This window comes from Cryptomeria japonica, chromosome 4 (assembly GCF_030272615.1).
Source record: "Cryptomeria japonica chromosome 4, Sugi_1.0, whole genome shotgun sequence".
Taxonomy (NCBI): Eukaryota; Viridiplantae; Streptophyta; class Pinopsida; order Cupressales; family Cupressaceae; genus Cryptomeria; species Cryptomeria japonica.
This window is the reverse complement of record NC_081408.1, coordinates 702,782,066-702,854,154: the sequence shown is the minus strand read 5'-3', so window position 1 is coordinate 702,854,154 and position 72,089 is coordinate 702,782,066. Positions and strand designations below refer to the sequence as shown.

Sequence of the window (72,089 nt, the reverse complement as noted above, 5' to 3'; positions counted from 1 at the left end):
TGGTGATGGTGCTGCGAGAGAGGGATAGTGCAGTGGAGAGATTGGCAGAGCTGCAGGAGAGAGTGCGGGTTGGAGTAGGTGGAGGTGGTGGTGGTGGTACAACATCTAGCTAGAGTGGCATTTGAGAGAGCATTTTTGCATATATGTATTGTATCATTGTTTATTTTTTGGACTGTATCTTGGATGGCTCTTAGTAGCCGATTTTGTAGACTTCATTGTACTTTGATATATGAGATGATATATATGAGGAGATCCCATATTTTGATGATATGCAGTTGATTATGTATGGATGTTTATGCAGGATGATGAGTTTATTGCTTAGATGGATATGTGTATATCTATGCCTTGATGAGATGTTTCGTATATGCATGTTTTTATGATGTTGGATACTGACATATGAATGCAGGTATAGATATGTATGATTTGTTTGATTTTTGATGTAATGCTTTATGTATGTAATGCCATGATGAGGAGGTATGCTTATGATGATTTATGAACAGGATTTTGGTGTTTCCTATTTTGATATAATGATGAGATAATGATATGCAATGATGTTAAGGCAATGTTTGAATGAATGATGTTATGTATGGATATGTATCTAGATGTTTTTGTAGATGAATGCAATATGAATAAACAAAATATAAAGTACAAATGTTTATATGATAATGCCTAAATGAATGCATATGTAAAATGGATATATATAAAATGGTATGAACCAATGTTTGGAAACAAATGGATTTATGATTCTAAAAAGCTTTAAATATGATGTTAAGTAAAAATGATAATGTGATGATATTATAACTTATAGGTTTAATAACGGCACCTTAATGCAATGAAAAAGAGGATAATGAATGTAATGTGAATGAATCCTAAAATGATCATAATAAGGTACTTAATAATGAATGAATGCACCTTTTAACTATAAATGAATGTATGCAATATTAAATGATAAAGGATAATGACATGATGATGGATAATTGACACTAAATGAATGTCTAGTAAATGTTTTTAAAACAATCAAAGATAATTTCGATCCCACAAATGAATCTAATTATTTATGATTGATGCAATGATGCAAATGATTAATGAAGACTAATGTCAAAAATGAACTATATGCAATGTTAAGTTTAAAAAATGACATGAATTTTCTTAATGCAAGATGCAACTAAATGCGATGATGATATGACCATGAGGAATGCAAGGTTTTTTGAGACTTTGCATGATGCATTGATGATGTATCAAAGTACTCGGTCGTGATTGTATTCAAGACAAGCTTAATTTTCATATTTGCATATAAATCCTATATATGAATGAGTGAATGGATGGGTGATATGCAACGGAATGCAATATATAAACAGATGAGATGAAATGATGATCCATAGTGCTCTATTTTCATCATTGAGCTTTAAAATGTTGGAAGAGAATACAAGTATCTTGACATAATGATTCAAGATGACCTGAGTATTCCTTACATGGATTTTATATAGCAAGTTAATACAAACGACTTGATATAAGGGTTAAGTCGACCAGAGTATTGCTTGCGGAACAGACAAGGATTATCTCCGTTCATGCATGACTTGGATCGTCCTCCTTGATCTTAGGCTGATCATATCCTGAGACAAGTGCATACCGTACTAAGAGATAAAAACCTTTATCCAGTTTGGATGAGGTAGGAGGAACCAAAGAAAGAGCATTGTACCTGCAAACAAACAGTATATACATAAAGAATAAAGAATATGGATCCTTGGTAATGGTTCATGCTCATATGGTCGAGGTATACGCTTTAGTCAGCAAGCCATAATGATCTATAACTGCATTTTGCATAAGATCACGTAGCTTGGTGAACTTCCCATGTAGACACCATTAGTACATGCCCTAGAACTTCATCGGAAATAATGCGCCAACGATACAAAACAATGCTAAAAAGATCCCGATACAGATAAACGAATGATTGTACTCACAAATCAACCAAGTATTTGATAGCTTAACATAATTTTCTTGTCAAAGAAAACGTCACTTTTGTCTTTGTTTTGGTAAGGAAGGATGCATCCTTGTTTAAAGACAGTTTGATTGTTGATGTCGATTGTGTTGGTCGATTGATAAATGGTCATTGTGTGAGTATTATGTCAATGTTTTGTTTTGTATCTGGGCGGATGAGTATGTACAAGGTGTTGTCATGTTTTTGTGTGTTTTTCGATGGTTTTTCGATGTTTTTGGACTTTATATTATTTTTGAATGTTTTTGGATTTTTGTGAGTTATTTTTGAATGTTTTTGGATTTTGTGAGACATTTTTTGAATTTTTTGGATTTTGTGAGACATTTTTTAATGTTTTTGCCAATGAATCACCAGTAATGTAGAATCCACTTCCATCATCTAGATTTTAAGGGTATTGCCTCCAAGTTTAGACATGACTATGATAGAGTGGGATGCAAGACGCATGAAGTACTATCGCTGTGTTTTAGACCAAATAACAAGCCATGGTTTGGACGGATGGATGTGTGGATGCATGAATGTGATCGCAACGAGCCGGAAAGATACTGGAGCCATTGTCTTTACGAGTGGCGCTTGTTTGCCAGGTTTTCACCATCGCACTTACCCAAGGTGCCACCGGAGTGGTTGTTCACCGTTTGGATGCATGATTTTTCTTTACTTTTTGAATGTTTTTGTATTTCTTCAGGACATTTTTCTGAATGTTTTTGATATTTTCTGGTATGAAGGGGAGCCTGATGCTCTGTTCAGCTTAGATATAAAACAATTTGAGGTGCATGCTATTGATTGGGTCTGCAAGTGGTTCTCCTTCTGATGTAGCCAACTGATATGCCTCGGACCCGAATACAGCAGTGACAACATATGGGCCTAGCCAGTTTGATTCAAACTTGCCCTGATGTTCTCTGTTTGGTTGATTATGAGGATTCTCTCGTAGAACAAGATCACCTACCTCAAATGTACGAGGTCTAACTCGGTGATTGTAGCTTCTACTCATGCGCTGCTGATAGGCTTTGAGATGGTTGTAAGCAGCTTGTCGCTTCTCATCTAGTAACTCTAAGTCTTGAAGACGGGATACTCTGTAGGCTTCGTCATCGATGAGATTGTGTAAGGAAACCCGTAATGATGGTATTTCGACCTCAATAGGTAAGATAGCTTCTGCACCATAGACCAATGAATAAGGAGTTGCACCTGTAGGGGTTCGAATGCTAGTTCGATATGCCCATAGCGCTGGATTTAGTTGAACATGCCAATCACGGCCAGTATCATTGACTGTCTTCTTTAGGATCCTCAATATGTTTTTATTGGATGCTTCGGCCTGACCATTTCCTTGTGGGTAATAGGGCATGGAAAAGCGATGTTGGATGTGAAATTTCTCACAAAGTTCACGGACATCCTGATTTTTGAAAGGAAGACCGTTATCTATGATGATGGACATGGACACACCATACCGGCAGATGATGTAGTTGAGGATGAATGAGGCGATCTGCTTGCCAGTGACTTGGGTAAGTGGAACAACTTCGATCCACTTTGTGAAATATTCGGTGGCGGTAATAATGAATTTATGGCCATTAGATGAAGAGGGATGAATCTTACCCACAAGGTCAAGACCCCATTAACAAAAAGGCCATGGTGTTGTGATTGGTTGCAGTTCCTATGCTGGTGCATGTATCAGGTCGCCATGAACTTGACATTTCTTGAATTTTCTGACAAAGTAGTAGGAATCCTTTTCCATAGATGGCCAATAGTATCCATTGCACAGGAGTTTCTTGGCTAGTGACGGACCACTTGAGTGAGTCCCACAAATTCCTTCATGTACTTCTTCTAAGGCCTTTGTTATCTCATCTTGTTCCAGACATCGAAGGAGAGTACCATCAAGACCGCAGCGGTATAAGGTTTCAGCAATAATGGTATATCGAGCAATTTGGCGAATGAAGGTTTTACGTTGGTTATTCGATTGGTTGGGAGGAAGGGTGTGATCGCGGAGATAGGTGTAGAATTCACCATACCATGGGGAGTCAGAACCGACAAGGCGACATATCATTTCGGATTCGGGGATATCATAAGCGGGAATTCAAAGTTGTTCTACCAAGAACTCGTAGCGTGTTGAATTTTGTGGAAGATCTAGGAGAGATGCGATGGTATCCATAGCATTAGCAGCTTGATTCTGATCTCTTGGTATCTGCTCAAAAGTGATAGTAGTAAATGATGTCTTTAGAGTGTCCACCATTTGCTTATATGGCATGAGCTTATCATCCTTGGTCTGATATTCATCTGTTGCTTGTCGAATGATCAGTTGGGAGTCACCATATACTTGGAGTTCTTGTAATTTCCATTGTACGGCTAACCTGAGTCCCGTGATCAAGGCCTCGTACTCTGCTATGTTGTTGGTGCATGGAAATGTGAGCCTGTAAGACTTCGGGATGCTGTCACCTTGAGGTGTGATAAACAGAATGCCTGCCCCCGAGCCATGCCTAGTGTATGAACCATCAAAGTATAGTTTCCATGGTTGTGCTGTTGTGATCATGAATATCTCTTCGTCTGGAAAATTGGAAATGAGAGGATGATCGCCTATGAGAGGTGCATCGACCAACTGATCTGCAATAACCTGCCCTTTGATAGCTTTACGATCTACATACTCGATGTCAAATTCACTTAGAATCATCACCCATTTGGCCAAGCGACCTGTCAATGCTGCTTTGCTGAGTAAATACTTGAGTGGATCAATCTTTGCAATGAGTTGTACCTTATGTGTTAACAGATAGTGCCTCAGTTTAGTGGCTGCTAAGATTAGTGCTAGGCAAGCTCACTCAATAGGTGTGTAATTGAGTTCATATCCCACCAGTGTGCGAGAGATGTAGTAAACAACACACTCTTTTCCTTTTCATTATGTTGTGCCAGTAGTACACCCAATGTTGTACTTGTCGCTAAGATATAGAGTAACAACGGTCTACTTGAATCTGGTGGCATCAACAATGGCGGATTCATGAGATAGTCTTTAAGCATCTGAAATGCTTGCTGGCATCGGACATCCCACTGAAAGCGGATGTTCTTATGTAGCAGGTGTGTGAATGGGTGACACTTATCAACCAATTGTGCAATGAATCTTCGAATGGATTGAAGTCGCCCTTGTAATGTCCTTAGTTGACTGATATTTTTTGGTGGTGGCATATCCATGATTGCTTTTACCTTTCTTGGGTCGACCTCAATACCTTTGCTTGAGACAATGTATCCTAGAAGCTTCCCGGAGGTTACTCCAAAGACACATTTCTTTGGGTTGAGTCGAACACGGTATTGTTCCAATCTATCAAAGATTTTATCTAAGATGTGGAGATGCCCTTCTCTGGTGAGTGATTTTGCTAGTAAGTCATCAACATAATCTTCCATCATAGTATGCATCATGTCATGGAAGATGGTGGTCATTGCTCGTTGATAGGTTGCTCTTGCATTCTTGAGACCGAAAGGCATTACATTCCAGCAATATATGCCCCATGGACATGTGAAGGCTGTCTTATGTTGATCTTCTGGTGCGATCTTTATTTGATTGTATCCTGAAAAGCCATCCATGAGTGAAAGCATGGCATGTCTTGTTGTCAGATCCACTATGATGTCGATATTTAGAAGGGGGAAGTCATCCTTAGGATAGGCTTTATTCAGATCTCTGAAGTCAGTACAAATGTGGATGCCCCCTTTTGGTTTGCCGACAGGCACAATGTTGGAGATCCATTCTGCATAATCAATTGGTCCAATGAAACCAACATCTAGGAGTTTCTTGAGTTCTATTTTGACTAGTACTGCAATTTGAGGATGCATCTTACGAAGCTTCTGCTTGACAGGTTTGGCTCCTTCTGCTACAGTGAGGTGATGCATGACTAAATCGGGATCAAGCCCAGGCATGTCTGCATATGACCATGCAAAGTTGATCTGATGCTTTTGAAAGAACTCTGTAAATTTAGGTTGTTCCTCTGGAGTGAGAAGAGATGCTAGATGTATGAGGTGAGGATTTTCAAGAGTCCCCACATTGTATTCGTTGGTTTCCTCAATGAGAATCGTTGATCGTTCCTGTTGTGCATTAGCAGGGAGAATGTCAAACCCTTCATCCTCAAGCGCCTCGAAGAGGTTTTCACCATTGGATACGCTCTTTCTTTTTACTTTTGTTGGATCAAACAGTGCCACAGTGTGGTTTTCACTGGAAGATCCATGTTTTATTGTTATATTTTTGCAGCTGAAAGGTTTGGCATCCGCCCCGAAGTATGTTGTGCTATTAAGTTCAATGGCGAATCCAGCTTTGTGATCCCTGCTTGGTAGGTTATCCCTTAATTCCAAAAATTCAATGATAGCCTCATCATTTTGGAAGAAGTCAAGACATGGGGGATTTGGTTGGTTCCATTCGATGAGTTCAGGGTGGATAATAGGCATTATTTCGTTGATTAGGTTAAGTGCGTTAGATGTATCAGTGAGGGTTAAGATGTTATGGTGAAGGTCGTTAATGGTACTCTCCCTGTCAGAATCAGGTGTAGGATGAGACGTAGGGTCTGTGGAAGATGTTTCCAGTTCAGGAACCCAAGTGGTCTTTATCTGTGCTTCTCCGTAAACAGGGATGTCTTTGCGCGGTGGAGGTAGTGATGCATCTTCCTCATTTGAAGTGTTAAGCTGTACAAAATCAAATTCCCACTCATGTGAGTCGGTCTTTGAGTCACTTTCCAGCATCCGATTACTATACCATACTGGGATGTCTTTTGAATTGAATACTGCAGGTGTGATTGGTTGATGTACCTTTGTAGTGATCAGTGCTGCAGGAAGGTCGATGGGGATTAAAGGATCTGGTACGGAGAGTATCGGTAGTGTTGACTTAGTGGCTTCTGCTAGAACTGCTGGTGCCATAGATGCTGCTGCGGGTTCCGATACAGTTGCTGCTGCTAATGGTGTCGCTGATGAGACTACCGGTTCGCTTGGTGGGATCACTAGTTCATTTGGTGAGATGAGTGGCATTGGTGATGGTTGTGTTAGGTTTTTGTGCCTCGATGGGGCAGTTGGGATGGTGCTTAAGGCTGCTTTGATAATGAAAGGTGTCCTTTTTGCAGTAGGCTGGCATAATGGTTTGTTGGGTTTTCCTTTGAATTTGAGCTTAGGAAATATCTCATTTTCAAAGCCTAGGCCTGTATTATTTTTGGGCTTCAATTCCGGCAGCAGGGGTTCATGTCATCCTTGTTTGCAATATCCCAAAGCACTCTGACCATCATACCCCATTCTTTGCATAATGAGGAGACCTTTGCCATACTGATCCATAGGAAGTTTAACTTGCGGTATATCAGTGGTGATGGGATCTTTATAGATCCAGTCCGCCCAGTCCTCATCTTGGGTTTCTTCTTCTTGACTCTTTCCAAAGATGAAAGGCGTCAAAGCACATGCTAGCGTGACTAGTGGTTGTTGGAGTACCTGTTGTGGTTTACCATGTGTTCTAGGAGAAGTGGGCATTTGTCCCACACAAAAGAGTTGACTCAAGTTGTATTCCCCAGGGCCTTCCTCTGCTATCTTCATTTTCAGTTTTTCTTGCTTGGGTATAGTGGTGTTTGAACTAGCAAGAGAGGCAGGACTTATACATGATGTGGAGGAAATGTCTTCTCTATTATTAGGAACGGTAATCTCTGGTTGATGGCTGATATTATGACAGTACGCAAAGGGATTTGCATCGCCCAGAATTGTGATCTCTACACCGTTATGTGGGAACATGATACATTGATGGTAGGTAGATGGAACGGCTTTCATGGCATGTATCCAAGGTCTTCCTAACAATAGATTGTATGGCAGAGGAAGGTCCAGAACCTGACAAATGATGTGCTTTACCACAGGGCCTACTTGGATTGGTAGTACCACAGCTCCTTTGGAGGAACGCTTTGCATCGTCATAGGCTTTGATTGTGATCTTCTTACGAGGATCCACTGATTCTACTGCATATTTCAATGCTGTGACCAACTGTAGTGTACAAATATTCAGGCCTGCTCCATTATCGATCAAGACTCGCTTGATCCTATGTTGATTGATAAAGCCTTCGATGTGGAGTGAGGCGTTATGAGGTTGCTGGAAGGAAGAGTTGTCACTTTCGGAAAAAGTGAGACAAGGTGATGACTTTAGACTTCCAACCATGGCTTGAAATTGGTCTATATTCAGATTTGCAGGGACTGACGCCTCTTGGAGGGCTTGATCCAAGATAGTTTTATGAGAGGGCGATAGGTACAAAAGCTCTAAAATGGATATAAGTGCAGGGGTTTTGTCTAATTGTTCCACAAGATTGTACTGTTTTGGGATGGAGGTGGTGCCCTGTGGAGCTGCCTTTATGGTGACTTTACCACGACGTGTAACGACATTGTAATTTGAGTTGGGATTTTTGAAGGTTATAGTTGCAACTTGTTCACTAGCATCATACAGATGATTTACAGTGTAATTATATGCAACCTATGTATAATCAGTGGTATCAGTGCCTCGCCTAGAAGTGGAAGGACCCCTTTGATCTTGTGATGGAAGTGGATTTTTGAACATCAGATGATCATTATTGGTTGTTTTTGAGTCATGTCCTTCAATTTTAATTTCTCCTCAGTCAATAAGATCCTGAATAAGATCTTTTAATCGGTGACAATTACTTGTCTTGTGTCCTCTTCCTTGATGGAATTCACAGTGTTCAGTATCTCTCCACCATGCCGGTTTGACCTGAGGCTCATAGTTTGATAGTTTAGGTAGAGTGACCAAATTTTGAGAAATGAGTTGTCGCAATACTGTTTCAATGGGTTCCCCTAAGGGAGTGTATGTTCGTTTTTGTTTTTGCTGACGAGGTCTAGGTTCATCGTGAGATGTGATGCGACCTTGATTGGAAGGAACATTTGTGTTGTTCTGAGGTGGAGGATTTTGTCCTGCAAACCGAACCACAGGTTGTGCATTTTGTATAGTCCTGGCATCCACAACCCCATCATTGACGATATTCTTGTTTTTATTCCAGAAGCTTGGTTTATCACTATTGAAGTGTGGGCGAGGACCATCCTTTGGTTCATTATATATTTTGATGAGTCCTTTCTTGATGAGTGCCCTTTCACATTTCAAACCCTTGGTGATCATATCATTAAAAGAGTCTGTGTCTTTGACATCCAAGTGAAATTCCATTTCTTCGTTTAAGTTGGAAATGAATATTTCCACTAGTTCTCATTCAGGTAATTGAAGAGAACGTCTGCTAGACATTTGATGCCATCGTTGCAGAAATACTGAGAATAGTTCTCCTGGTTTTTGTTTAGTGTTGCACAGATCAGCCATGGTGATGTTGCGTTCAATGTTATGAGAGTAATGAGCTAGGAACTTCTGGATGAGTTCCTCAAATGTTCTAATGCCACCTGATAGTCGGGAAAACCATAATGTGGTTGTTCCTCCCAAGCTTTGGGGAAAAAGGCGCATTAGGTATGTGTCTTCATATGCCACTTCAAGACAAGCAGAATGAAATTCTCTGACATGATCACGGGGATCTCCCTTTCCTCTATATTTTTCGAATTTGGGTGTTTCGAATCCTCATGGAAAGGGTGGCATATAAAGATTCCTATCAAAAGGATAGGGACAAATGTCATTGAGTGAGAATTGGTTAGTCTTGACACCACTATGAAGTTGTTGAGCAAGATTCTCGACTTGTTGCCGCAACATCTCCATTTCATTTGGAGGAGGAGGTGGTGGGTTACCTCGAGGAATGTTATATCTGATGGGATCTCTTCCTCTGTCCTCTTCATGGTGACTTTGTCATTCTGATGCTTGTCTTAATTGGGCTAGATCAAAGTCAGAGGGGAGTTTTGCTCCTTCTTGAGCGAGTTTTAAAAAGTGAGCATCCGCATTGCTCCTGAGTATTTCGTCAAATAGTCTGTTAAAGAGAGGGTTATGCTGAGCCCTTTCTATTGTTGCAGGAGTAGGAGTACTTGGGTTTTCGTCATTCGCATTTCCTCCAAGTGCTTCTTGAAATTCATTGAGATTTTCCTCTTCTTCTTCTTCCATTTCTATTTCTCGTTGCCTTGACCGTGATCGGGTTTGAGCCATTTTGCTTGCAAGTTTTTGTTGAAGTTGTGTGAAAATGATGATGAGTTTTTTGATGAAATGAGAGACTGATGATTGGTGAATTGTGTTGCACGTGGATCTCTAGCACTTTTAAGGTAGATGCAACCGAAATTCCTTTTTTGAATTGCTTGTTTGTTTGATAAGTTTTGATGTGATAAGGTGTAGGGAAATCTGAGATGTGTTACAGATTGAACTACCTAGTAATGAGAGGATTCACTCATAAACTAGTTTTAACCTGCGTAGATGTGTCTCTTAGGATGAGCTTATCCTAGATGTAGCAACAATCTAAAAAGTGATGTGATGTGTTTGATTTCAAGCAATATCTAAAAAGAGAACTTGGGACAAGAATCTCTTAATGTTTTGAGAGTTGGAATGGATTGATGATAAAGTGATGATGGATGAATAAGATGATGGATGAAATGTTTTCAACTTTAATAAAAACTTTGTGTCACAAATGGGACAAACTCTATCTCTTCTCTTTCGGGTGTTGGTGGTATTTCTCGAGCTGTGTTGTATGTGATACAGACGTTTGGGAAAAAGTTGGGATTAATCTTACCTCCTTGGTTTTTGTGATAACTCAGAGCTCTATATTGCATAAAAGCTCTGCGGTTCAATGATTCTGAATCAAATTCGTTTGTTTTGCCTTGAAGGTAGAGGCGCATGTGACGCAGAAAAACTCTATGGGAGACAAAGATTTGTCTATTGATATAGAAGAATTTCCTCCTTTTGATCAAAGCCTTTGAGCTTAATGGTCTTCTTTTCAAGTTGATATTCTGATGACGCTTCTTCTTTCGCAAGATGTGAAGAATGGTCATAAAATTTGACTCTTTGTTGTTTGCACTTTGTTTTTGATGTGTTTGTTTGTTTTGAAAAATGTTTGGTTGGATGAATACTTTTGTTTTTCTTTTGGGAAGTGATTTTCTGATTTGATGTTTCTTTGACAAGAAAACAAAGCAAGCACACAAACACAAGAATGTTGCCCCAAAGGCACAAATGTGTATGGGTCTAGATCAACCCAATCCTTGGACTTATATATGACTTTTCCTTTAGATGTATTTTAAGGTGTATTTCCAAAGCCTGAAGTCAGCTCAATTTGCACTTGGTCTTTAAAACGAACACACTTTAAACACTTTTTATCTCTAAGGTCAAATGGTCAGTTGTGATAAATTTAGCCCACATCTTGATATTTCTTCGACTTTGGTACTACATACCTTATGAATCCCGTCGTGGTAGGTAAGGATGTGATATACTAAGTCTTGCACGAGCATAACAAATAGATGATCCCTATGATGGGGGAGTCACTACTTTTATCAAGCCACAAGTGACTTTTCAAAAAGCTATGTTTCTACTCAAGGAAATATGTATGGTGAGTTTCTTGGGAGCAAAACCATCTATACTCTTGCACTAAATTATATCACAAATATCCTCAATCAATAGAACGGGTGGGCTACTACTTAAAGGTGTTTATTCATGTTCGATGTTTTTGGACATAAGTTCATTCTGCAGTGACTCACTTAAGAGCCTTGTAACTGGTGGTGGGGTCCATTTGTCCTTTCGGCCAGTTACATTGTAGGAACAGCTATACCCAAGGCTACAGCTTTCGCTCTCACCTGATTTCTATAGCGGCTCGAAGGATTTACCGCGCAAGGTCGTTCCCAAGAGTATCGATCCCTTGGCAGGCCTCTCTTAAAAAGATAAAATTTGAGTGTTACTAACACTTTTCTCTTGCACCTAGGACCACGAAAGCCAAGGGAGAGGATAGTGTGTGTTAGAAGTGGGACCACTCAACCGACTTTTTGCACAAGTGTGCCAAGCACGAAAAACACTTTGTTCTTTTTTACCCATCATCGCAATGTGGTCTAACTATTTGGAAATGTTGCTCCAACAGTCATGATGTTCTTTTTAATTTCAAAGGCAAAATATTTTGTAAACTAGGAAAATGAAATCCTAGTCAACTTAACAAAAAGCACGTTTTGCTTGAAGTAAATTTGTTTTTGAGTTTTGAATGAAAATGGTTTGTTCTTTTTAGATTGCCCAAAACAAAGTGTTGATTGTAAATTTCTTTAAGTTGATGCAAGAAAACAGATTTTGTTTTGTTGATTTTAAGCACCAAAACGAAGTTTGTTTCCTAACTTGCAAGAAATAAAGTTTGTTTTGTTCAATTTTTAATGCACCAAAAGACGAATGACCCTAACTAGAAAGCAATGAAATTTTGTTTGTTCAAGTTTTAAAAGCACCAAAAGACAAGTTTGTGATTTTTTTATGGTGAGTTTTAAACCTGCACAAACAACAAATGGTTAGTAAAATCTATGTCCAAGGGGGGCTTCCACAAGCCTAAAATTTTTCATTTTTTTGGTTATAAGGTGATTTTTACGACATTTTGTTGCAATAGCGCTAGTCTGTGTTTGAACAGAAGCACTATTTAACGCAAACGCGTTGAAAGAAGGGGAAAGACAGAGAGGCAAAAGCGCTGAAAAATTGTTAATAGCGTCAAAACAACGTCAAAAGCGCCAAAACGGTTTCAAAAGCGCTGAACTTGAGACAATAGCACTATTTTAATAACAATAGCGCTAAAAGCATAAGTGTCGATAGTGCTAGAACGAGTTCAATAGCGCCAAAGCGCAACCTGTGTGACACTTTCAACATTCAGACATGTTAGTTTTTTAAAAAAAATGATATTTTTGGTGTTTCAATTCACGTCGGGTTCACCAAATGATGCCCTGCAAAGTGGACAAGGTTAGTTTAAGATAAACAACACAAGAAACCAGAAAATCATTAGTGTTATTCAATCAAAAACTAATCTAAACAGGCATATCAAGAGAGACACTAAAATCATGCTAATATATCTAACTAATGAAACAAAGATAATGAGGCATCTCCAAATGCCTCTTAGCATGTTCTTAGCTCCTTCTCCCTTGTTCCTCTCCTCTCCAAGTTCCAAAATAGTGTAGCTCTCAGCAGCCTTTTGCACTATGGATGCTTATGGAGGATTGAGATTGAAATATTGCTCTAAATGTAAATAAAGAAGCTAATATTAAGCTATTGATGCTAAAAATGATTGATTTTATCCAAAATGACAACATATTACTTAATTATGCTAAAATGCTCTCTTAAAATGCCTATAGCTTAAATGCATACAAGTTTTCAGGATCTGGATTATGAAGAAATGGGCTCTATTTATAGGAAAAATGGAGCAATGGATGGTTGAGATTGAGCAATCTCAACAAGGGTCAGGATTGAATGATTTCAAATCCATGTGAGGGCTTTCAACCCAATCTCAGGATGACAAGTGTCAATGTGAGATAGGTTGAGAGGGGAGGGAATAAGCATTAAATGTTTGATATGACCTTGGGAGTTAAAGTCAAGGTTGGTTGAATGAATAAACTCTTTATTCAAAGAATAAAGCTTTTATCCAATGAATAAATTCTTGTGCAAATGTGAAATTGATGAATATGGTCAAAACAATAAATGTTTGGGGGGACAAGTTTGAAATAACCATAAATGGTTATGTAAGAGCCATAAATGGTCATGTAAGAGCCATTAGTGGTCTTGGAAGACTTTGGGGGTTAATTTGTTGAACACACAAAGCATTAAATGCTTTTCAAAGACTTTGGAGTTTTTGAGAAGTGACTCCATTTTGTTTATGAATGTGACAATAATTAGGGGATGGATTAGGCTAATTAGGAAGGGGTTATAAGAATCTAGAAGGGGATTAGATTTTGCAAGTGGATTTGGTGGGTGAGGGAAAATAGGATTTTATTTAAAATAAAAATTCATTTATTTCAATAAATGTGGGCAAGTTGCATTTGTAGGAAAATGCAAGTGGGGGGGGGGGATAATGATTTAAATAAATGTTTTATTTAATTTATTTAAAAGAGGAAAATGGGATTTTATTAAATAAATAGATTTTATTTATTTAATTGATTTGTATTTGGTTTAATGAATTAATTAAAATAAATTGAATAATTTATTTAATTAATAGAAGAATGTTTTGAGAATAAATTAATTAAATATTAATTTAATTAACTGAAGGCTAGTGGATTTTTAATCAAATAAATACAAAATATTCATTTAATTAAAATGGACAGATTTATGTGACTACAAAGTATAATTATATTGTGGGTCTCATCCCCACTGTGGTTTTTCCCTTAACCAGGTTTCCATGTATAAATCTTTGGTTTATGGTGTTGTGGTTGTTTGTTTTGTATTATTGCATCCTTCCTTTGATTAAATGCATTAAATGGTTAAGCTATCATATTAAAGTTAAAGGTTGCAGAACACTGATTCACACACCCCCCCTCTTAGTGTTCCTTGATTCCATTAGACAAACATTTATAGGCATAATATCACACATTATCTCATCATAATACTTTCCTATATTAAATTTTACCAAGATTTGTTCACTAACCAAAATTTTTTGCCATCTTGTAGCCAAGCTATCCTATATGGATGTGGGTGCTTTCTCCTCTCTAACTGCAATTTACTCACCATCTCTTCGAAAATTAAATTCTTAGTGCATCCACAATCTATGGTAACATTAGATACCTTGTAATGACACTTGCATATTGTTCTAAATAGGTTCTTTCTTTGAACAAGTTCATTCAACAGGGTTCTCTTAGTGGCTAGCACTTCTCCATTTTCAACCTCATCCGATTGCGAAGATTCAAACCCTCATTAGCATTTTGAACTCTTTATTTTCCTTCATTTCTTTACCTTATGTTTCCATGTTCTAAACATTCATATTTTGTATGTCCTTCTCCACATTCAAAACAATTCATCTTGTAGTTTTCTCTTCCAAACTGTCTACCCAATCTTCCTCTTCCTCTCCAATCTTGTTCACAGGGGTATGAATCAACTTTCCTTTGATTTTCATTGCTTTCATGCTCTTCATTTTTCTGATTTTTCTAATTTGAATCTAAATCCCAATCTCCATATGATCTTCCCTCTTTCCTTTCTTTTCCACCTCTTCCCCTTTTCTTATTCTCGAATTTCTTGTTCAACATTTCTTCAATCTTCAAGGAAAACCGGTATACATCTTCCATTTTGTAAACTCTCACCAAAATCATCTTTTCTTGTATACTTAGCTTCAATCCATTAATGTAACGAGCTACCTTCTCCTTGCTAGCCTCTAAATGACCAATCTGGATCAAAATCTTATGAAACTCTCTTGTATATTCTTTCATTGTTCTTCCTCTTTGTTTGAGACTTTGCATCTTCTTTAACAAGTCTAATTCATAATCAACTGGAATAAACTACCTTTGCATTTTCTCTACCATCCTATCCCATATAGTAATATTGTCTTTACCTCTTCTTCGTCTTTCAAGTTGCACCTCTTTCTACCAAATAGAGGCATGTCCCTTCAATTTGTTCTTTGCAAATATATCTATTAGGGTCATCCACTTCCTCAAAATCAAAATACTCTTCCATGCCATTTATCCAGTCAATCAATTCTTCTGGATTCAAGTTCCCACTGAGGGTAGAAATCAATTTTTGGTCTCTTTCCAATTTTTAACAATGCAATTAACAATGGATCATTGGCTATTGTTGTTGTTGTTGCATTTCTTTGCTCACTTCTTTGTCTTGCAACCTCTAAGGGTTCTTCACCATCACTCTCTCACTCTCTTCTTTGAGAAAATCCCCTTCTAATTTCTTCCTATAAAGATTCAACCTTCTTTCTCAAGGATCTGAAATCATCACCACAGACAACATCTAGAGGATTTCTACCTCCACCTCTACCCCAACCACATGGGGCTTCTCTTGCGTACATTTTTCTCAATACCCATAAGCTCAATCTTGTTGCAAATTACCCCCTGAAATTTTTTCTAGCACGCTCATAATCTTCTAGTTCTAACACCATTGATGCAAAACAACACACCTCTTTCTTTCAAAACACAAAACTCAGACATAGACTATTAACAAAGCGGAGACTCTTTGATAATAATGAAATAAGATTGCAACATAAAGTAAATACATTCATAAATTCTAAAAATAAAACAACTTGCTAATCAAATTACAAAAATTTAAATTTGCTTCAATCAATTATCCCAAAATAAATTCATTTGTTCTTCTTATCTATGTCTTCTAGCAATAGAAAATAACGTCTTTGTTTCACTCTTACTAGTTATCCTTCCAACCTTATGCACCATACCCAATCTATTCTTTGTTTGAACAACATCTACCAATTACTCCACACAACTCCACTATTATCCTTTCCTTCACACTCTCACATCCCCTTCCTTTCTTTATGTTATGTGCTAAATTTTCTCTCTTTTTTCACTTTTTAATTTATTTCTCCTTGTATGCAATTGCTCAATCACACCTAGTTACACACCCCACACCTCTCTTTAAAAACCACCTATGTGTTCTGAGATTGTAGCCATCACACCTTCTCCAGTCCAATGCCACTACCAACATCAGGTCTCGTTCTATTCACCCCCCCTTATCATTCAAGGGCGATCTTCACTATATGCTTTCCATTGTAGCTTTTAAACTCTTCCTTTGCTGGCCAAAACCATTCCCTATGTTGCGCAACCCCTTCTCTTTCCTCCATCCTCATCGATGCATATTTTGCTATCCTTTTTTAATTATTCCGCCTCAATTAATTTATCTTCTATTCTTGGTGTTTCTTTAAACATTATGTCCTTACGAACTCTATCGTTTCACCTGTCAAGTGTTTAAAGCCTTTTCTACAAATCCATCATGTGCATATATCACATTTTATTGAGGCACTATATCCATCAATTAAGGTGTGCTACCTTTAATTCCACATTTTGCATACATGTATACCCGGGTGGTGTTTTAAAATTACCATTTGGCACAAGCAAGCAAGATGCTAGCAATAGTTACTAACTATTTATTTTCCACTAGTTAGAGGATAGGTCATCAATTACTCATCAACTTCTCAAATTACCATTCAATGGATGCCCATATATTGTTTTAATTCTCTCATTCTAGCACAGGCAAGAAGGATGCTCCTGCATAGTGATCTTCTTGTTTTTATCCACAAGCACATGAATTCTAGCAAACAACAAATGCTTTCTAAATTTAGTGATCAAATTAGTGGTAAAGTATTATCCAAAAGAATTGGCTATGAGCATACAAATCTCTTCATCCCAATACTCCAAATCCAAACCTAGTGATGATCCAAACAAAGCAAGTGAAGGAGTCCTATTTCAAATGATTAAAGCCCGAACACCATTTTTTAAGACATGGGTTATTATGCCCCATAAACCAAGGACCTTCCCATACAGCCCAAGAGCAATCATCAAGGTTGGAAAAGAAAAATAAGAAAAAGTTATTCATCAAAGTGAATACCTCAACTTGACCTCTTAACTTCTATTTCCAAAGAAGTCATCTTTTAATAGCATCAATGTTGGGGTGATTACAACAAAATCTTCTAACAAGCAAGTTCTTAAGCCATGCAATTGACTTAACAGTGAGGGAGTTAGGGATATAAATTTGAATCTACCATTCAACCATGGCTTGGATAGAGACAATATCATTAGAACATCCTCATCAATAGGCGCTTTCATCAACACAAAACCTTGTGGTGAACACCCATGCTAACACACCCAACATCCTCATCATTAATGTCGATAATTTACATAATAGAATCAACCTCAAAAACCTACAAAGAGGGGAGGAATTAGTAAACCCTAGCATGCCAAAACCAAAAAAGGGAGACATCACTAGAGAAGAGTACTAGGTGAAATAATTCCCAACCAAAGCTAGCAAAAGACAACCCCGCTTGTTAAGAGTTGTAGTGTTGTAAATCATATCCACATACAATTTCATCCTCACCTAGACCTCACCTTGGTATTCTATCTTTCAATGCTCGATGACTTCTTTGATTCTACTCACGCCCTTCACAAACCTGCATTTTCACCTTCACTCCTATCTTTTCCCCAAAACTAAGTCCTAATTCTCAAGACCAGGGCACTAAGGCATCTTGGTCCTAGCTCAAGACCATGGCACCACAGCACCCTAATCCTCTCAATCAAGACTCAAATTTGGTCCTCACAAAGGTCACATCAAGTGATCAGGAATTTAGATCCTATGTTGGCCTACTCCAAAAATTCAAATAATTTTTGAATATTTAGGTATAAAAGGAGGCCTACCCCTCTCATTTGTGGGGGAAGTCTAAGCCATCTAAGTGATTTATGGCCTCTCTTTCAATTCAAGTCAACAAGCAATCAAGCATTCATCAACCATTGGAAAAGAAGTGAAGTCCAATTCAAGCATTTAAGATAGAATCCATGATCAACCTTTTATGAAGACATTCTACATGACACACTAAAACCCTTGTGTAAGGATTCATGCAAGCTTCATCAAGGTATACATTTCAGTTACAAGCACTCAATTTCAAATCTAGTCTTTCCCTTAAAAGGAAAGCATCTTGTTGCAATTCAATTCTATTTCCATTACAATTATCATTTCAATTTCAAGGTTAATTCCTAAATTGGGGTTTTACCTAAGGCAAACCCCTATCCACAAACCCTTTTCCTCTCTTTTTGTGTGTAGGAAATTGACCTAGGAGTTGTGATTGAAGATTCTAACAGAGTTGACAATGACGAACAGGTTTGGATTCGAACAAAGAAAAAAGCTAAGGACCAGGGCGACCCATCATCTCGGTCCTGAGAATTCTACCCAAGCTTCCGATAGTGGATCTAGTGCATCTCCCTAATCTGGAAAAGATCCCACTTTCTTGTCTCAGAGTTACAAGACCAAGGCGACCTACCATCTATGTCCCGACAATTCAGCCTAAACTTTCAAGAATAGGTTTTAATTATATTCTTTGGCTCAGATCCCTATTTGTGGCTTTGTCTAATATTTGCAACAATCTGTTATTATTGTTTCACTTCAATTGTGCATTATTTTAACCTAACTTCACCAGTTACATCCAATTTTTAACTCAAAAGCAAGAGACAACAAATTGGTGAATTTAATTAGTGTTTCAACCCTCTTCCTAATTGAATTGTGGCTTAGATCTATTGAATTCCCCCACCCCCTGTTTTACCCTCCGCCCCCCTCCCCCCCTCTTTTAAATGTGATTGGTTTCTCAAGCAAAATTAGTGATTTTATTATCTTAATTGATGAAACCCTAATTTTCCCTCCAGTACATTTTTGGTGAACCTAACTCTCATGCTTGCATTACTTCCAATTTTCATTTTCATATTTGATTCACTTAATTGATTCATATTTGCAATCAGTTCATAAACAACTTATGCACTTATGGTTATATTCATTTGGGTAGCTAGTTCACCAAATACATTTTTGGTGAACCCGACTAGATTCATGCTTATTTCGAGTTTATTGTCTCAAATTTGATTTGTATGCACTTAATTATTTATATTTGCACTCAAATCAGATATGCAATTGAATTACATAAATTTAGAGGTTAAATTCATAAAAACCCTAACTCTAAAATTGACTTGTGAGTTGCATAATTTTTCAATTGAGTTTTCAGATATGATTGTTATGACATGTTATGTTTAGATTTAGATGCATCTTATAATCATAATAAAAATTGGTTAATCAATCATTTTTGCAAACAAATTGCATTGTTTAATCATAGTGTCAAATATTTGCATTCAAAATTCCCTCTTTGTGCACTAGTTTTGTTACCCTTAGTCCTGCATACAATATTTGAGTGAGAAGAAAATGTAGACTTAGGGTTTCCTAACCTGTTTAAATACTAAGGATATGGAGCCCTATTTCATGTGAATGTTGGTGCTTCCTCTAATCCCACAAACAATATCACATATCCTCATTCACCTCATAAATTCTCATGATGAGGATGAATCACTAACTAGGGTTACTCTTGACCAATTGGAGAATATTGATAATGAGTTTGAAAATATTCAACAATGGATGGGTCAACAATAGCCATATAGTGAGGCAATCCCCTTGATTGAAGGGTTAAAAAGAATGGTGCAAAGTGATAAGATAGGTGTGGATTTGTTGTGTGGCCTTGCTCATATTGTTGACATCAACATTATGTCAATCAAAAGTTGTGTCAAAGTTCTTGGTTACTCTCAACCTACTAGCCAAGCTAACCATTCCATTTCAATGCCTACATCCTTTGCTAGCGTGCCTACATTCACATCTTCTATCATGACTACTTTCACACAAAATGTTAATCCTACATATGTTAGTCATAGGGTAAATCTTATTAATCAATATTCTTACATACCCCTTCTGCGAGTCTTCCATTTGTTTCACAACCATCTTCCATACCATAATATTCCCCCTCCTTATTCTCAGCCTCCACCTACTTACAACAATGTTACTTCTCCATCACAATTCAATGTGTCCAATTCTCATTCCTCCATTGAAGCAACTATTGATAACCTAGCTCGAACTGTTACATCCTTACAACACCAATTGGCTTCTTTAACTCAATCCAAGTTCAATGTTCGCACATTTGATGTAGCGAGCCCACTATGTGATGAGATTGTCTATGTGATTCCTTCTAAACATATGGAAACTTCAGAATAAAGAGTGTATTTTTTTATCTAAAAGACACTTTATTTTGGAGTGCGATGCTTATAGAGACATCAGGAGCAATTATGATAATGTTTTGACATCTAATTCTTGGTAGTCTTTTAAGTGAAGGGGCTGTTGAAAAATTTGGGGAGCTCATCATCATCTTGTAGAGAAAAAGAACTTCAAAAATCAATAAGGCAAGACTGACTGCCCCATAGGCTATTTAATGTTAAGCCTCATGGACATTAAAAGTTCTTCGCCTTCCACAATAAGTTTCTTCATCTACTTATTTGAAGCCGATTCAAGAGCCATCAAGAATCTGGACAACCATGCGTAACTGATTTGGGGAGGTTCTACCAACTAGATTTTCTGGTTCATTTCCAAATTCACCTTTTCCTTACCTTCTCTCTCCTCCTATTCTTTCCGCTCAAACTATTGCCCATGATTCCTCTTTCTGGGCCTCAATTGACACACTCATTTTAACCTCATCCTATGAATTCTTTTAATTTTCCCTGTAATCATTTTCTTTATGATCTCAAGCTTTGTGTCCAATTTCCCGACTCATCATTTCCAGAACGTGAGACAATCATAATCCACTCTCCCTCCCTACACCAAAAGAGGAACAAATTCTAACTTCCTTTTGAATGACCTTTTTCAAATTGACTTTGATTCATTGTTCTTTTCTTTTTGTTGCATCTAAAGGTCGAAAACTGTTGTAAACAGTACTTTTACTGAAAACCATAGCCAGAGATTTTGATAATTAAAGCTAGTCACACTTTGTATTCATTCATCTTAGCGCCTGAAATTCTGATTAGTGAAGTCTTTTGTTAGCAGTTTATTGAGCAAATAATGTATTCAAACATAATTAGATTTACTCAGTTCCAATCAGACATTAATTTAATATATTTTCTTCTTCCTTGAGTGGCATAGAATTGGATCCTGTTGAAATAAGTGCTTAGAATGGATAATAAAATTACGGTAATATACCAACCCAAAAGGAACCAACGAAGAGTCAAATTTAAGGAACGAGAGGAAAGACTGAATATAAAAAGGAAGAATTTATCCTTTTCATTTCTACACTTTTCTCTTGTAGTTTTGTAAAGATGTGAGAAGTTTGTATCTGATTTCCAGCCCTTGAATGAAATTTCAAGTTGCCTTGTTCAATTACAACTTAGAAATCCTTTCAAAGATAGAATTTGCATGTCACTGTGGTAGGACCATCGCACAAAAGTTAAAATAATTGCTTGCTCGTGTAAATTCATATCAACAACATTTATTCAATCCATTTTTTTCTTAAGGCAAAAAAATGAGCCAATGCTGCCTAAAGGTGAAGATTTGCCTATATACATAGTAGCACCTAGTTTTACAGAGACTGAACAAATCTATTAGATACAAAATTGCATGTCAACTATTGAGAACCAATACAGTAATAATACTAAATGTGAAGATGATGATAAGTTCCACTCAGACATACATATTTAAACCAAAGAACTCAGGTCGCAATTTTGTATACCATCCATTAGCCAAATGACAAACCAAAGCATCAGAAAATGGAGGCTGCATGTGTTTTTGGCTACATTAGACTAGGCTTTCTTGGGCCCTTCTCGGGCCTTACATTTTCAGAAAAAATCAAAGATTTTATGATGACTCCAAAAAATACATGGACAAGAGAAAAGACCTGCAAGCCATGCCTTCAAAAGACCAAGATCATGCTGCTGTGTCCAACAAGAAGGCACCACTTGCAAGCCATTAGCTACATATTGTTATTCATTATGAATCAACAGAGGAGTATATTATCTTTTTTGTCAGCTCCAAAAACAACATACAATTACCTACAGTTTGTCTATTCCGTAGGCTGGATATTGTTGACATAGCATGTAAGCAAAAGCATGAAATTTGGTTCTACTCACCACATTGAGGATTATTAAAACCTCAACGCTTAAATGTGGGACCAACCTGTTACCTGACCAGATAAATGTCATGTATTCTCGTCAGGTTGCAAGTCACTTGCAGTTGTGTCTTGCACTTGAGCTGCATACTGTAAGTTCCAAATGACATCTTCCATGGAAGGACGAGAAGCTGGTTCTTGAGAAAGACATTTCGCAGCGATGTCTACCACAATTTGCAGTGACTCCTCAACACAGGTGTTTACAATAGCAGGATCAACAATGTTGCTTCTTGTGTCCTGGTTGCTCATTAAGTTCACCTGGAGGACAAGAAAAATAAATTCAATACAATTTCAATTCCAATGTAACATACAAGAATAAAAAATTTCCATGAAAAGCTATGAAAAGAAAATAGGACAACTTGTACAGCTCACTCTCACATTGTTCAACATTAAAATTATTTCCCTCTTGGTCAATAGAGCTGAATAATTGTCAGGGAGGCACTTGTAAGTGCATGGTCCAGGTTCAAATCTTGCTTAGGTACAACGAGACCCCACATAAACCCAGAAAACATGCAGCAGGGTAATCATGTAATGACCATGGGGTACATTTGACCCTGGTTTAGTGAGGGTGCATTTGAGCATGAACCAGACTTAAAGATCTTAAGAATGTAACCCAATGTTACCTCACAGAAGAATGTAGTCAAATCTTACACCACACTGCATTAAATGGTTGCAACTAAAAGAACATGGACACCTTGTCTTCATGTAGAGGATGGTTTAGGTCACTCAAAAATTATTAAATTCAAAATATTATAAAACTAGATGAACAAAGCCTTTGCATTATAGGTTTCTAATGACAACATTCAAAGTCACGATAAAGAAGCAGAAACTGTTATGGATCAAGGATCTGAAATATTAAATGGTTGATGTGCTCATATAAATAAAATATGTAGTGTTAGCATGGAATCGCTCAGGGGAACAACAAATACAGTGAATACAGTTATTAAAGTCATTCTGCACATTAAAGTTAATGTCATATGTCCCCTGACAAAGCAAATAACAATGTCAGCTATCATGAAGCAGTAGCCACAAATTCAATGACAAAGCAAACAAAATTTGCAGCATTCAGGAAGCAGTAACCTCATTCTCTAACATGTTAGAACAATATTCTTTTGAGAACCTAGCTTCTTGTATAAAAGAAGGCTTTACTTGCATAATAGATGTACAGAAGTTTCTAAAGCTCAGTCAGAGATGAAAATGAAATGGGCAATGACTCACTGGAAACAAGGAATATGTAATGAACAATGGTCCTCAGAATGATTAAGAAATGCAAAAGGATCATCTATAGATGTCAATGTAGTATTGGCAAGATTAAATTGATCAAAATCCAAATAAAACGAGATCACAGGGATCTTGGAAACTGGATATAAGAATTTTAAGGCCATAAAATCAAGAGAGAGCATATGCTAAAATGGAATAATAAATCTGTTTCTGGTTATGTAAGAAACCAAGTAATTAAAAGTTTTCAAAACCGATATCACAAACTAATTCAAAAAACATTTGCAGAAAGAAGCAATAACTGTCCATTATTCCTGAAGTTCACTTGTTGAATTGAGAACAAACTTTCTATTTGCCTTAAATTAATGAATGAGGATACCCACCATCTCGTGAACTTTGTAAACTTCTTGACTTTGCTTGGTTGGAAATCTTCCAGCAATTGTCTCCAGTAAAATGAGACCAAAGTTATAAATATCTGTTTTGTCTATCATTTTCCTCCTGCGTTGAATAAGATGTCAATTTTGTAAGCAACATATAAAGCATTTTATAAGGTACACTGATGATTGAATTTTGTAAAAATATCAAACCTGGCTTACTCAAACAAAAATAAATAAAAAATTCTTGGAAAGTTAAACGATAGACTACCATATTTTCTTATAAAAATATCAAACCTGGCTTACTCAAACAAAAATAAATAAAAAATTCTTGGAAAGTTAAACGATAGACTACCATATTTTCTTACCATGAAAAATGAAATCTTCTATTATATGACAGAGCTATACTCACGACCACATCTGTGCTTGGGTTTGATCCCCATTTCCACCTTCCTAAGGGATGTAGACAAGCAAATTAACAGAAAAGTATTCAATTTAATTTATATCTGGGTTGCTGAAAAGCCATGCTAGCAACCTAAAACATATTAGCTGACCAAAATATACATTTTGGTTTAGTTGGTTTTAGTTTACCCCCTCTAGTCATATGTGTGCATATTTACAAGCTTTTTTGGTAGTGTTGTGCTTAGTTGCTTTCCAAAACCTATGGCTCTTTCTACCCTAGTAATGATAAATATGTGGTGTATACTTGCATGTTTCACAGCCCTCATAGATTGCACACTCATCCAAAACTAAGGGGAGGTGGGTAGTGGGTGAGGGTGGCTCAGGATAGGGCATTACCTTGGGTGGGAAATTTGGGGGACCGAACCCCACAATGCAGGGGTCCACAATGAACAGGCCCTATAAAAAAAAATTGTACCCTTTTTCAAAGATGGTTTTTTGGCCAATGGTTTTTACCCATTGTACTGTAATACCACTTACTGGTTGATAATAGTGACGTGCCTAGTCACACATGGATTAGGGTTAAGCATAAGCAAGAAAATCTTATTGTGTTGTAAACAATTGAGTTAATACAGTATGAGAGTGTTCTTTTTGTTCGGATTTTTCCCAAAAAGGTTTCCTAGCATGAATAGCCTTGTCATATGTGACTGTACCATTATTTGATTTATATTGCATTAAGATTCTGCAGGCATTGCATTGGTTTCACAATATTATTTCCTCATTTGGTATTAGAACTAGGGTTTAACTAGATCTTTGGGAAGAAAGTAGTATTGGCCTTGTGATAAGCTTTTTTCTGAGTGGGAGATCTATGTAGGTGCACGTCTCATGTGAAAAGGAAATGGTAGGCACTTCAAGCATAGAGATTGAGAAATTTAATGGCCTCAAATTTTAATCATGGAAGCTTAAGATGGAAGATCTCCTTGTGGACAAAGATCAGTGGATTGCACATCAGGAAAGAAACCCTCAAGTATGATAATTGAAGACTGGATGAAGACCTATAGGAAGGTGAAGAGTTAAATATGGTTCTACCTTTCACATTCAAAGCTGTCAGATGTCATTTAGTTGAATAGAAAAGAAAAAGACAAGTCTATATACACAACAAAATGGAGTTACAGAAAGAATGAATGTGAAAGAATGATGGAAAATCAAGGAGTATGCTCATGGTGTAAGGTTAAAACGCAAATTTTGGGCAAAAGAAGTCAAGCCTGCATGTTATTTGCTCAATCGATCACCTATATCAGCACTTGTTGATAAAACTCTGTAAGAGACATAGACTGGTAAGAAACTCTCTCTTTGACATCTTAAGAGTTTTTGGTTGTGATTCTTATGTGCATGTTCCATAGGAAAAGAAATCCAATTGGATCATAAAGAAAAAACATGCATCTTTATTGAGTAGTGTTAGTTTTAAAGTATATGAACTTTGGAGCCTAGAAACAAATAAAACTATTTGCAGTCATAATGTAACATTTAGAAGTTAGACAGCCTGCAAAACAAGAAGCATGAAAGGAAGAACCAGAAAAGGTGAGATCAGGAATAAAAGATAGAGAATAAATATCTAAATACAAATCAATAGAAGAAGGTGAACTAGAAGAGGACGAACCTCATACTCCAATCTTGAGGAGATTGAGTTAAGGAAATAGACAACCTAAAAGTTATAGTTCACCTGATTTTCATTCTTCTTTTGTTTTATTTTCTACTTATGATAATCCTAGAACTGCTAGGGAGGAACTTGATTCGGAGGAAAGTTAATTTTGGACAAAGACTATGGATGAAGGAACAGAGTCCTTAGACAACAATAAGACATGGGATAGGATCAAGCTACTTGTTAGAAAAGAAATTGTTGGTTATAGTGAGTGTTCAAAAAGCTCAATGCAAAAGGTGAAGTACAGAAGTATGAAGCTTGTTTGGTAGCAAAAATACATTTCCAAGTGGAGAGAACTGGTTTTGGTGAGATTTTCTCTCCAATTGCTAAATTAAATTCCATTAGATTCCATTTTGTTGTTGCTACTTATTTTGATCTTGAAGTAGAACAGATAGAATGTGAAAATAATTTTCCCACTTATAGAACTTGGAGAAGAAATCTATGTCATAGTGTGCCTACACAAATTGATTAGGGGCAGCATGTGGGACCAAGTCCATTACTAGAGGAGGTCTCCCATTATTTATAACTAGAGGGAAATTTATAAGATGCAGAGTCTACAAGAATATGAGCATACATACAACGATCAACCATAAGATGAATCATTCAATGACAAGCAATCTTAAGGAATAACACTATGCAAAGAAAAAATGAAGAATTTCTCCTTCTGTGTTATACTCTAAGTCACAAGGTTCGAATTCGAATTCAAATTCGACAGCCATGAAATTCGGATGAAATTCGAAAAAAATTTCGGATAAAATTCGCTTTCTATAATTTTGTTTATTTTTAAATATATGCATACTTCTAATAAATTATCAGAATAGCGACCCTTGTTGGAGAAAATCTGAGGGCGACCCAGCAGTTGCAGACACCCATGACCCAATAGATACAAAGCATATACAAAGAATACCCACGACCAGCTGAGTTGTGTTTAGAGGCGGATAGCAGTGCTTTATAGAGAAAATTCGTTTTATAGAAGTTTGAAATTCGATTAAATTCGAACCTCATCCATGAAAATCGCCGTATCCTGTGACTTAGGTTATACTATAGAATATCAAAGACCCAAATGAAATAGAGAACCAAATGAAGGTGGACCTAATTCATCAACTAGCATGCAATATAACATTATAGAAATAAAACAAAGAATCTACTCTTTGTTGGTTGCAAAAACACATCTCCCCCAAAATGGAAGTTGTGACCTGCCTTTATAAACTTCTAGCTAACTTTATTTACAAAACACAAACCCTAAAATGACTCAAGTGGATGTGCTAAGTCAATTACATACTGTAAAAGATTGAGGTGGGATCCATGGACCCAACTCAAAATTATAAAGCTTGACACTTTTTCACTTCTCAACAAGCTCCACAATAGCCTCAATCATCCACAATGGTGAATTCCAGGATATCATTAACTACAACAATTTGTGTTTACATAGGACGCGTGTTTCTTACCAATGTGTGATTCGTTAGTGATCTGCACTTCCGAAGCATGTAAGCTTCTGCAGCAATATATACATTAGTAGCAATTTGTACTTCTGCAGCATGTAGGCTTCTACAACAATGTCCTCAGGCAACAATTTGAACGATGATCATTAAAGTTTGCATGGAGGCTTAACACAAGAGTTGCAGATCAGTGTCACATGCACATGGATCTGAAATTCATACTCGTGTTTTAATAGGTAAAATATTAAAAAAATTATCTTTACTTGCCAACTAACCACTGGTTTCTTTCTATCTGAAGTGTTGTAAATTGTAACCCCTTACAATTTTCACACTCCTTTTTGGACCCTTTCTTTAGTGTGCCTCCTTCTGGGTCTTTTTAAGCCTATTTTGGCCTTATCTCATCCAAACTGTCATCATATGCTCACGAGGTGACCTGATCCAATGTACTGGCCCTGTGCACTGTTGAACCACCCTTAGTTTGCCCTTTTCTAGGTGGACTATGGTGAACAGCACCGTAGTCCTATTGGACTAGGGTACCTAGTGCAGTAGTCCCTCCAAAAGGGGCCCAAATTCAAATGTGCCGGAGTGTCAGTTCTTGGCATTTAAGATCCGATCCCAATATTTTGATATGACCATTGGAAGTCAACCTAAATGTGAAAATACCTTGAGAGCACAATATAAAGGCATCATGTCTAATTCATTTGATCATCTTTCACAATCTAGCAATTCCATTCAAGAGCAAGTATTCCTTCATTCAAGAGCAAATCTGAGTACAAGGAGAATCAAGCTACAACAAGCCATCTTCAAGTATGTTTTCATGATGGATTTTGCTATGATTTATCATGTTATTGTATCAAAAATTGGAGGACTTACCCAAAGAGCACTGCATCACCGCCATTATCAATCCAAAGCTATAATCTTGTTAATTCAGCATTTCATTTCAAATTTAGCCTATGCCCTGCTAGGGGTAAGCTCTCTTTGCCATCATCATTGTTGTAGTGGAGGTTAACACCTACCCAAGGTTTGACTTAGGCAAGCCCCTATACAGTACAACCATTTTTCCCTCTTCTCTATGTACAAGTTATAGATCCAACAACAGAAAGTTGCAGATTTGCAAAGAGCAGACTGAGACAAAGTTTCAAATTTTGAACAAGCAAAAACCCCTAGACTATGCCAATTTGCACGTGCCAGACACTTTTTGGGTGAATTCCAGGGAGAATGATCTACAAAGCATCCGAATCCAGAATCCAAAGTTTCAGCTGATAGAGGCACTTCCAGGATTACGACACCTAGCACACTAGTCTGACATCTTGAGGCTAAAATTTTAGTGACAGGTTCCTTTTGTTATCTTCTTTCCAGATTTGTACCTCCATGTTATCTTTTTGATCCGTATTAGTCTGTTTATGCTAAATCTTGTCAACTTCCTAGCATTTTACCTAGTCATTTCTTATTCACATCAAATCATATCAAATTAAAAAGAGGAAATAATCATACATAGTTTTCAGCTCTACAGCAGAAAATTGCAGAGTTGTAGAGAGCAAACTGAGACAGTTGCAGATTTTGAACAAGTGAAAACCCCTAGACTTTGCCAATTTGCACATTTGTCAGACACTTTTTGGCCAAATTTCAGGGAGAGTGATCTACAAAGCATCCTAATCCGGAATCCGAAGTATTAGCTGATAGAGGCACTTCTAGGAGTAGGGCACCTAGCGCACCAGTCTTACATTTTGAGGCTCAGATTTTAGTGATGGGTTCCTTTTGGTATCTTCTTTCTAGATTTGCACCTCTGTGTTAGCTTTTTTATTAGTATCTATCTGTTTATGCTAAATCTTGTCAATTTCCTAGCATTTTACCTAGTCATTTCTCATTCACATCAAATCATATCAAATCAAAAAGAGGAAATAATCATACGGAGTATTCAGCCCTCCTTTGGGATTGAAGTTGGATCTTGGTGGCTATTTCCTCCAATGAATGATATTGATTTGGGATCTTAGTTTATGTCTCTAGGCTAGGATCCCATTTCACTTCATTTCACTATTGATACATGATCTTGATCTTATCATCCCATTGAATCAAAACAACATTTGCACATAAACTTGTACTCTTCTCAAAATACAATTTGATCATCTTTGAAGATTTAAAATCTAGGTTCTTAGCATCCTCCTTCCACAAACTCCAATATATCCACTGCATTCACATAAAGCTTAGTTGCTTTTACTCCCATGCTAGACAGCATTTTCCACCTCTTGTTAATGAGTCCCAATCAGCTACAATTCCTTGCCAAGCTATTGTGAGACTACCACATTCATAGCCTCACTTGAATGTGTCGTTGTACATATCAAAATTCTCTCTCACCATCCAACTCTATTTTTGCTTCTCTTCAACTAAGCACCAAAAACAATGTATGCAGCTACTTCTCTCTTTGAAATTCTCTCTCCCTATCCAACTCCATTTTGACCAACCATGAACATACAAGCAACAGACAAAAGCATTTCATATACAAACATTGTCTACCATGGGCTTCCCTAGTTGATACTATTGTCAAGCGAACACCAACAAGTTCCTTTACATGATCGTGTATGTAATATGCTAGTACCATATAAACTATGAACATAAAATATCTGTTTACTTTAAATTGCAGACATACCTGCTCATAAAGGTGGGCTCCTTTTGTGTGAACTTATGACCTTCTACTTTTGCCTGCAATTAGTCAATACATCTTTAACTGATCGTTCATTATGCACTAAATTAATTTACCATCTCCGGATATAAATCAAAAGAATAGAAGATCAAAACCAAATTTCTTTAGCCACAGAATAGAAATCAAATCATTACGCAAATTGTATATCTTATATGCTAGAAGACCTACCTCAAATTCAAGGACATCGATTGTAAGTCCTGGCAATCCATAATCACTCAATTTTGCAATATGATTCTGGTCTAACAAAACATTTGTGATTTTCAAATTATTAATAAAAACTCCAGGTACTACCCCGATGTGCAAGAAATGGATGGCTCTTGCCACACCACTTATGGCTGTCAGCCTTTGTGGCCAGGTTAAACACTCCTCTTGCATATTGCCTGCAGACCAATGGGATATTCAAAAAACATGCACTGAGGTGATATCACGAATATCATTGATTGATAGTATGATTATATGAACATACCTGAAAGATGACTTTGCAGAGTTCCATTAGATACAAATTCAAAAACGAGAAACACATTTTTCATGTTTGAACCATCAACTTCACTATCTATGCAGTGCCCAAGAAGGCTGACCAAATTCTGGTGTCTAAGTTTTGCGAAGAGCTCCATGTGGAGCTTCAAATTTTGCACACTTGGTTTCCACTCTAGTTTCAAGCACCTTATGGCAACCCAATTTCCATCCTCCATTCTGCCCTTGTATAGCTGAAAAATCAGGAACATAATACTTAGTGTATTGTGGGCTATCCATTTCTATCCAACCATCTACCAAATAAATCAGGTAACATTAAATGATGTAGGTTGCAATCTCAAGAAACCCAAAGCATCTCCGTACATTTCAAATCGATTTAAGAGAATATTGGTCAAGGCAAACCAGAATAGCTCTACTAGTATATGGTAGAAAATCGTAAACTGATATAAAGAGAAGGCATTTCAGTGGGAGACAGTAAAAATAAGCATCTGAATCTAGAAGTTAATTAACAAAAACCTTTCAAGTGCATGCCTTGGCCTTAACTGTTAGCTAGAACCAAGATGGCAGCATCCCAGATCAGTGGGTTGCCAAAAATTAAAGATTTTAATGAAAATAAAGGAATGCCCTTATTTTAGAAGAATATTCATACAATGGAATTAGTCTCCTACTAAGGTGCAATTTTAAAAGCTACTATTTGAAAGGTAAAAAGTTTGGTAATAAAGGGAAAATGATGAGTAACAAAATTTGTGGAAAGACTTGTACGCTGTATTAGAGCTTTTTCTCAATCAACAATTCAAGTCATCCTATGTGATTCATCATTGAATCACCTATATATCCTGACGATGAATCACATACAGTGATTCAAAAACTCAATGGAAAAACCTTTTTATACAGAACGTTTTTACTATTATAGACTGGAAACTAGATATTTCAAACATGGTTTGATGTGTTAGGATCTTAAGCTTTTATATGCATAGACAAGACTGCAAAACATGCTTCTAGCTGATGATCAACTCAAATAGACTGTACATTCAATGCAGTTCCCAGAACTAATTGCATAGAAAGAAACAACCAGGTTATCTTCAGCATCAAGGTAATAACATACCACACCATTGCAATCGATTTTCACAAATGTGCCAATCTCATGCCTTTTGGTTAGAATTACTCCTTCAAATGTGATGTAAGCAACTTTTTATGACAGGGACCACCACTCTTCCGTAAGTTTCTTTTCTATCAATTGTGTTGAATTTATTTGTAACTGCCATGTGTGTCGCTTCTGTAGTGATCTTTTAGGTGTTTCTCTAATTTTAGCTTTCATTTTTTCATTTATTTAGTGTGTGCGTGCTACTGTTAAAGAGGATCTTGTTACTGGTTTTAAAAAAAAAAACTAAGAGAAAAAGGATTGAAGGAGCTCAGCAGTCTACCCTTTTTTTTGAAACTACATTGCGTTTTTGTATTCAGGAGGATGTAATAAGATTATTAAGCAGAGAATTAATGGAGGATTTGCTTCAGTCATTATGCTATGCATTGAGTGCTTCTGTTTAGATTCATGATACTGTGTCCTTTGCTGTTCTGTTCGATTCATTATCTGCTGGATTAAAGTTTTTTCACCTGTAGCAACAAAAAATTGGTAGCAGAGCATCCAAAGATGCTGGGAATAAAAAGTTTGTGGGACAGTTTCGCTGTTATTAAATAAATGAAAAGGGATGATTCGGAGGGGAGTTATAGGGCTGACATTTGCTGATTTCCTATGTTTCACCAAGTTTCCAGTATAGGGATGGCAAGGGATGGGAATATGCGTTCCAGGGACAGCTTTTTTTTAGGCCATTTCAGGACGGCAACAGATAGGAAAGGGAACATTATTAAAAAATAGGAATATTTTAAAATATAGGGAAATTTCAAATATTCATATGATAGCAATGGAAGGCATTGATCAAATACATTAGAGTTGAATTGAGAGTTCCCATAGTAGTTGAAAAAATTAACAAATTTTGATTGCTTTCATTAAAGAAGACTTTCAACCAATGCTTGCCAATGTGCTTTTGACATTAAAGAAGAATATTATCCTCAACCTTCTCACATTCTCCTAGATATATCTTTTGGGTCTTCTCATAAAATAGCAAAGTGAAGGCACTTTCTATTGAATTCAGATAAGTTTTGCGAAGTACTTCATCACTCACTGATATCTTCCTTTCTCTTGAGTCATAGTCTTTCACTTGTGCAAAGGCAAATTAATAACTTCAAATGGAGACAGGAAAAAGGTCTTCTCCACGAGGCTGCAATTTCATAACTTTTTCGCTATTTTACTCTTTTATTGCCTCCCCCATTTTGAATTCTTACACTGACATTTCCTAGACCAGTCTTCGATTTTAGAGTATTCTATCCACTCTTTGTAAATGACATTTCATGTTTGAAACCCTTGAATATATGAAGAGATGTTGTTTTGTATATGAAGTGATCAATTTGTTCAGCAAACCCTTCCATGACTTTCAAAAAACAGATGTGCACAATGCAGCTGTAACAAAGAAAAAAAATACCTCACTGATACGACTGCTGTTGTAACAACTGATATCTTGCCTTAAAATGACTAAAAAGCTGCTGAAATAGTAATGTAAAAAACATTAAAACAATTCTTAATTGATTTTGGATATATTATTTTAACATTTGAATATTTTTATGACAGCTGGGATAGTCAGAGGAAAAATCATTAGAATAATTTTTAACTCATTTTGGGCTTTTCTGTCTAAATTTAAAATTTGAGTGTTTTTATGCATAGTTAACAGGAAACCCATCTCCTACCCCCGGAGATGCATCTTAGACACGTCTCCAGTACCGGAGACGTCTCCGGACATCTCCGGAATCTTCCCAACGCATAGGGTACTTTTGGCTGCCATCTACAAAAGTCTCCCAACCAGAAATTGATGTCTCCGAAAGTCTCCTGACCTCATTCCTTTTAGGCATGAGAAGACTTCTTGTATAAATTCTTGTTTTTGTTTCTTCCTAAGAGGAAGAATGTTGTTCAATGATTTTGGATCATAGTCAACATTCATTGTTGAGCATCTCCCACTAGTGCAAGAGATTCTACTTGAGGGAGGGCTACATGGTCTCGCTTCTTCTCTCTTATGGGGAACACTTCCCCTCAAATGGTGTTTCATCCTTCTCATACTTTAGAGAGCATTTTGTATTTTCTGTATTTTGGAGTGTTTTTGCTCCTTTTCTCTATTTGTGAGAGATTCATTTGTACATGGGTCCTATAATGGCCTTAATAATAGGGACGCATCATTGCATCTTTTCATGTTTTCACATTCTCCCTAAGTTGCAAGGGGTGTCGATCTACATGGAATACATTACCTAATTGTTTTCTCTATTAGGTCCAATTCACACTAGTTTACCTAAGTTTACTTAGGGAATTATCACTTTATGTCTCAAATCATAACAGTAAATATGTCAGTGTCTTATGTTGTCCTATGTCTCATCTTGGCTTATATAATCAAGGGTTTTTCTTTGTAATCATTATCATGTACACATATTGTGCATTTGCATCCTTTGATAGAATATAATAGTTTTCACATTTTAAGTCTCTTTTGTGTATTTATTGAAGCTACTAGATCTTGGGTGGCTATCTCCATAGCCAAATCTTACATGATTTAGAACATTCTATACCAAATATTACATGATTGAAGCAATAACCAAACCAGGGTCCAAGATAAAAGTCAATGTATCTGAGTTCAAGGGTAAACTCAACCCAAATTTATTCCTAGATTAGGCCTAGGAGTTGGAGAAATACTTCAAGACAAAAGACATGGATGAGGATAATCCTAAAAGAATGAAAAATGCTACATCCAAATTGATCCATAGCATATCGAGAGTGGTCCAAAGCAGTCCAAGGATGATCCAGTGCTGTCTGAAGGTGAAAGAACTAAGAAAAACCGAAAATGTAATTTTTTGATATTTTCTACATTCTAGTAAATCGCATTTTCGAAGGTCTTCAGAGCGGAATTTGGGGTCGAAAGTGTCATCGGTCCCTTAAATAGCCAAGTTGAGGTACCTAAATTCATAGTTTTTTAAAAATTTGTAGTTTTGTTTGCTATTTTATTTAGCAAAAATCTTAATTTCAAATTTGTTGGAATCTAGAGACTGTTGGGATTCCAGATAGGTGTATAAAAATCATTTTGGATAAGTCAATGGTGATTTTTGATGCATACAAGTCTTATTTTGAGTTCTACTATTGTCCATTATCATACAATACTCGCAAGTTTCCGCATACCTTGTATTGTCTATTGAATTTCTTACTGAATTAAGATCACGAATTGAAGTCACACATGTTCCTCTATGGTGGGAGAATGTGCACAATTCAAGAAAAACATAAGGAAAGGAAAAAAATCAGACCATGACCTAAGATGCTAAAACATCTAAGAGCTTGATTCTTGCTTTCTAATTGCCACCAAAATTTATTTAAAGAATTTTAGAACTTAAAACAAAGGGATCAATTAGTACAAGCTTATATTGAGCAACTTATGAGACCTGAAATTCGAACAAATATACAAAAGAGTGAAGAGTAAGTTGCACCCTAATATCTCAAAGCCCTTGCATTTCAACTTCAAGATGAGCTCGCCTTAGTGAAAGTACCTACTTTGGACAAGGCTTATGAATATGCCTTGAAGGTGAATAAACAACTAAACCAAAAAAGTAAAATGGTAAGTAAAAGAGGTAATAGAAACCAAAGTAGAGGAAAAAAGGTTTCCTTAGAACCTCCCATGAGTGAAGAGCCAAAAGGGGGCAAGAATATGACACTTGACTTCCAAGTAAGGGAAGGCTTTGAACCATGCTTACCGGGAGACACGTCTCCTACCCCCTTGTTGTGCGTCTTGCACCACATCCTCGTCCTGTTGACAAGGACCCCCGATTTTTGAAGTCTGCCCAATAGAGGAGGAAAACCGAACCCAAGCCTGAGACCAATGGCCACTACAATCACTTGACTTGCCTCAGCTAGTCTGAGTCTTCATACCCCAAGTTTTGACAAAGCAAGTGAAAGGAGTCAGAATGTCAAAGGGAAACAACATCGTTATAATGAAGGCAGAGCTCATAGGGCATCTCTCAAGGCCTCCATTTGACCCGAAATTCAAAAGGGAGGAGATTTAAATAGAAATCGCTCAAATCACACAAACTGCCCGAAATGGGAGAGAGAGCATTTTTATAAAACTCACATTTCAATTGAATGGCCCAAAAATGTGAAGTGAGGCAAGGCGTCTTTTAACCTTGCATTCCAATCATGAAACCCAAAAATCAAAAAGCTTTCAAATTTGGCTAGTAGGCCGAAAAAGAGGGAAATAAATTAAAGCTCGCCAAATCTCCTCACAAGCCAAAAAGGGGTAAATGCGTTTAAAGTTCTCCAAAAGGCTCAATAGGCCGAGAGAGTTAAGACGTTTGGCCCCAAAAATCACGCCATCTTAACCCTCTAGGGCTGAAAACAGGAGAGAAGGACAAAATCGCGATTTCCCTCTCATTTTGCCGAAAATGACTAACTTTCAAGATCGCGCAAAGTCACCTTTTGGCCCAAAAAAGTGACAACTAAGCTCGCAAAAGAGGCTTTTAAGCCGAAAATCTCCAAAAACTCATAAAATGAGCCAATCACCCGAAAATGGCTAATGAAGGCAAAATCGCAAAGTCCTCTTATTTGCCGAAAATCAGAAGAAGATATTAAATCGCCAAACAACCCCAATTCGCCAAAAAATTCAAGAGCCTCCAAATTGCACATTTCGTCCAAAAGCAAGAAATGAAGAAGAGAGTTTTAAAACATAAAGTCCAAAATCACTCAAACTCGCCCAAAAAAAAGACATTTTAAAGGGCAAAGGGTTATTCTCGCATTTTCCCTATATGGGCCGAATTTCATCATTTGAAAGGAGGGCGTTAGAAAACCAAAGAGTTCCCACAATTAGGCGAAAATATACGAATTTTAAAGGAATAGGGTCATTTAGCCGAAATTGTAAAAAGGCCGAAAATGGAGCAAAGAAAGCCAACTCGCAAAAGGCCCCATTGACCCGAAATTTCATTTAACCGAATGCAAAAAGGCCCGAAATTCACACAAAATCGCCCAAAACATATCAAAAGCCCGAATTTTATGATAGGCGTTATAAACCTAGGCCTTCTAGGGAGCCGATGAAATGTGAAATGGGGGGGGGGGAAGAGTTTTAAAGGTGAAAGCTTGCAAATTGCTTCTGAGGACCGAATTTCTCCCTTAGTCGCGAAAAGAAGTGAAAGGATACAGGGGCAAAATTTGTAAGGAGGAGTTTTAACAGAGTCACATTCTCACTCACAAGGCCAAGTTTCTTCAACAAGGGATATAAAGTTAAATTTGATGTGATTGTTAAATTAATTTAATTTTTCAATTGATTGATTAAAGGTGAAATTGATTGCTTGCAAAATCAACGACGTCAAGGAATAGCTAGAGCATCAACCTAAAGCACAAATTGAAGACGAGATCGTGATCAAAGCCGAGAAGCGAGGGTGCAGAGCGTAGGATCAACGATGAAGCATTGGGAAGCGCACCATCACCAAACTACAAGAAAACGAGATTGAAGACAAAGAACACACAGGATGCTACAAAATGTGCATTCCCAAAAGGATACATTGCTGGAAGAAATTCCAGAAAATCAGTTTAAAAAACTGAATTGTTTATTGTAAAAAGAAATGCCTGTGGGCCCCATTGAAGATATTTAAAACAAAGGGACACGGGTCAGTTATGTTCAACTACCGGATAGACCCAAATTGAAGCCAAATAGTGATAGGTAGTTGAAAATGTGGTTGGGGGAATAACCCAGGATTGATTGGGCATGGGTTAAAGCTGCCAGTTTCTGGAAGGCAGATCAGGGCCCCTGGATGGAGCCCATCCTGGCCTCTGATTCAGTATGTAAAATCTATAAAAGGCAGAGACCTTTCTTTTGTAAAGGGTTAGATTTTGGTTAGATTTTTAGGCATTTAGAATAGGTTAGAGTTTTGTAGAAGGTTAAATTTTAGTAGTAGCAAAGAGATGCTACAAAAATTGTTGTAATAGGCAGCTAGAATCAATATAATGGACATTGATTTGGTGTTTATCATCTTGGTTTTAGTCTGTTTGCATGGTTTCTTTCAGCAAATTAGATAGATCTTTCTTTTTTGGGTGTGCAGGTATTTGATGGATTCAAGCTCATACTATTGAGGATATACTGATTGTATGTCCTTGTGTATGGTTAGTGTTATCACAAAAGCTTGCACCCTTGCTGAGCTATCAACTCGACAACCTTGTGAAACATGAAAACAACCCCGAAGTGTGAGACCTTGCACAAGGGGGTTGAATCTCCGCAGAAGGCCGGCTTCCTTCTCTATCTAGGTGCAGGTGTTGAACCAGCTCAACACTTCAAAACTAACTCCTAAACCTATCCTAACAATCTGCAGAGGAAAAGGGAAGAGAGAAATTGCTTGAAACAAAGGGAGGTGATGCACCAAGAAGAGATTGTTCCTCTCCCTACCGAAATGAAACAAGGAATTAACTAAAACACCTTGGAAATGCACAAACTTCAATTGCATAAGTGGCCCAAAAGCATGTATGGAGGTTAGAATTTGCTAAGTGTCAAGAGGGGAGAAGGATTCCCACAAGTCACACTCAGAAAACAAGTTAACACAGCACATATGGAGAGAAAAGCCACAAGACATGCACCTATGATGAAGGTAAGAAAGCATACACAACATACATAAGTTGAAAGAAGGCAAGATTGGTGATCTTCAATTAATTCAAGGCCAAAAGCCAATCTTACAGTTGCAGAAATGCAAAAGATTACAAGTTTTCAAGAGAAGAGAAGAGCATAAGAAAGCTCAAGGCAGCAGGGAGAGAACCCTTTACAATGAGGCTTAAAAGCCATTATATAGAAAATGGTCACAAGGGTGATCATGACCCCTGCATGTCAATCTGGAAGTGCATGCACTTGGCTTGTACATACAAGCAACCTAGCCATACCCACAAAGGGCAATCCTGAGAAGGTGGATTGACCAACCTTCCAAAGTCAGGCATGACATAAGTCACCAAGCATGGCCCCGTACCTCCCTTGATGGAAATCCTGCCAAAAACATTAAATGCACCCCTGTGGCTCCACAAAAGGTGTACAAGTCACAAAAGTCATTGGAGCATTTAAAGCTTTGAGTGTTGATCACGCCATCCGGAAGTGTTGCCAGCTGGAAGTAAGCTTGGAAGACTTCGGAGACCTGGGTCACTATAGTTGGGGAACTTCGAGGACCTAGGTCACTGTAGTTGGGGAAGTTCAGGGTTCTGAAGTTTTGGGGTTGAAGAACAAGGAACTTGGGAACCTGGGGGTTCTGGAGTTTCGAGGTAGAAGACTTAGGAACTTGGGAACCTAGGGGTTCCGGAATTCCGAGGTAGAAGACTTAGGAACTTCGGAGACCTGGGTCACCGAAGTTGGGGTAACTTCGGAGACTTGGGTCAGCGAAGTTGGGAAGACTTAGGAACTTCGAAGACCTGGGTCACCGAAGTTGGGAAGACTTAGGAACTTGGGAACCTAGGGGTTCCGAGGGAAAAGGAGAGGCGGCAAAGGGAAGGAACTTCGGAACCTCGGGATTCCGGAGTTCCGAAGGAGGAGAACAGAAGAAAAGCTAAGGGAAGGAAGGGAACTTCGGAACCTTGGAGTTCCGGAGCAGGAAAGAAAGCGGCTAAGGCAAAGAACCTCAGAACCTCGGGGTTCCGGAGTTCCGAAGAAGAGAAAGAGAGGGCCAAGGAACTTCCGACAAGTTAACACTTCAAACCATGATTTCACTGCTTTTATCCTTGATCAACTGGGGCATCGTTGGTCCATGGAACATATCTCTGATCGGTTCTCATTGATGGACCAAGGGTGTCATAAAATGACAACATTTTTGGCGACCTCTGCAGGATGCTTGCTTGCTAAGCATATAGATCAGTAGCCTGTGTAATCCATTGGGCACAAAGTCACAACTGCAAGAAAGAAGAAAAAATTCTCTCCTCTATAACCTGCAAAGGATCAAGATCAGCCATTCTGAAGGGGAACAGCCTGTGCTCATGCACTTCTTGGAAAACAAGAAACCTAACTAATATTTACATTGTTACAATGAGAGGCAACTGATGCTTTTGCCTCTGTCAAAGAGGAACCTTTTGAAGGAGCTGATCCCCCTCATACCAGTGTTACATTCACCATCTAGCTGCAATGGTTGAAATCTCTTGTATGCATGCATTAGATCACACATACTACTCATGTGGTGAAAGAACACTTCGCCATTCACCTTGCCACCATTGGGAAGCCAAAGAAAATAGCCACCTAAGACATCCAGGGATGCATGAAGCATACACATAGTAGCAAGGGGGGAGATTTTTAGGAGTCGACTAGCATCAAAAGAACTACTCCTTGCAAAAGAGAAGGCATCTCTTTTATACAAGGGGGCATCATTTTTTCCACAATAGCCGACCTCCCCTTGGCGTGAGTTGAAACCAAAAGAAAAGGCCTCGAACTCATATGGTGACGAAAAGTATACCATATCTCTGTCTTGGCCAGCATAAGGGGGCTCTTCAGACACATCAAATTGGAAACTTTGAAGCTCGGGTATACTGTCAAGTTGAGCAACCAAAAGACTGTCGACATGACCAACATGTTGTTGCTCAACGTCATCAAACTTGGCATGTTGGTCCCAAGTGAAAACATTCAAGCTCAGGCACATCATCCCTAATGCTAAAAGAAACATCTTCACTTTGAATGAAGACCTCATATTCAACATGAACATTTTCAGGGATAGGGGAGAACCAACATACATCATAATCACATGTGCTGACATCCAACTCATCAGCACAAATCTCAGGTTTAGGAGACACCTAAAAAGAAGAACTAAAATCTTTAGATTGTCTCTTTGTTTTTGTTTCATCCTCTAGGCAACAGAATGCAACGACCTCAAGTTCATGGCACGATCCATCCGCCATGCAATCTGTAGTACAAACATTACCCCTTGTGCCCTCCTCAAGACTAGCATGTTGCTCCAGAGCTGCCACTAGGGGAGGTGTAGACATATCCTTCTCCTCATGATCAATAAAGAAAGGAAGATTGTCAAATGAGAGGACAGTGTCCTCTTCTTTTCCTTCACACTCTTGTTCAATGACCTACTGTTGCAACTGCTTATTCTCAATATCCTCCTGCAACCTCGTTGATTCCTCTTCCTTTAGAGCATATGAAGGCTCACCAATGGCTGATTGAACCCCTTCGTCATGATGAGGATGAGAACCATCCGTCATCCATACAACAGGTCCGCCCTCAAGTTCATGGCATGATCCATCCGCCATGCAATCTGTAGTACAAACATTACCCCTTGTGCCCTCCTCAAGACTAGCATGTTGCTCTAGAGCTGCCACCAGGGGAGGTGTAGACATATCCTTCTCCTCATGATCAATAAAGAAAGGAAGATTGTCAAATGAGAGGACAGTGTCCTCTTCTTTTCCTTCACACTCTTGTTCAATGACCTACTGTTGCAACTGCTTATTCTCAATATCCTCCTACAACCTCGTTGATTCCTCTTCCTTTAGAGCATATGAAGGCTCACCAATGGCTGATTGAACCCCTTCGTCATGATGAGGATGAGAACCATCCGTCGTCCATACAACAGGTCCGCCCTTAAAAAGGGAGATAGCATCAAGAAAGGGCCTAGGTGGTGGGGTGTTTTGCAAAAGGCACTGAGGAGAAGGCTCTTGTATAACAACAACTGGAGCTCCCTTGAAACTTGGAATTTTAAAACTAGGGGAGTTAGTTGAAGGCTTGGGAGGTCTCCCCTATCTAAAGCTTGAGATTCAAACTTAGGAACCCTAGGAGCAGAAACCTCCTCCTGTATGAGCCGCATCTCTATGGCTGCTAGGTGCTCAATTTCTTTCTTCCTAGAAGAGGCAAGCTGCCTTGTGAGGAACTCCTCATGTTGTCTTTGGGCTCCCATTTGTTGTTGCTGAAGCAGAGCCTGATAAGCAAGTTGATCCTACTGTAAATCTCACTCCTGTTGTCTCTTCAACTCCTCCAGCTGCTTGGTGAAATCAAGCAACACAATTTTGATTTTTGCAATTTGCCTTTTTTCGTCATCTTGGGGCTGGTTGGGCTGCCAAGAAGGTTGAGCAAGAATGGGCAGGTGGCAAGCATTAGGAAAGTACCCACCTACTGCTGAAGTGAAGTTATTTAGCATGAAACTAGGAGCAGTCCTAGTTCGGCCCTATTGGTAGGGAGGGGGAAAATGGCTGGCATTCTCATGAAATGGGGTGAATAGAAGTCACACCCACAATATGAACTCATTTTAAAGCATTTGAAAGAGATGGAGCTTTTTTAACAAAATGCTTAAAAGAGCAGACAAACCCTCTCAACCAGAGACTGATAACATACCACAGATCCACCAAATGATTGCAGAGTCGCCAGGTGCATGAAAGATGTTGCCTCCAAAGGCTTGATGAACTGAAGAACACACTGAACCTTTAGCTGGCTTAGGCTTAAGACTGCATGACTTCAGAACCTCGGGGTTCCGGAGTTCCAAAGTTGGTGACTTGGGAACCTGGGGGTTCTGGGGTCCCAGAGTTAGGAACTTCGTCTGAACAAGAACTGGACTTGTTGAGCAGAGTTGCCAAGTTCTTAAGAGATGAGTGCCTCTAAAGGCTGAAACACTAAGAATTAGCACTAAATCCTTAGCATGTATGTTGAAATTAAGTCCCACCGGGCGTGCCAAAAACTGTTATCACAAAAGCTTGCACCCTTGCTAAGCTATCAACTCAGCAACCTTGTGAAACATGGAAACAGCCCCAAAGTGTGGGACCTTGCACAAGGGGGTTGAATCTTCGGAGAAGGCCGGCTTCCTTCTCTATCTAGGTGCAGGTGTTGAACCAACTCAACACTTCAAAACTAACTCCTAAACCTATCCTAACAATCTGCAAAGGAAAAGGGAAGAGAGAAATTGCTTGAAACAAAGGGAGGTGATGCACCAAGAAGAGATTGTTCCTCTCCCTACCGAAATGACACAAGGAATTAACTAAAACACCCTGATTGCATAAGTGGCCCAAAAGCATGTATGGAGGTTAGAATTTGCTAAGTGTCAAGAGGGGAGACGGATTCCCACAAGTCACACTCAAAAAACAAGTTAACAAAGCACATATGGAGAGAAAAGCCACAAGACATGCACCTATGATGAAGGTAAGAAAGCATACACAACATACATAAGTTGAAAGAAGGCAAGAATGGTGATCTTCAATTAATTCAAGGCCAAAAGCCAATCTTACAGTTGCAGAAATACAAAAGATTACACGTCTTCAAGAGAAGAGAAGAGCATAAGAAAGCTCAAGGCAGCAAGGAGAGAACCCTTTACAATGAGGCTTAAAAGCCATTATATAGAAAATGGTCACAAGGGTGATCATGACCCCTGCATGTCAGTCTGGAAGTGCAGGGAAGTGCATGCACTTGGCTTGTACATACAAGCAACCTAGCCATACCCACAAAGGGCAATCCTAAGAAGGTGGATTGACTAACCTTCCACAGTCAGGCATGACACAAGTCACCAAGCATGGCCCCGTACCTCCCTTGATGGAAATCCTGCCAAAAACATTAAATGCACCCCTGTGACTCCACAAAAAAAAGTGCACAAGTCACCAAAACTGTCGGAGCATTTAAAGCCTTGAGTGTCGATCATGCCATCCAGAAGTGTTGCAAGCCAGAAGCAAATTAGAAGACTTCGGATACCTGGATCACCGTAGTTGGGGAACTTCGGAGACCTAGGTCACCGTAGTTGGGGAACTTCGGAGACCTAGGTCACCGTAGTTGGGGAACTTTGGGGTTCCGGAGTTTTGGGGTTGAAGAACAAGGAACTTGGGAACCTGGGGGTTCCAGAGATCCGAGCTAGAAGGACAAGGAACTTGGGAACCTGGGGGTTCCGAAGATCCAAGCTAGAAGGACAAGGAACTTGGGAACCTGGGGGTTTTGGGCTTGAAGAACAAGGAACTTGGGAACCTGGGGGTTCCGGAGTTCCGGGCTAGAAGGACAAGGAACTTGGGAACCTGGGGGTTCCGAGCTTGAAGAACAAGGAACTTGGGAACCTGGGGGTTCCGGGCTTGAAGAACAAGGAACTTGGGAACCTGGGGGTTCCGGAGTTCCAAGCTAGAAGGACAAGGAACTTGGGAACCTGGGGATTTCGGAGTTCCGGGCTAGAAAAACAAGGAACCTAGGAACCTGGGGGTTCTGAAGTTCTGAGGTTGAAGAACAAGGAACTTGGGAACCTGGGGGTTCCGGAGTTCCGGGCTAGAAGGACAAGGAACTTGGGAACCTGGGGGTTCCGGAGTTCCGGGCTAGAAGAACAAGGAACTTGGGAACTTGGGGGTTTCAGGGTAACTTCGAAGACCTGGGTCACCAAAGTTGGGAAGACTTAGGAACTTCCTTCTGACAAGACAACACTTCACACTTCATAATTCCATTGCTTTTCTCCTTGATCAACTGGGGCAGCGCTAGTCCATGGAACATATCTCTGATCGGTTCTCATTGATGGACCAAGGGTGTAATAAAATGACAACAAGTTCTAAAATATTTTTCTGGTTTTTTTTGTATTTACCAAAAACATTCAAAAAAAAAGAAAGAAAAATTTGTAAAAGTGTTTTTTATTAAAACATTTCCAAAAATAAATTCAAAACAAATTCAAAAAATAAAAAAGTGGGCACTTTTTAGTGTTGCATGCATCATCCCCTACTAAGTCACATCCGCCAGTGGGAAGGTCACATCTGAGGTACCTTTATTGTCTAGTGCTACATTGACCATCCCAACCAGCCACTCCTTGCCAACAACACCTTCACATCCATGCCGGCCTCAACAAACCTCTCGACAGAATACATTCAACTCCAACAATCAAGGTTGTCAAAGAAAGGCAAAAATTATGAAGAAACGTGAATTTTGTATCATCCCCATTTATGGGTTGATGTAAATGTTGTAGTTTTTTATCTATTTAAAAGGGAGTGGAGCCCATGTCCATAGTTTACCAAGCAGAAACAAAAATAAAAAGAAAATAGCTTGGGAAATGGGTACGAAGCTAGAAAAGGTTTGAGTTGGGACAAGGTTGGAGGCAAGAAGAGTGGGTGCAAAGGGAATTAGCATCATCCACATAGAAAATAAGCCCTACCATCTTGTAGAGGTAGGAGTAAAACTTGTTGGAATCAACCAAAATCCGATTTTTAATTTGATGAGAACAACATTGACCAATGAGCCAACCAAGGAGTTCTGATGGCATTTCCAATATTGGAGGGTAATTTCTAATTGCCATGGTTGTTAGTGAGGATCTGGATCTAGTGAGCAATAGATGCCATATTCTTAAGGAAAGTTTGGGTTTGGTCTTCGTACTATCATATCTTTTGGGTATCCTTTCACTATTAGTGGCCCGAATTGGAGCTCCTTGGCAAGTTGAAATCACATTTTCAAAACAATGTGTTGCTTTTAATGCCATTGGTCTGTGCATAATGGAGAATAGGCTCATCTCACGGGTCTTGAAGTTTTCCTCTTGTATTGTATAGACCCAAGTTTTGAGTTTGGATGCACCACTAAATTTACATTAAGAATTGACCCAGTCTGCATGGTTCCCATTTGCTAGTGGGCCTAAGTGAAAAGGGATTGACCATTGAAGTGCCATGTGGTAATTGACTATGCTGGAAGATTCAAAGCTACCTTTGTGCTTGGAGAGGAATGTAAGATCAATCACTCAAAGTTGAACTTGAATGGATTTGCCTATTTGCTCAATGCTGAACAATTTTTCCTTCAAGATTCTATCATTTCATTCTTGGCAAATGTGTTGCATGATAAAACTAGAAGCGATTTATCAAGTGTGTTGTGGAAATTGCATCACAAATTTGAGAAACCTTCATAGAAATTTGGTGGATGTAATGGACTCCACACAAAAATGGCAAACCCAAAAGCACAAACCAAATAGCCCATATTGGAAGTGCTAGTAGGTATTTGAAGTGTATGTGTTGTGTGGTCTCACCAACCTAAAAGGAGAATACACATCTGGAAGGACCAATTCATTTATTTTTTTTATAGGTTATCCATCATGAGAAGGTTGCTTGGGAGAAGGGTCCAAAGGAAACCCTTGATTTTCAGCTAGGGATCCAAGTTCCACAAGGCTATCCAATTGCCACAGGGAGAAGGCACTTGAAGTATATGTGTTGTGTGGTTTCAGTGGCCTAGAGGCAGAATACACATCTGGAAGAAACAGTTCATTCTTTTTTCTATAGGTTATCCATCATGAGAGGGTTGCTGGATAAAAAGGACCCAAAGGAAACCCTTGATTTTAAGCTGGGGCCACAAATTCCACAAGATTATCCAATTGCCATGGCTAGAACACCATTACCTAATAGAGGACTTATAACCAGTGCTGACAATGCAGACATCTGATGGGGGGAATCTCCATATGAGACGGTCAGAAGCCTACATTTTTTCGAAAAATTCTTTTGGGGCCATTTCTGAGGAACCCCAAAGTATCGGAGTCCATCTCCCAAATAGTACTGTTACTATTGTTGGGAAGGCCATTCCCAATATTCCAAATGAGATTATCCAATAAGAGATGCATCCTGTAGATAACACTTTACATGATGCAATTTAAAATCTAGTTAAGAAATTTTGATACTCCCTAATGTTGCTGCTAATTTCAAGTTTCATCAAGCATAGTCACCGTGCTTTTCCTGAATGACTTAAAAATTTAAAAATTCATGAATATAACTCTACTTGCTATGAAAACAAAATGATAGCTACCTTTCTGACTTATTAGTGAGGATTTTAAAAAATATTTTGTAGTTTGAATTGCATGATAATGCTTTATAGACATCAAAAAAAATTTAAAAACATATAACATTTATACAATTATACAGATAAGTTATATTCTATTTTAGTGATGTGTGCCAGTTTAGTACACTATTTTATCTTTGTCTTGGTGTCTATTGAGTGGATTTGACATTAAAGAGTAAATTCCGTTTTCTACATAGTTTATTAATTTCTATTTATCAGACATTTTTCAAGGCATTTTCTAAGCAGTTGCAATTTATAAGCACATTATGCAGAGTGCCATGTAAAACATATTTAAGTACCCTATGTACATATAAAGAAAGATAAGTTCAGCAAAAGAATCCTCCAGTGAACAAAACCAATAAGCAGGAAATAACATATTTTGCTCAGTCATCACATTCTAAAAATAAAGGTAGAAGTTTAAAAACCAAAATATTTCTTTCGCTTCATTGTTGGACTGTTTAAACTCAATCCTGTGTCTGTGTGAAACATTGTGTGAAAAATAAACTGTTGGTTTGAAATAGAACTTTCTGCAACTTCCGAAGAAATTTCAAAACATTCTGAGTGATGTCTGAAAATAGACACAAAGAATCAAGATGACAAGGTTAGAATTACATAAAACTGTATCTGCATTTTAACTGGCAAGCACACAATTTTGCAAAGGCAAATTCCCAAACAGAAATATAAACAATACAATTATAAATCACATAATTGCATACATCCATATATTGTCATTCTTTAACATGCTAGACCATTACCTTTCCATAGAAGCCTTCACCAATCAGTGATGCCTCATCAAAGTTGTTTGTCGCTTCTTCTAACTCCTCTAAAGCAAAAGATCGGTACTGGGGAAGACCATGTGGACCCAGCTTTATCCCCTGAGATATATACCCTTACACACAAATTGATAATCAGTGAAATACTATATATCAAAGCCTTGCATTTATTGAAACAATATTTAGATCAGCAAACAGAAATAAAAATGATTTTTCCTCGAAAACAAAAACAGAAGCTCAAAAAGACATTTCGCCACCAAAAAGATTTCTTGCTAGAACAGCATTCTTACCAAGGAATCGCCACACAAATAGAGTAGTAACAAAACAATAGTCCTAGAACCAAATTTAATTGATCTGCTGAGAGAAATTTACACAACTGCTAAAGCAAGCTAACTTGGGAACAGACTACAACAAATGCTTTGCTACATTAAATGGGAATGGTGTTATCCAACTGTAAGAACTTATAAAGCTCTGCAAATTTCCCTACACGTTTTTGCATAATGTGTCCCAGAGCTAAACAAAACTCGCTTCTCACAGAAAAATGAACAACTACAAGAATCCTTGGAAAGAAATATTCATAAGATATTTGACATAGGTAAAGACAGAAACAGGGGAAAATAACCATTGATCACAACTGACTAGAAAGGAAGAAATGGAAGCAAAAATCAATATTTGACCTTCACACTCTTTATAGAATCAACGATGAAGAAGATGAAATACTTTTTTGAAGTAATATATATCAGAGTGGGTAGATTCAAACAGTATTATTTACACAAAAGAGGTCTTATATCCATCTGGCATATATATATTCTTCTGTTTGTAGGTTGATTTGGAAAATTTCCCCCTTAAAGGTATTTAGAAAATTTTCCACTTAAAGGTCTTATATCAATCTGGCATATATATATTCTTCTGTTTTAGGTTGATTTGGAAAAAATTTCTCCCTGAAGGTATTTAGAAATTAGAACTACTTTTCGGAAAACCTGAGGGCATTTTTTGGTAGGTGAGCTCCTTTTATTCACCCGGGAGGATCAAACCCTTAGTGTGGTGCCACTCCGATTATTCCCAGCCGGCAAGCAGCCCTGAGAATCAAACCTGGGCTAGCTGTTGTAAACCCACACAAATATAGTGCTAGACCACGGACATTACCTTCAAAAGTTTTACCCACAGAACAAATAATGGATCAAGAAAGAAAAAGTTTCTGAAATTGTTGGATCACTAACACAATAAATGCCATAGTGATAGATTCAAAATAGTAATTTGCACATACAACGGGGCAGCATAACCTTGATTTCGATAAAAAAAACTCAAACCATAAGACGAACATTCAATGTTTTTATCAATTAAGGCGTTTAGGAATTGCAACATTTGGCCAGTGACAAATTCAAATATAGATTTAAAAAAAAGGAAAGCTGCGGAAAGTTTCTTGCAAACAATGTATTTGTATCCGTCATTATCGTTGCAATCAAAATACACAAAATCAAGTCTAACTTACTTGCATTGACTAACAGTTCTGAGGATATCCCTGTTGAAGCAGTCTCCGGAACAAGCTTTCCTGGAAGCTTCCTAAATCTTTTCTTGTACCTTACCCATCTAATCAACACACAAACTAGCAAAACCAGCAGCAACAAAGCTGCAACACCGCCAGCAGCTATCACCACAAAAACAATCACGTTTCTTTGTTTCTGGCTTTTGTGAACTTCCTTGGACAAATGAGCGGCTTGACAATGAGAATAACTGTGTTGAGGCTGCATATTGGTAACTAAACAATTTCCTTCAATGTTGACAGTTTTTTCGTCAGAAATAGTCAATAGACATGAAGGTAACCGTCCTGTCAAAAGATTTGCAGAAAGGTCCACAAACCGGAGAGTATGACTGCAAGACAAGTTGTGAGGAATAGTCCCCCTTAATGAATTGCCTGCTAAATTTATGACGGCAATGGCTGGCAGAGAAAATAGGAAGGAAGGAGGTGAGCCAGTTAGAGCATTGAAAGATAGATCAAAGTATTCCAGTTGATTTAGTGTCCTTACATACAAAGGTATGTGACACCTGAACCTATTTTTCCTCAGGGAGAGCGAAATCAATCCTTTTCCAAGCGTTGGGAAGTCCGGTCCAAGTGCATTGTCTCCCACATCTAAAACTTGCAGACCTGTCATGGTGCTGAAATCAGGCAAGTTCCCATACAGATGATTACCTGGTAGAGATAAAACTCTGAGTTCCTGTATGCTGCTGATAGAATCTGGCACATATCCACTTAGGTTGTTATTTTTCAAGCTCAACAACTCTAAGCTTGGAAGGGCGCTGAACCAATCTGGGACACTCCCATTCAACATGTTATTGTCCAGTACGAGTGTCTTCATATTTCTAAGCTGACCGAGCTGGTATGGAATGGTTCCATGTAAGAAATTTGAGGTTAAATTTAGCATTTCTAGAGAGGACAAGCGATCCAGCTTGCTTGATAGAGGACCCCATATGCCCAATGATACCAGGGACACGGATTTTAAACTATAGAGCTTAGTGAATGTAGTGAAAAATGAATCTGCTGAAAAGGCCTGAGATAAAGTCTGCTTGGAAACTGCAAATGTACCACTGTTTTTATAGGAAGCTAGAGAGGGCTTGTCACCAACGATAGACAGTTGAGTTATGGTGTCACCACTGCACACAATGGTTAAGGATGCAGAGGGCTGAAGGCTGCAAAAGTCGGTGGCATTAGTAAGGCTGTCCAAAGCCTTAGGAAACTCAAGAAGCTTCTGAATTCTTAGTAGAATTATGGCTTGTGAGGATTGCAATTGCTGTGAGTGTGGAAGTAAAAACAGAACAAGAACTGTTACCAGCGTTTTCCTATAATCTTGTAATGCCATGCTTCAAATACATGCTATAACTCAATCATGGCACCTAAAAATGCTTCAATATGGACATCACGTTCCAGCCCTTTTCAGCCTACAGGCTTCACAAACACCACAAGTAGAAAAATCTACAATTTTTAAAGAAAAATAAGACAGATGCTATCATTAGAAGCGATTGTCAGTACTTGCTGCCATGTTTTAACTTGTGGGTTGTCCTTACTGGACAGAGGATTAAATAATACCGGACTTGAGAAGAAACTACTCTTCTATTATATATATCAATCAAGATACAAATCCTAATTTCTTCTTCACAGAAGATGGGTTAGCTGGTTATCACCCCTTCTTACTGAGTACAATATTTCATTGCATAGAAAGATATATTTGGACCTAATTTGTAACTAATCCTCCTCCTAATTGGAATTAGTAACAATAAAATACAGTTTTGTGCTGCATAGAAAGACAAGTTTGCACAGATAGTCATGTGACCTTCCACTATAGCGAGAACCACAAGCTCTGCAGCTAGTCATAGCAAGGATAATCGAATCATGATTACAAATTTAGATGCTTGATATTTATGAGGCTCTTAAAGAATGGCAAGGACGGTTTTTCTCTCTTAAATTGCTGATTCGCATGTTGATATAATTAGGCTCTTAAAGAAGAGAAAGAATGGCTTCTGATAGCTTTAACTACCACTGTGTCACTGTCTGCAAAAGAAGCAGCAATATTTACCCATATGTTCGAGCTTAATGCTGCTGCAGTGTCGTCCGTACTGCCCCACTGTAACTTTACAGCAGGTATTTGTGTTTTACAAGGGCACTGGGCTATCACATTGATTGGTTTTTTGTTCTCATCAGTTACCAAGATTAATTGGTTTGTTTTTCTACTTGCAATAATTGATCAATTTTTTACAATTAAAAAAACAATAATTCTGTCACAAGTTCAAAAGAAAGTTGATTTCACATAGCTTAAGTTTTCAAATGGTACATCGGATTTCGATCTTTTATTTGGTGTTCTTTGTATGCAACATTATTCCAAAGTGTCATTCGAAACATGTTCCATATTGTCCCATTACTCGTTCGTTTTGACAATCAAAAAATTTGCACAAATGCTCCAATAATCGTGCAATATTGGTATCAATAAAGTTGCACAATTGATCTAGTTACTAACTTGTTTTTCCAAAAAATGGGTGGCTATTACCCCACTAGATGATTTTTTAGTGGGCTTTTAATTAACGAAAATCAATGACATAAAAGACTCCAAAAGACATTCATTACATATATTGGACAAATATAGTTATCTAATTGAAATTGTAACACTTGCTCTTTCATTTGTTGAAGTTGATCCATGACCTTCGTATTCTTCTTGCCTAAGACCTAGAGTTGAAAGAACAAAAAAGCCTTAAAATGTCAGGTTTTAGTCACTTATCTAAGCAACATAGAATTAAAGACATTAAGTTTCCACAGTTCATGTTTTGGATTAAGGCAAAAATAGGTTTTGAAGGGGCCCCAAAACCCTTTACAATCTACAGTTCATGTTAATATTTGTGTTTATCTTGATAAATAGGAGATATTTTTTATTGTGTGACTTTTCATCACGATGTTTAGAGAATGTCAAGATATGAAAGATGGTAAATTATAATGGATTGTGGAAATCTAATAATTTTAAACCAATTCCAACTAAATAGTGAAGGGATTGTATAGGGTTAGTTAAATCTAGAAGCCTTCAATACTTATTAACATAGAATTTATAAGATTTAAATATTTAGATATAATATGAAATTTTAGGATCAAAAGCAAGTTACTTGTATTCAATTTTTTTAGTTATTTATATCAATTTATTTTTAAATGAAAAATAAGTTTTAAGACATCTAAAAAATATTTTTGAGTTTCATTAAAACAAAAGATTTCATGAAATTGTTTAATTAATTTTTATTTAAAATTTAATAAAATTATAAAAAGATTATTGCTTAGTCTTTAGATTCTACCTGTATAAGACTTTTTATTAAATTAATGTTTCTAATCAGATTCTATAATCTATCATCACAATAAAAAAATTATTAAAAAAAAACCTTATAAAACAATAATTATAATAATTTGTAAAAATTTAATCTCTTATAAAATGATTACTCAATATCAATTCCTTTATTTATCAACAATAATCACATAATTAAATCACCCATACAAAGTGCATTTGTTAATAGTGGGCAATGAATAGAAAATGCCTCTATAACCAATCTTACTTCAAAACTTTTTTCAATTATTTCAAACATTGCAAATTATTGTTGATTAAGAAAAGGCTACCAAATAAGTAGTTGTATGTCATTATTTTATTTTGAGGAGTAAGACAAAATGTCTTTGCTTGAGAAAGATGATAGGGAGAAAATATACTTAATTGTGGGATAGAGAAGCACTACCTACAGAGTAACCAACATTTTAGGCTAACCTTTATTTAACTCATAAAATAAAAAAGCAACCTTTCTCTCCATGTTGAAGGAATGTTCTCTTCAAGTACAAATCACACATAGTTTACACCATACATCCTTTGAAAAGAGTGTCTAGAGACAAAAATTAGTATCATTTTATGTTATTCCTTGTGTAAAAGTAAAGGTAGATTTTCATTATCATGTGTAGGATGTGACTTCTCTTTCTCCCTTTACATCCCTTTACATCGTTTTATGTGAGTAAGTATTTAGACTTAATACAGATTTTTGTTTGGTTAGGTATATCCATTGAACTTAAACTTTATATACTGTTTAAATCATTTATGTTATTTAAATTACTATATTGTGTATTTACATTAAGAGTGTTCTAGTACTTTTAATCAAGTTTAAGATATTATGTGTTATCAAAAATCTTTTTAATCTAAATTTGAAGTTTAATGTGGTTTTATGTATCAAAAAGTTTAAACTGTGCATCTAAAACTTCTATAAAAAACATTATCTCTAGGTCTTCTCAATTTTCTTGAATCTAGCCTTCATCATTGGACGAAGATCACTTTACAGACACACCACTATTATGAGTTGTATATTGGCATTCTCTTGTGCATCAACTCAAAATTCTAATTCTTATACTCAATCTACCATCCCGGAATTCATTTTACTTCATCCATTACATCAACTCTCAAGCACTCCTTATTGTGTACCACATTTCATCAGTTGCTTACACATGTGTTATATATACTACTCGGTATGTCTTTTGACTTTTTACAAATTATTGAATCAGTTGACAAGGCTTGACTTCAATTGACAAAGTCTCAAAGATTTACAATTGTCATAACAAGTTCTAAGGGTGCTTCTTATTGGGATAAGGTGCCTAAAACTTGCAATCCTAATGTTCATGTCTAATACTTTGTATGTATTTTAAATTTGTCTTTAGTCCCTTATGTCTTCACTTGAGAAAGTTGGCATCTCACTCAATTGGCATTGATTACGTCTTTTAGTGGATTTTGTTCTTCTCACCTTTGTCTTAGCTTTTTTGGCCATACATCTTGAAAGGTGTGTAAGATTATCTTGAATAATCTTCATGGGGTTTACATATGATAGATTCATATGATGTTTAAGAGCAAGTAAGAGGGAGGTTACATTGGAATCTTGGCCAATCTTATGACAAAGTTGGATACTTGTCATGAATCATCTTTTATATAGTTTCTTAAAATTAATTATTTATATAGAGGAAGAGCGCTAGTTATTGTCCACGTTCCAATAACCGTTCACTCCTTGCACACCCAACCTCTCAATTACTAACTTTAAAGAAACCCCCAAAAAACTAAAAAGCTCATTAATAAATTTCACATGTACCAATAGCCACCCATTTTTTTAGCATTTTTGGACCATAATTGGCCCATTTGTGCGTCTTTATTGGTACCCACAACTACTGGGACATTTGTGCATAAGTATTGGTAATTTCAAGTGTACGGTTATTGGGGTTTATTTCAATAGATATCAGGCGACACTTTGAAATGTGTACTTTTTAACCCTTGCGTGCATAACAAATCCCATGACGTGCATCATTACTACCCAGAAGCCAAAACAATAGCAATAAGGAGTTAAGTCACATGTAGAGACAACCAAAAAAGAGCTCAAACTCCAATGTACCATTTAGAATCTGTAGGTGTGCAAAGTTAGCTATGACGACTACTAGTATGCTTCCCCTATTAGACCATTTTAAAACGGATAAGAAAATACATTTCTTTAAAAAAATTAAAAATTAAAAATTAAAATAATATTCATGTCACATTTCGTTAACAAGATTGCATTTTAATACGTCGTGCAAAAATATTCCGTTTTGGCAGGGTTTCTTTAAGAATGTTTCCTGATTCCAGCTAAGATATGAGTGAATTAGAATCCACGGTCTCAACTTTTTTATTGTATTCAGTGAAAGGAAAGAGAACAAATCGTTTTCTCGTCGACAAAGTCAATGATTTTGTGTACTTTGCTTTGGCATTTTTTTCTTTTCTTTTTTAATAATTGAAATAAGATTAAAAAGATTAGTCGATTAAAACTTTAGCATATTTCAAGTATCAATTATAGCTTGATAGACAAAAAGAGTCTTATCTCATTCATAGTGTGTAGAACTTTTATTTACTTATGTATTTTAATGTGTTTTTAAATTATAGATTTGGATTTACTTCTATAACTGTGTTTAAGTAGAGTAGATGAGAAGTACATCATTATATTAATATTTTTTATAATTAAATAGTTTTATGAATTACTTTTTAAATGATAAAGGACTTAAATTGTTAGGATCAATAGAGGGTGAGTTGTTAAGGCTCTAAGTCCTTTTTTTAATGGGGTTTTGAGTTTTTAATTGTAAGGATTATTTCATTTTTTTAAAATGTGTTTAATTGTATAAAAATATATTAAAACAAAAAATTTATAACTTTATGTGATTTTATAATGAAAATAAATGTTATTTTGTTATTATAAATAATAATAATTGGGATTAGGAGTTGGGAGTGGAATTAATAAAATTAATTGAGAAAATTGAAACAAATTAAATATTATAGTCATCTTGAAATTCAATGAAAGGGATATTATGATAGGTATTAAAACTTAGTTTTCTAAGGTGTTAGAATTTTAGGGTTGTTCAAATGAAGATCTTGGATTTTACAAAGTAATGGTGTTCTCTTCTAATTGAACTGTGCATGTGCATATCTAAATTGATGGGCAAACTTAAAAAGTAACCCATGGATCCAAACTATAATGATGTAGACTATTGCAATACTTCACCTCGTCTTTTAGTGTTTGAATATTTTTAAGGACTAGTAGTGCTTAGGAACAACTTTCAAAACCTATTGAATTGTGAAGATTATGTTCTCATTTGTTAGGCCCCTAATTAGACTAGTTTTACAACTCTAAGTATAAGATTGGAGGAAACAAGAAAGTATGCAATGGACCTAGGATGATATGTGATGACATAATGCTTTGATAATTTGTTATGTTACTCATGTAAATGATGAATGATAGATTCTTTCATAACTCTTAAATGATCCTTAAACATGATTATAAAATTAACATGTGATTATCTTTAAATACAACTAAGAAAACAAATAAACACAAATGTGTGCAAGGTCATTTCATAATGGTTGGGAGGAGGAAATCAATGAGATTTATGTTGAAGTTAAATTTTTAAAATTTTAGGATTCAGATCAATGCCTACAAAGTGACCTAGGTCAAGTTTGCACTAGAAAATTCGATGCCATGATTGGGACTAAATCTTTAGGGATGAGTGACAATGGGATCAATAAATGGGAATATTAGGAATTGATTTCGTGAAATACTCATTCTTGTGTTTGGGACAATTTACTCAAAGTGGGCCCAAAACATAAGGGGAAAAGGGCATGGGTATGCAATAAAAGTATTAAATATAATAATGTTTTTAAAGAAACTATCTTTGAAAATGATTTAAAGTAAAAGTATAAGGATAAGTGATTTCACTTGTTATCAAAAGTGAAAAACCTCTAACTATCTAAGTAAATGTAAAGGGCATTGTATGTATATGGAACAAACTCTAGCCCTATAAATAACCTGATAAAAGTCTTTGACTATGCAAAAGTGTACTCCATCTAATATATTAATGAAGTTCTATTTATGCTAGAAAATAATCATATCAATGTTGTCAAACTTAAGAATAAATGTCAATAACAATATATGTCTCCATCTAATTGGTTGTGTATGAAGGATTCAAGGATCTACAATTAAGGGGAAAATAATTACAAATCATGTAAAGTATACCAAGAATATAATATTATATAAGGCATGTGCAATAAATGTCATTGGATAACAACATGTACACAAAATAAGCATATGATAAATGTCTAGAAATAGCATTGTATATGCATAAAAAGCATGTAAAGTTATGAGGTAATCATGTAAAAATATAAGATCAAAAGGGTGATATCCCCAAGGTTCCCACTACTTGTTGTAAAACAAGGTGAAGAAAGCTTCCAATATAAACTTAAACTTAAAGTTATTGCAAATTTGAAACTAAATATTAACCCTTTAATAATGTGATTGTAGAATCAAAACAAGAAGAAAACTATAACACATGAAACACTAAATTTACATGGAGAAACCCTTTTGGGAAAAAAACTCCACCATAAAAAGAGAGGCAAGTATAGTACCGATCCAATGAAATTTACAATAGCAGCACACTTCTCTGTAAACCTTTGTAAAATTCAGCAGGACTCCATTATCTTGAAAGCTAAACAAGAATGACAATGAATAGCCCTAGCTTAAGGCACCAATTTATAGGAGTTTGTGAGGATGAATACCAGTATGATATCACTAAATAATAGGAAACAAAACCACCTAGAAAAAATCACACCTACCTCCTTGGAATCAATCAAATCCACCCAAAATAGCAACTTACAAATACTCTTATAGCTGTCAGAAGGCATCTCTCATGCATGGGAACCTATGTAAGGATTCTATCATAAATATTGTCATAGATGTTATCATAGTTGTCATGGCATCGTATGGCGATTGTTGTAGTTGTCATAGCATCTTATGACAATTGTTGTAGTTATCATAGATCCTCTTACAACTTATGGCAGATGTCATAACCCCCCGAAATAGGAGATTCTAAATGGGATGCCTAGTTATTTTGTCCTTTCTTAGAAGACAAACGGTAACTATAACTTTTCTTTTACATGGCCTATTTCACTACCGTTGGTTAAACAATTTAACCTCTTATGGGTAAATTATAAATGAAATTAGGAAAACAATACATTAAAGGATTTACAAGGTAGGTGGAACCTGAATCCTAAAACTATTAGTAATGCAATGTGAGCTATAATATAAAAAGATGAATCATGTAAGCATAGTAACACCATGCTATATAATATGTAAATGGTGACAATAACAATATTTAGGAAAATTATTTAACAATATGAACATGAAGGCACATGAGATAATCAAGTGATAGTATTGTCTACAGTGAAAGATATTTCAATTAATAGCATGAATGGATAAGAGATAAAAAGTCGCAAGACCTAAAACATTTAATGACTACTACATGTATCATTAAATCAACTATCACTAGCAATAATGACATAAATGAATGATCTATTAACTAAATCTTTCATTGATTTTCCTTTAGTAGATAAACCAAAGCAAAAATTCTAAACTAAGAATTAATAATGAATGTATTGTCATGTCCCATTTTTGAACTAAGAAAACAATTAATTATATAAATTAAGTTGTTCAAATAATATTAAGTTGTAAATTTTAAAGTTATTTAATTTCAAAAAGGGTGATGTATTTTATTATTAAAATAAAGTACCTAGATGTGATATTACGAAGTTCTTTTAAAAGTATTGATAAATCAAAGGTTATAATTGAAATATTAAATTAAAAAAGAAAAGAAAAATTCTCGACACTTCTAAGAGAGGATTAAAATTAGCAAAAAGGTGACTATTAAAGAAGAGCTAGGCTTGGGAAGCATTCTAAATTTGTCATCTAATTGATTTGTCTAATAGATTGGAGCTTGGGTTCATCTATTTTCTTTTGAGGATGGAAACCTTTTAGTTTTTAGGTAGGTAGAGGATGAAAACTCTCTTTTATTCAAACATCACATTTGTGTTAAATGTTTCTAGTTTCTAATGGTTTTATGTTTCGTGTGTTAATTTTAGATTTGTTATAGATTTTGTGATTTCAAATGAAGTTTTAATATTTGTGAAGTTTACTATAGTGGTTTATATGGTTGTTATAATGTTCCACTACAAATCAAATGGTTTATTTCATTGGTTTGTGGTTTTCCAATTTGGTTCAAACATCTACTTTGTGAAGGTTTTCAATATTGCTAAGGATTTATATGCCTAACATTTAAGTATAAATCAATATTTCCATAAATGACTTTGTTTCAAATTAAATGTATATTAGAAGACTTTGCAAGTTTCCTTGATCATGGTTTCAAGATAATGTCATTATCATAGTGTTGTTATAAAAACAAATATTATTATCATTTTAATAATTTTTGTAGCAACTAAAAATCCCTTTCAAGTATACCATTTATGAGTAATATAAATAGTTTCTGACCTTTTATAGCTCACCATTCATAATAATTAATAAATATCTACAACATGTTTAGAAGGATTGTAGGATTATCATAACATATCTCACATCAGGAAGTTGTTGAGTGCTATTTAGGTGTTGGGCCATCATATTCTTGGCTACTTTTATTTCTATGTGCGCATTAGGAAGTTTTTTGGTAAGTTATTTTTCATGTACATTGTAATCTATAGTTTATTAGTTTAAACAACACAGGCCTCATTGATTTTTATTAGTGATTAGTGTTTCTATTATTGGATCATTATTATCATTGGTTTTCAAATCATATTATTGGTGTTAGTGCTTTGGAAACCTAATATTAGTAAATATAATATAGCTTTTCATGTTGTTAATATTATTTCAAAATGAGGTCTTAATTATAAATTCAAGATAATTGTTGTTTACATTAGTTGCTTGAGTTTTAGATCAGTGTTAGGGTTTTTGCTAACCCTATTGCTTAAAATAGTAGTTGAAACAATTAGATTGGATGATTATTATTACTTATTTTAGATATTTTAGTGTTGATTATCGAACATCATGTAGTTCTCTTCCAAAATTTTCATATCATGTTGGGTTTTTATAGTGAAACTTAGTAGGAATTACCTCTTGCCAAATCATCTTTCAATTTTATATTTATAAAAATTGTTAGCTACTGGTATGGTACAACCACTTACCCCAAACCATATTTCTTCCCTCAAGAAGACAAACCAAATCTCATGTCTTATTCTTCATCAAGGAAAAATACTCCTTAATCATAGCACAATCCCAATTTAGGATACCAAAATCCTTTTAAAAAATCTACAAATCACTAGATATAACATGCCACAAAAGACTAGTGCCAAAATTCTATGAGTTAGTGTAGAAAACACTCATAGGATCACCAACTAAAGATCCATGCCGTTGTATCATATTTTAGACCCATCTAGAAAAAAAATATGAACATGAGGAGGTGGAGGAAGAATAAGACCTTCATCCAACTTATTATTAAGTGCAAAGGTGTCCTCATGTGATGAAGAAGGTGAAATAGGTAGTGATGAAGAATACGTAGATGGAGGATCCACTTAATAGAACTAAATTGAATGTCCATGAATGTCCCTCTTGTACTTAAGAAAGTACAACCATGTGTGATAAGAGTAATCGTTAACAAATGTGAGCACATACTTGGTTCTTTAAAAGGAGTTGGAAATGACATGAGGTCGCTATGAACCAATTAAATTAAGGTTGTAGCACAATAAGTCTTACCCTTAGGAAAAAGTTCTTGATGATGTTTGTCCAGGAAGGAAACAACCTTGACAAACTACCTTTATGCACAAAATAATACGAAGAATTGGTATAATATTTTGTGTACATAACTATAAAATATACCTATAATTGAGGTGTGCAAACCTCTCGTATCATTTTTTTCTTATGAATCTACATGTGAAATGTGTGATGATACATAAAAAGACTCAAAACCATGATAAACTATGCCTAAAGTAATAATCTTCTCAAGCTATTGTATTTCTCTAATTACTATATCATGTGGTGAGAACTCAACTTTCTTCCCCTCCATAGTATTATAAATCAGCTATACAAAGAAAATATTGGTAGAAATCTTGGGGACATAAAATATATCTTCAACACAAGCATCTATCAACTATACAATACCTAACCCAAAACCAAAATGCATGTAGAGTTACCCTTTTGAATCTAATAAATAGTTGTATTAGAAAGAGTCTCATTAAATTCATGTGGAGGAGTAATGCGATGAGAGACTCATTAGTCAAATATCCAACTCTATGTCAATGAATCTAAAACCTTAGTTGTAAATTCTTGACCTTTGTTATGTATATTAATGTTGATTTTCTTCATGGCCTCTTCAAAGGTTGCAATGTTTTGAATTAAATTTTATGTCATGATTTTGTAAGCCACAATAAGTACACGATTGTGTATTTTTTGTTGTTGTGGAAGATCTCTTAACTAACATAGAAGAAGAAGTGGTGTGTGTATCAAAAAAAAAATCCACTTAGAAGAAATCTCATTTGTTGAAGTTGATTTTGTGTTAGGTTTTGAAGACTTGTTTCCTTTACCTCTACATGTTTGTATTATTAATGCTTGAATTTTTTAAGAGGTGATTGAATTGATGAATATTAACTTATATTTTTCCTTCATGGTTTTTTCATAAAACTACTTAAAAGTAGGTATATTAATCTCTACAACAAGATCATCCAAAAAAGGTAGAATAAAATACTTGGTAGGGAACTTTTAACATTGATAAGATAAAGAAAATAATTGTTTTATCCAATTTAGCTTCTTCATAGCTTTGAAGATGAGATAGAAGAGATTTGAATTTAACTAAACAATATTCAATTGAAGGGAAGACATTTGGAGTTACAGTTGTCAATTCAACATCCAATTAAAGGACATAAAATCAATTGACTATTCCCATTTAAATTATTTAATTCATCCCACATTTTTTTGGGTGAAATACTACATACAAGATGAAAATTAAGACTATTAGATACATGAAGGCCAATGATTTCCATGTTTTCATCTAAGTCATTTTGATATATAATTTGTCCGTATATACCTTCTAAATTGTATAAATGCTATTAATTTAACATTTTTCATAGACCCTCTGATTGAAGAAGTTGATGTACTATTATCTTCCAAGTGTGAAATTTGTGTGGAGTTGAGAGATCAATTTTTGGATCCATAATGAAACACAAAGATGCACTTGGTATCATACTTGAAAAACCACCCAACTTTGATAATTGTTATAGATTAGGCCCCTCATTCAAAATGAACACGTATTGTTTACAAATTTAGCATCCTTGAAAGCCTAAATTGACCTTTTATAATGCACAACAATTTTAACAAGTTTTAAAAAAAAATAGCTTATCAAAGTTAGAAAATTTATATGCAAAAACTCTATAGACTTGGATGCATGCATAAATACTTTGAATTCTTAAAGTCTAAAATAGGGAAAACACTACATACTTATGGTTGGATTTTAAATTTTGTAGTAGAAAAGGTTCTATTAAGTTGCAAATGGAGCCTAGAAGTTCACAACACACAAATAACTAAAAATTTGCATCAAAGTGTGGAAATTCAGTCAAATTTAAACTTTAGAGACTTCTATATGTTTGGACTTTAGATTCCACTTGAAGTCGATTTGCATTTTATACTTGGAGATAGTTTATAGTTTGGATAGTGAAGTTGAGTTTTGTTTGGACTTTGGAGTTGGTTGGAGATTGGACTTTGGTGTTGGTTTGTATATTAGAACTTTAAAGAAAACTTTTAGAAAACGAGTGATGTCAATAATTCAACTTCAAGTGAACAAATCATGGTAAAAAAAAAAATTATTGAGTTGTGAAATATAATCAAATGTAGACCAATTGAAACCCTAGTGGTGTCTTGCAATTGAGAAAAATATTGTAAAAATAATAGAAAAACTTTAACAGTGATACAAACCTTGGAAAAAATATAAGCAATTGTAGATTACAAAGAGAAAACCCTCTAAAAATTTTGAGTGATGGTAGGAGACTAGTTTATAGAAAAAAATTCTAAGAATCTTCTAGGGAGGCACAAACAATATAGATCTAGACCCGAAAACCACCAAGCAATGTCATAAATGGGAAAAATGTCTCTCAAGTACTCCAAATAATCTAAAAAAATCGACTTTGGCCATTGTAAAAGGGGTTTTACAAAAAAATATGAAGAAAAATGAAGAAAGATGATTTTATGGTGTAAGTAAAAAAAAATGAAGAAAGATGATTTTATCAAAAATAGATAAAATGATAGAATTTTTTTTACTTTCCGGTACCTTCCAGACTCAAAAGTGTTGTCCATTTGACTCTATTTACATATGATAGTGATAAGTGCAAGATTAAAAAAAAGAAGGAATTTTCTATTCATGGCTCCAATACCATGTTAAAACAACAATGAAATGAAAATAAAAAACAAAATCTTTCACAAATGAATATGCATACAACAATGCTAAAAACTATCATAAAGTGAATTCTTTTTTACAAACAACTTATTGTATGTATAGGAAAGGAGGAATAAGGAAGGTATAAGTTAACTATTGACTAACCTGCTAGTGAGAATAGGGTATATTTCATAACTAGTTTGATTTTTTCTCTATTTCTCCACTTATTCTCTTTTAACACTAGTTTATGTTTACTTAGGGACTTTGTATACATTATCCCACATTGGTTGTTTTTCTAGTGTCTTGGGTTAACTATTCTATATATATTCACACGTAGCTAATTTTTAACTACTCTTTTCTTTTAAAATATATTGTGCATTTCTTATTGAATATCTAATATATTTTATTCTTTCAATTTGTTTTTTTTCTTTCTTTTTTAGTCATTTATTTTTTAGGTGGCTTCACAACAAAATCTTCCATAACCCTCCAAGAAGTGTGACACGTGAAGAACACTTAGGACAAGTGTGAGAACATATGTAAAATCCCTTTGAGGTGAGACAACAAAATAGAAACCTCTAAGTGAGTTTAATCTAATGGGAGTAGGTCTACTAAGTATTGGGTAAAAGTAAACTAGATTTACTTGGAATTAACTATTTTCACACCAACATGTCAACCAAAAACGTGATAGGCTTAGGGATAGTAAAATGTGTGGTCACCAATTTAGAATGAGATATTCATATGGCACAAGTCAAATTTAAATGATGCAATTATCTTCAAGATGTACCTAATATTGATGTGTTGTATTTATCTACTCACCTAGGGAATCTCTATCAAAATGTGCAAACATTATGAAAACTAAATTGATTATGACCAATAACTATTGAGCTATGAAATTAAGTAGAAATACTTGAAGGACCTCACATGTGTTTAAATTAGGGGTATAAGAAAGTTGGGTTCACAATAATTATAATGATAAAAAATGCACTTCTTTTTCAATGGGACAAATTATTAAACAATAATAAAAACCTAGGTTCTAGGAGTTTAAGAATCAAAATAAAACAAGTATAATAATTATCTCAAAATCTAATGATAGGAATATGTGTTAATAGATGTTGCAAATTGATTCATCAAGGAGCTAGAATTAAAAAAATGCTAAAATAAAGATTTCATTTTTTTACAATGATTGTGTTTTACTCTATTTCATTTACATGCATGTAGATTTGATCTCATGTATGGAATTAAACTAATACATCAACCTAAATTATAACACATATATGAACTAACAAGGTGTGGATTATTATGGTTCACTTGCCTTAATCTTCTAATTTTAAAATCTATGTAAGGAGTAATAATGTTTAGGAATACATTTAAGAATATTCTAAATCATGAGGCTTGTGTTCTCCTCAATTTGACCCCTAGTTGGATTGACCAAGTACAACTTTGAATGAAAGATGGAAGACAACGAAAAAACATGAATCAAATGTAGGATAATGTGTATTGATACCATGCTATTGCAATCTACTATAATGTTTGAATCATAAATTTTCAATGACAACTTTGTATAACCTGCAAATGATCCTTCAAAACAATTTCTAATTAGTGAGTGACCATCTTTAAATACAATAACCAAGCACCCAAACTAACACAAATATATGTTAGGTTGATTTATAATGGATAGTAGAAGTGGATCAATAAGAATTATTTTCAATTCGAAGTTTAAAAGTTTGAGGTTTAGATTTACATCTATGGAAATGACTTGGATAAAGTTGACACTTATGATTCTATTATAGGGTGATAAATGAGGTATTGAATGATTGGGAGCAAATATTTGAGGGTGAATGACAATTAGATTAGGATACGAGAATATTATGAGTTGTGTTGGAATCAATGAACACTGAGAGGGGGGGTGAATCAGTGTTCTACAATTTACAAACTTATTAAACTAGTTATTAAACCATCAAATGCATAAGAATGAAAGTAAAGTGCAAAAACATAAATCAATTGACCACAAAACCATAACACCCAAATTTTCACGTGGAAACCCGGAAAGGGAAAAACCACAACGGGATTTGAAGCCACAATATTATTATACTTTGATTGGGAGAATGATAATATTACAAAAAGAAGAATGCACTTGCATTCATGCTCACTGCCTAGAACTCACTGCTCAAATACAAAATAGGGCTACAACCCGGAGGACTCATTGTCCTAAAAATAATTACAAGAGATTACAATAGTGTCTGAACTGAAGAATAGCATCTACTAATGCCAAATAACAGTTTCGGTTAGGCTCAATCTGAGTGTCTTTCTATGTTCTACTTATCTGCCCTGTTCTTCTACACAGTCATATACCAGAGCACCAAATCTGCATGTTGATGCTCATTTTCTCATCACACATCAACATTCACACATCTACCACATCAATCCTCTGTCAAAATGACCATACAAGTCGATCTTATATATCCATATCAACAAAATAGATCGATTCCCATGTCAACTTCCAAAAATCACATAACACGTTTGTCCCAATCCGTCCACAAATCCATATGCGGACCTAAACAAGATGATAACAAGCTTCATATGTCAGCCCAATCTCCTCAAACTTGAGACCAATCACCGAAATCATCCCAAGGATTCCCAATCACAGGTTACATCAATATAACTTTGTTCTTCCTGAATCATCGGATACCGGACCTTCAATATTGCTCACAAATTGACACCGGATATTAGGATTAAAGAATAAGTTGCCTTGAACCTCAAATCAACTGCCTCTATTACCGCAACCAAAATTACACAACCAAAATCAAGATATGCATACTGTACTTATACTCTATCGGTTACTGTATTCCACCTTCAAGACTTATGCGTCATGATAATACAACTTCTGGTAAATCAAATCTATGTACACCATATATGATTTCTGAACTGAGTTGCCATCAATGACAACTCTTAAACATTTCTCATGCATCAATCTTCACCGAAACAGTGTCTCTTTCCAACAATCTCCCCCTTTGGCATTGATGGCAACATTGTGAAAAATTACATTGTACACTCAAAACTGCAAAACTTCAAAACTTCAAAAACCCAAAAATCTCCAAGACTTGATAAGCTCAACAAGCTCCCCCTGAGGATATACACCATTTTTCACTTCACTCTCTCCCCCTTTGACAACAATGCCAAAGATAGGAATCCGCCAAAATTTATACACAGGGATATAAACATTTGCTTACAAAAACTTCAAGATATCTACAAAAATTGTCTTTAGGCTCAGCAAGTGGTCATCCCAACCCTTCTTCAAATTCTCCAAAATATTGATCATACCATTGAAAAGATAGGCATACATCTCTACTCCTCTTCTATCTGTCAAAACACTCTTGTTTAGAGCATCATTTGCATCTTGCATACAGTTGATAAGTGAATCTACCTAGGGAGTGATAAGGCTTCTTACTTCTCCCACTCTGCCCAAAATTTTGTCTTTCTCCTAATTCAAACTCTTAATCTTATCCAATATACTCATAACTTGAGCTTCAAAATTGCTAGCTGGAACTGATTGAGGTGGATATGATTGAGATATGATAGCTAATTGGCCTTCACATTCTTTTCTTTTATTGTCAATGTCAATAGTAAACTTAAGCAAAATTAGAAATGAATTGTATATTCGGCCACCTTCATCTAATGCATCTTGAATGTTCTTCATAGTGGTTATTAAACTCACGCTATCTCCCTCAATCATCTTTAAAAATGTCCTTAATCGCATAGCATTAAACTAAGTCAAAACTCTAGCATCAATTACCTTCTCCAAAGACACAAAATGAGATTCTACTGCATTCAACATAATTCTAAGCTTACCAGAGGGAGTATCAGTTATATCTGATTTAAAGTATGGCAAAATTTTCTCCAACGCATATGTCACCAAGGTTATCAACTCTTTATATGTGGTGTGGGACTTGAGTAAGTCGTCACTTGCTTTTTCTTGTGCAAGAGTTGCAAGCTTCAATGCTTGGATAGGAGATAGAGAACTAAGGTCAATGGGTCCTTGAGTGAAAACATCAGAATCTGTGACAACCTGTCTACCCTTGTCAGTGTCTCTTGCCACTATCACCGGAGCCTGATCATCCTTCTCTTCTCCTTTGTCCTTCTTTGTCACCTCTACACTTGCAAATTTTACATCATCTTCACCTTTCTCTGCATCAACTTCTCCCTTCTCTTTATCCACTTTTCCAATCTCCTCAACTACCTTCACTGAATCAACCTCTATTACCGAAGGATCTTGTTCAGCTTCACCAGATTTATCAACCTTAGAAGTATCAGGATCATCTGTAATTGTGGTTTGTTCATGTGTATGCACTGTCAGAGTTGCTTTCTCAGTTATTTGGTCTTTCTACACATCAGGAATGGTTGTATGCACTTTCAAAATTGATGTATCATGTGACTTCTCTTCCGGTCAAGTGTCATCCTACACTGGATTTACATCATATATGTGCTCTTTCAAAAATTGTCTCAAAATTTCTTCGGTCTCTTTGGTTACTTCATCTATTTTACCAAGCATGATTTTATTGACTCTCTTCTTGCTTCTGAATCTATCCTTTGATATCTTTAACAATCTATCAACTTTAGCTTTATAAATTACATAATTCAAATTAACTAATACATATTCCTTTATCTTTTCATCTTCCAAACTGGTTGTTTGCCTCCTTGCATTCAAAATATCATACAATCCCTTTGGAATTGTAGATGACAACTCTATTAATGCTTTGCTATAAACATTCATATACTGTACAATTGCTTCTTCTATAGCTCTCTGATCATTATCATCACAATTTTCATAATACACATGCACATTCTTCAAATTACCTTCCTTTAGCACTTCATCAATAATTTCATTTAAAGTCATTGGGGCACAACATCATAAGTACCTTCAACTTTGCCAAACTTTAGAGTTTCATCCAATTAATACTTTTGTTTCTTTCTTGCTCTGGCTCTACCAGATGGCTCAGCTTATATCCTTGGCTTCTTTGTCAGTTGAGCTCCACCAGATTGAGGCTTCCTCACTACCCTAGCATAGGTAGTTGTCTTCTTCACCTATTTCACTTCTTCGTTAGATTTTGTTTCTACATCCTCAGTAGTGACTACAACATATTCCCTTTGTGGATTCTCCTTTTTCCTCTTCTCAACTCCATTGGTTGACTTGGCTTGTGGCTTGGGTGGATGGATAGGCTTCTAAGAACTAGAAGTAGGTGTTGATTGGGCTTTCCTTGGCTTGGTTTGCTTGGGAGGAGTGGAGACCGATTTTTTCTTCTTAGGCTTTACCATGTCCTCCTCCTTCAATATATTATTCTCCCTAGCCCTTTAAATAGCTTCTTTTGTTATTCACATTTGTTCTGCAAGCTCTTCAACCTATTTTCTGACCTTCCTCTTCCTTGCAAGCTTAGTTAATTTCTTGTGTAGGTCTAAATATTTCTCCTTATAAGTACTGAACCTTTCTTCTTTCTCATCTATCAGTTTACTCAACAGGTGTTGAGCCTATGCATCAAGTGTGTTTCCATCTACTTCATACCCCATGGGCATGATCCAAATAGTTCTTAGTTTTGCTGCCTCCATATGACATTGATCTTTATCTACCATGAAGCATATGGTATCTTCATATTTTTCAACAATTTATTTTGGGATTCTCTCTTTGCTTTGCATCAGTACCTAAAATGATTTGAAATAACCCCACAAATTATTTGTGTTACCACATTACCTAAGCCTTGCAAACCTTCCTTAATTTGGACTGCCATCGATTTATCATAAACTCACTGTAATTTTCCTATACCGCAGATTTCATTCAAAAAGTAAAGTGCCAAACTTGAAAACATGTTTCTTATCTTGTTTTATCTTCTTTAAATTGCTCATTAACTCGCTAAGAAGCACTCCACACAAATCATATCTATTGTCCTCCTTGATCATCTGATAGGCTGCAAATATTGCAGTAACAGATACTGAATTATGTCTATTGGACTGGTACACCTTGTATCTTGTCACCATTGAGGAAAATATCACATCATGTTCAATGATATCACTTATTTTCATCAACCGACTGTCACGCTGGGATCCGATAACCATTGTCACAATTGTGTTCTTGAAATTTCATAGACCGAGAATCTCACCGGTTGCATTGAAATAGGTTACCACCTGAATGTCTTGTTTTGTGATCTTGCGAGGTCTATCCAGCCAAATAAACTCATCATGGATTTGACTCAAGGCATACCTTACCCATTCGGGTTCATCGAGCATTAAAAAGTGAATAAACTGGATAAAACTCTTGTTTTGCAATGATTTGAATTTGGGCTTTAGATTCCCCATTTCATCCATCATGTGCTTGGTGTACAGTGATAACATGTTTGCATTCCCAAGCTCTTTGATATTACAATGAATGTATGCCCTAATATCCTCATTATGCAACACACCATATGACACAGAAGAAAATGATCCTTCCAGATCATCTTTGACGGATTTGAATGGATGTTTCTTGAACATTGACCTTGCCAATTCAGTGATTTCTACTACCAACAAAGTTGCTACACAAGATGATGTCATTTCAAAAATAGGGTTATAAACAGATAACTCGAACATGGATATCAAATTCTACCGGATGCTACAAATCATTGTCGAATCGCTTCAAGCTCTATTTTCGTTGCTTAATCTCTTTTGCCTCACTCCCTACTCTTACTCTTCATTTGCAATGTGAAGAATGAATGATAGAATGCCTTTTTAATCCATCAAAAACCTAAATTTAAGTTGTAATAAATGCACAACCCTAAAGGCTTTCTAGATACCATGTTTCTTCAAGAATTCATCACTGGATACTCAGATAGGCATGTAATCTTCTGGATATCAACTGCACAACTAATCTCGCTCATCTACAACCTTCCTTAGCCAGTTACAGATCTTTGAAAAGGAATTTTTAAGGATCTGCATGAAAAGATTCCCCCTAAGGCCCAAATACCTTAGTTACCGGATGAGGTTCCAACATCGGAATCAAGTGTGGAGCCATTTTGAGCATTTGAATCTTCCTTCTTAACCCACATCTTCTTATGCTACTCTCTAACTTCTTCAACCTTCACTTTTCTCTATTCATCTGATCTATTCTTGTCTACCATAGCTTCTTGCTCATATTCTTGTTTCTGCAATATTTTGCAATTTGACTAGATTTGTTGCATGCATAGCAAACAACATTTCCTTGCATAGGCCTGAAGTTCGTTTGATTTTGTCTCATCTCGCATTGGTTAGAAATGTGTCCAAACATTCCACAAGCATAACATATCTTATTTTAAAAATTATTCATCACTGATCTGCACATGTTTGACTTATGACCAAAGTTGTTTCATTTGAAACATTGACAGGTAAAGGCAGGACCATTATTCATCATCCTATTTCTACATTGACTTGCCATATGACTGAATTTATTACAAACAAAACATTTACCATTAAACTTATAAGCATTAGGTTGTCTTACCGAAGGTCTCTTGTTCTTCTGATGATTGCTTTGTCCAGAACTGGAGGATTGTCCTTTCTCATATCCAAGTCCTCGCATGTCTTTTCCACTTCTCTGACTTTCTAGCATCTCATCTAGCTTAGCTGAGCTAGCTTTGAATTTTTCTTTGTACTCATTAGAAATGGAAAGTTCATCTCTCAAAATTTTCAAGTTCTTGCCCATCATTCTTGGATTGCACCAATTCAAGTCTCAACTGATCATTCTTATAGTTCAATATGCAACATTCTTCAGATCTATGCTTCAATGATTGAGTCAGATTTTCATCATTCTTATTCCTATCTTCAATCTCCTTTGTCAGCTTCATCACAATGGATTACATTTCATTCTTCAGGACTACATTCTCTCTAGCAAGCTTCTCACATTCATATGTCTTGTCTTGTAGGGCTTGATTGTCAATGCTTTGTTCTTCTTTCTCCTTGAGTTTATCTAGCAGTTCCTTTCTCTTCTCTCTAGATGTGTTCACTTGTTCTTTCAGAGATTAAATGAAAATTTCAGTTGCTTCTATACTTTTCCTCAGGCTACTTTTCTCTTTCATTGTTGCATCAAGATCTTCAAGTGCCACAGTGAGTTGCTTCTATAATTCAGAGTCCATTGACTCAATCTTTCGGATTTTCCTCAATCTATTAGGCTCCTTCTGATGAACTAAGCTCTGATACCAATTTTTGGAATCAATGAACATTGAGAGGGGGAGGGGGTGAATCAATGTTCTGCAATTTACAAACTTATTAAATTGATTCTTAAACCACCAAATGCATAAGAATGGAAGTAAAGTGCAGAAACTTAAACCAATCAACCACAAAACCATAACACCAAAATTTTTATGCGGAAACCTAGAAAGGGAAAAACCATGGTGGGATTTGAACCCACAATGTTATTATACTTTGATTAGGAGTATGATAATATTACAAAAAGAGGAATGCACTTGCATTCAAGCTCATTGCCTAGAGCTCACTGCTCAAATACAAAATAGGGCTACAACCTAGAGGACTCATTATCCTACAAATGATTACAAGAGATTACAATAGTGTTTGAACTGAAGAATAGCATCTACTAATGCTATAAAATAACACTTTCAGTTAGGCTCAATCTGATTGTCTTCCTTCGTTCTTCGTATCTGCCCTGTTTTGTTGTACAATCATATACCGGAGCACCAAATCTGCATATTGATTCTCATTCACTCATCATACATCAACATTTGCACATCTACTACATCACTCCTCTAACAAAATGATCATACAAGTCAATCTTATATATCCACATCAACAAAATAGATCGATTCCCATGTCGGCTTCCAAAAACCACATAACACGCAACATGAAACGTGTAACCAACAAGTCGGCTCAATCCATATGCGGACCTAAACAAGATAATAACAAGCTTCATATATGTCAGCCCAATCTCCTCAAACTCGAGACCAATCATCAAAATCATCCCAAGGATTTCAGATCACATGTTACATCAACATAACTTTGTTCTTCCTGAATTACTGGATATCAGACCTTCGATCTTGCTCACGAATTGACATTAGATATCAGGATTAAAGAATAATTTGTCTCGAACCTCGAATCAACTGTCTCTATTACCACAACCAAAATTACACAACCAAAATCAAGATATGCACACTATACACATACTTTGTTGGTTACTGTATTCCACCTTCCAGACTTATGCCTCATGATAATACACCTTTCGGTAAATCATATCTATGTACACTGGATATGATTTCTGAACTGAGTTTCCATCAATGACAACTCCTAAGCATTTCCCATGCATCAATCTTCACCAGAATAGTGTCTCTTCCCAACAAGTTGATTTTATTTTAAAATTTCACTTAAGCATTTG

At 36.2% G+C, this 72,089-nt stretch overlaps 1 protein-coding gene across 1 annotated transcript; it reads right to left on the bottom strand.

Annotated features, from left to right (window-relative positions):
• Positions 1-21,966: 21,966 nt before the first annotated feature.
• Positions 21,967-51,057, bottom strand: LOC131043494 (probable inactive leucine-rich repeat receptor-like protein kinase At3g03770). The gene is made up of 7 exons (XM_057976708.2): positions 48,902-51,057; positions 47,392-47,525; positions 30,802-31,042; positions 30,504-30,715; positions 30,282-30,334; positions 24,104-24,218; positions 21,967-22,760 (listed from the first exon to the last, which is right to left on the bottom strand). Exons 1-7 carry the CDS (start codon positions 50,265-50,267, stop codon positions 22,533-22,535), a joined length of 2,349 nt encoding a protein of 782 aa, XP_057832691.2. The 5' UTR covers positions 50,268-51,057; the 3' UTR covers positions 21,967-22,532.
• Positions 51,058-72,089: the final 21,032 nt, after the last annotated feature.

What these genes read in the sequence shown, in the direction of transcription:
- LOC131043494 (XM_057976708.2), bottom strand. Translation starts at nt 50,267, where the DNA reads ATGGCATTACAAGATTATAGGAAAACGCTGGTAACAGTTCTTGTTCTG. An exon ending in GTGAAGGCTTCTATGGAAAG is followed by an intron (nt 31,043 to 47,391) that starts GTAATGGTCTAG and finishes CTGATTTTTCAG; the next exon opens with CTATACAAGGGCAGAATGGA. An exon ending in TTTACAAAGTTCACGAGATG is followed by an intron (nt 22,761 to 24,103) that starts GTGGGTATCCTC and finishes CTTGTCCTCCAG; the next exon opens with GTGAACTTAATGAGCAACCA.